This window comes from Rhipicephalus microplus, chromosome X, assembly GCF_043290135.1.
Source record: "Rhipicephalus microplus isolate Deutch F79 chromosome X, USDA_Rmic, whole genome shotgun sequence".
Classification (NCBI taxonomy): Eukaryota; Metazoa; Arthropoda; class Arachnida; order Ixodida; family Ixodidae; genus Rhipicephalus; species Rhipicephalus microplus.
Genome location: NC_134710.1, coordinates 64,818,701 through 64,890,789, shown reverse-complemented (window position 1 = coordinate 64,890,789; position 72,089 = coordinate 64,818,701). Strand labels below are relative to the sequence as shown.

Genomic DNA, 72,089 nt, shown 5'->3' with positions numbered 1-72,089 from the left:
AGTGAAAGCTGTTCTGAGATCACAACCCGGGTCACGTGCACTTATCCGCCGCCGCCGCCGCCGCCGCTGGTGTCCGTGACCACATCGCGCGAGATTAAAAAAAAAAGAACCTAGCACCAATGGCACAGTGTGGCTCGAGCCCGGGTCCGCTGGGTGCCAGCCCAGTATTCTATACCACTGAGCTACAACGGTGCTTCCGACTTGGCAAACTTGCCTTAGGCAGGCTTGATGTCGGGAAAGTACTCGCGTCAATACGACTTAAAAGAGTTTTAAAACAGCAAAAGAACAACCACTCGTCGCATAATACGAATACCGCAACGAGTGGGCCGTCCAATGCTCCTACCCACCACAAAAGCTTGTTCTTGTTTCCCTATTAACTGTGGCGCATACCCACTCCAGCTATGATTTCTCATCGTCGTCAGCCGCTGCATGAACAACTGGCACAAAATTCCTTGCAAGTGTTTAGCGGACACCACCGTTCTCAGAATAATGACGGAAAATATCATAGCAAATGCCGGCCTTCCACACAAAAAATTACTATTAATGCCATAGTGGGTATCAAGCAAGTGTCCTTGCAGCAGTTACACGATGAGTGTTTATAAAAGGCTCTTAAAGGCCGCTCTTCTAGCTTTCACGGTGACTGTGATACGCCTTCTACGCAGACCTGGTGTGTTTTTTTTTTAATTCGGAAGGGACTAATAATAGTAGATATACATGTGTAGAGACAGCTATGTCTTCCTTTTCTTTCTCATGCCCTCCTATATAAAGGAGTGACACCGATAGCGATGCCCTCACTATTTTGTACGTTTCTGAATATACCGCGGCACGTTATCCGACAAATGGAGTTTCCGATTTTATATGAAAGGGCGTGCCTGGGTATATACTTAAAAGAGATAATAATGCTCTTGGGAAATCGCCAAACGATTAACATCTATGTGGTGTCACTCGCTTTATAATGCCATTGACGACGGCAATGTTATAGCGAACCAATTCTTTGTGAGCGATATTCCGAGCTCCCTGCTGCACTCAGCAGAACAACACGCTTATCTCGCATTTTCATGGTGGCAGCATCGGCAATAGTTGCCATTTGCAATAATGCTTTCGTATTCTCCTTATTCACGTCATGTTCATAAAACGTTACAATTCTGCCTTCAAAAAAAAAATCCCTCTGTTCCCTTCCTGCCGTTTTGTGATACATCGTGAAGCACCGAGACGCGCACTGCAGTCAACCGTATAGCAGAACCGACGACGGAGCGTGACGCCGAATATTGAGGCCGTTTACACAGGGAGCTGTCGCAAGTGTGTGTCCAAGCCGGAGCCGCCCTGAAGGAGGTCAGGGTGCGGCCCGCGGGTGGCGATCTTGTGGGACAACGGCATGGCTGGGGCTGATTGAGCGCCAGCACCAGTCATGCCAGGCACAACGCGCCGCGCGTTCCTTCACTGATTTCTTTTTAAGCATATGTCTGTGGCGTTGAACTTACCTCAGCAAGCGGGCAGCAGTAGCGAAATTCGGTTCCGCAAGGGCCACGAAGATGAGGTTGAAGCGAAATGGGTGCAGGGAGGTGGTTTTACAAAATGTCACCTAACGTTGCCATTTCAAGGAATATGTTTCCTATATCTCATTTATAAATATTTAATGAGAAGGGCTTGGCGTCAATATTCAAGAAACATATCGATGCTGATCTCTAGAATGATTCGAATTCGGGCAACAATTGTGAGATTTCATTCCGCGGCTACGTTGTAGCACATGGTGACCGTATGGGCTGCTCTCTGGCTTACCCGAACGAAGCGTTTATAGCGCGTGGCATTTTATTCCTTTTGAATAAAGATTTTATTCCTTGTGAAGCCGCACGTTTGAGACTCCTGATATACAAGTATACGGTCTGCAAGTACAGGCGTATATTGCTCAAAATGTGATAACCGAGCAATATGATTCTGTGCACATGGTAGCCTAAGAGTTGCCAATTTTAGAATTAATGCACTCAAAGCTATTGTAACTCTTTTTTTTAGGAGAACAATATCACATTTATCGGTTACCACATTAAGAGTGTGCGTGCACTGTGTTGGTCGCGTACGTGCATGCAAGTGCAGTCGGTGAGAAGTCAAAAAACGCAAGTCTACTCGCACTTTCTATGGTGCCGAACCAGTGCTACTTCTGTCACTGTTCTAAGAAGTTTGCATTCTGAAGCCGCCGGGTTCGGCCGCCCGAAACTTGTGCGAGCTTTCGCAAGCTGTGCGAAGTACGCTTTCATGTTTTACACATATAGGTTGATATTTGCAAACCTCTCTAAAATGATGACGTAGATGTGTTAACCATTAAACTTAAGGGGACCGGAGTGGGCGGGGCGAGAAGGCACTCGCTACCCGCTTTTGAGGAATACTGCTGCCGGCAACATATAAATTGACAAATAACTGACACCCTTCTTCAAGCATGACACGTAAAATTCATGGATTTTATCAACGCGGAAGCATTATACGCTGTAAATCCACTGCGGTATAGTTTATAACTAAACACACAGAAGGAATGAAAACAACGCTGACTGTCCGTCTGAATTTTGACAGCTCTTTAAAACACGTACGTGAATTATTGTATCTCTAATAATTAAGTATAGCTGAGAAAGGAAGTAAAAAATAAATATATAAAAGACTCTTGCTGCTGACACCACTCTCAGGACGGTTCGCCCCGAGAGTGGTGGGGTGCATTGTCAAGGTGTTAACACCGTCTGGAAACATTGATTCCGGGGATCCCAAGCTCTTTTGCGTTCCTTTATACTGCAAGCTGTTGAAGAAAACATTAGAATTCAATCAACCAAAGGAACAAGCAGGATTTCGAACAGGCTACTCAACAATTGACCACATTCATACTATCAATCAGGTAATAGAGAAATGCTCAGAGTATAACCAACCCCTATACATAGCCTTCATAGATTACGAGAAAGCGTTTGATTCAGTAGAAATATCAGCCGTCATGCAAACACTGCGGAATCAGGGCGTAGATGAAGTATATATAAACATTCTGGAAGAAATCTACAGGGGATCAACTGCTACCATAGTGCTTCATAAAGAAAGCAACAGAATACCAATCAAGAAGGGTGTAAGGCAGGGGGACACAATTTCCCCAATGCTATTTACCGCGTGCTTACAGGAGGTTTTCAGAAGCCTAGAATGGGAACAGTTAGGGATAAGAGTCAATGGAGAATACCTTAGTAACCTGCGCTTCGCCGATGACATTGCATTGCTGAGTAACTCGGGGGACGAATTGCAACTCATGATTACGGAGCTAGACAAGGAGAGCAGAAAGGTGGGTCTTAAAATTAATCTGCAGAAAACGAAAGTAATGTACAACAACCTCGGCAAGGAGCAGCGCTTCGAGATAGGTAATAGTGCACTTGAAGTTGTAAAAGACTATGTCTACTTAGGGCAGGTAATAACCGCAGAGCCGAACCACGAGACTGAAGTAACTAGAAGAATAAGAATGGGGTGGAGCACATTTGGCAAGCACTCTCAAATTATGACAGGTAGTTTGCCACTATCCCTCAAGAGGAAGGTATACAACAGCTGTATCTTGCCGGTACTTAGCTACGGAGCAGAAACCTGGAGACTTACAAAGAGGGTTCAGCTTAAATTGAGGACGACGCAGCGAGCAATGGAAAGAAAAATGGTAGGTGTAACCTTAAGAGACAAGAAGAGAGCAGAGTGGATTAGGGAACAAACGGGGGTTAAGGATATCATAGCTGAAATCAAGAAGAAGAAATGGACATGGGCAGGGCATGTAGCGCGTAGACAGGATAACCGCTGGTCATTAAGGGTAACTGACTGGATTCCCAGAGAAGGGAAGCGGGTTAGGGGGAGACAGAAGGTTAGGTGGGCAGATGAGATTAAGAAGTTTGCGGGTATAAATTGGCAGCAGCAAGCACAGGACCGGGTTAACTGGCGGAACATGGGAGAGGCCTTTGTCCTGCAGTGGACGTAGTCAGGCTGATGATGATGATGATGATGATGATGATACTGCAAGCCACATCCATGAAGAATGCGAAGAATGCAGCTGCTTATACTCTCACAAGCCTCTTGCCCTGGAACTAAAACTGTCTATTGCAAATCACTTCTGCACTATCCTTTGAGTTCATGGAAGACATATTTAGAATTAGAAAAAGAAAACATGCCATCTTTTCAAAAAATAACCAGCTTCTTTTTTCTAAGAAATCTGTATGATGTTACATTAGGCCAGGCAATTCGTCTGCGCAGACGCCATTGTGAGTTAGCCGGTCTGCTAGGATGCTTTCAACCCCATCGGCGCCCAGTCTTCAAGACGCTGTCCTGTAGATGTTCCAGGTATTGGTCGGGTCACAACGAAAGCTTCGCAAGACAACCCTTTTGTTGAACGGACTCGAACAGCATGGGACGGCGCCACTGTGGCTGGTCTCATTAAGTAAACCTCTTGACTTGGCAATTGTCATCTACGCGAGGCCATCGCAAAGTGCCATGAGTCCGGAAGCGTGGGAAGACGTCGAAGAAGCCGTTCTCAGGGATAGAGCATTTGTTCTGCCATGTTCGAGAGAGTTCTGGAAGCCTGTAGCTGAAAGCAGCCATGGAACGCTGCTGACGTTCGTTTCAGCGGCCATCTCCCCGGAGGAGCTCAACTTTCTCTCTCCGGACTCTCTCTGTATATCTCAACGCCCTGTGGTGCCTTCAAGGTATGGGCCGAGTGTGTCTTTGTGTGGTGAACTCGTGATGACCATTGGGCATTTTCACCCACGTTCTTCTTCTCACGAGTGGCCCAATTTCTGTTCCCTTTCTGGTGGGTGCACCACAGATACATCACGTGACCTGATTTGTGGCAAGAGTGGTCCACGCCTTCTGCGGACCTCCATGTAAGGGGGCGACGGTCTATAAAAGCCGAAGACATTTTGTAAATAAGAGCTGAATCATGAGCTGAAATTTTGTACATAGCTGATTCTCTGCAGAATATCTGTACAGTTCCATCTTTCAACTATCATGTAAATAAACCTTCTTTCTATCTCTCTTACGAACGCGTCTCCTCTCTGGCGAAGATCGGCTATGCAGACGACGGCGGGGAGCCAGCTACCCTAAAGAAAACCCGCCATACCTACCATCAACCTTCGAGCCCTTAACAGTGAATTATCTTGTAGCTTAGTACCCCAAGTAGGTTGTTCTCAATTTTTCTTTCTCTCTAGTGTGGCTTGCGTTATTCTGGGAATTGCCCACCACGGCTGCATTTTCTTCAGTCCTTTCTCTGTGTTCAGTCTGCAGTGATTTCTCGACTCGAAAAGACGGACGTACAACCTTCAGTATGCGCAGTACAAACATGGATATATAATGTACAATAACTGTGTCATGTTGTATTGCTGTGATCCGTATTTTCAAGTTTCGTCGCCTACAGGGGGTGCATAAGGTGGTTCAACATGGCGCCCACAGAGAGTGTCAGAATCGCTGAGCCCATGTGCGGCCTGCACTTCAGTGTTTTTTTTGTTGTTGTTTTGCGATGACTCTACTCTTTTTGCAGTTGGATGTTATAGGTCAATTAGGCGCTTCAGAAACTCAGATACGATGAGTCATTGAAGGCGAAGATGTCCTGAATGTCAAACGCATCCCTTATGGCGTGAAGGCCTGCACCGCATTATCTGTCGTTGTGCAAGGACTCTGCCCGCAGACGTCTCATGTCCGCCAGAAGCCACACGAGGTAGAATTCACATATGTGACTGGGAAGGTTCCGTAAAAAAAAACGTTAGATTGCTTTTCGTCTTCCCGCTAATCGTGCCGGTCTACAATACGTGCCTTTCGTGCAATGACGTTTGGCGACGCAAAGTAACTTTACTGAGCGTATACTTATTGATGTAGGATTTTGCTAAGTTATTGCAATGCTGATATTTTGACGTCCTCTTGAAAAACAAATATTTGCCACAATACTAGCATTGATTTATATTCTCTTGTGCAGCTGTTTATTGTGTGATGGCAAGAGTCCGGAGATGAAATCAGTGTTAGCTTTTTATGTTGTGGCATCTTAGTTTTCAGGGCCATTGTAGCTGCAAAGCCGGCCATTCACAACGCTGCAAGCACATCATCGCTACGTGCGTGCAGCGACGTTTACACTTAAACAGGCAAGCTAAAATGATTTTGCAAAATATTTTTTTATTATAATATTTGTAGATTGCTGCGTGCAGTCAAACTGTGCCCATATGCATACCCAGGCAAAATGTAAATCAGTTCATTAAAACCCAAGCCAAGCCCCGCAGTGGTGGTATGGCTAAGGTACTCGGCTGCTGACCCGCAGGTCGCGGGATCGAATCTTGCCTGCCGCGGCTGCACTTCCGATGGAGGCGATTATGTTTTAGGCCCGTGTGCTCGGATTTGGGTGCACGTCAAAGAACCCCAAGTGGTCGAAATTTCCGGAGCCCTGCACTACAGTGTCTCTCGTAATCATATGGTGGTTTTGAGACGTTAAACCCCACATATCAATCAATCAATCAAGACCCAAGCTAATAGTGTTGCATTTTTTCGAGTAATATACCTGGAGCTTCTCCTACAATACGAATGTTTTCCACGTGAAGCTCTTAGCTGTCAAGTTTCATGCAATAAACACAGCACACAGTTTCCGAAAAAGCCTTTATTGGGCTTGTGCCACCAGACCCACTATAAATTACACAGTAATGCCACTATCATATGCACACATTTTCAAACGATACAAACCTTGAGAACGCCTCACTGATGCACAAGCACTACGTTGCGCTGCGGTTCGCGTTTGTTACAGGTTCTTGTTTTGAGGCCGAATCTCAACTTCACGATCCGTTCTTTTTTTCCTCGCTGCATCTCTTGAAAAGGCTTGGAGGCTGACCATTGTCGGTGCTCTGTTTGTACACTGCGGCACGCTGCACGTACGATTGTTTTTGAAGCCTCTAATTTTGGCCGTTTCGTGCCAACTGCAGCAATTGAAGGGGGGGGGGGAGCGATTACGACTTGAAGAAAAAAAAAATTGGCCTCGTATCTGCATGTTACACTGCAAAAGTCGTCGAAAGACGATAGTCTTGCCTCTGGAGGGGGTGAACAAAACGTTCATTTGATGTTATGCGCAAGAAAATCCGTGAATGGTATTCTGGAGGCGCTGTGTTCGAGTGCCTAGAGCTTGCGGCGGAGGCGAACGTGTGCGTCAAGTCACGTCAAACGTGAGACATGAGCGTTATCTGGCAGTTATTTTGGAAAACGAAGCACGTGGCGTGCGCGCCCATCTCGGAGGTGATAAGGTGTAGAACGCAAGGCGACGGGTAGGTGCCACCACCGTGTCGTCTTAGCAAAGTGTATGAAACACTTGCCTTTTCGTTCAAGCGCTGCATGGTCAGCGCAGCGTTCATCACGCTGCGCTGACGATGCAGCGTGACGATGACGGTCCTTGGCATTACTTATGTATGCCTTTTTCAGTGAAGAGACACACACACAGAATATAGTGCCTCAGATATGCGCAATAATTGTTTTTTAATTGACAATCGCACAAGTATGAACGCTAAACCTTGAGCAATATTGGTGGGCGCTGCGGATGGGGTCGGCCGTTTGGGGTACAACAGACAAAAGTACACACAGACAGAGATACCAAAATTTTTGCGACGAAGGTCCCCAAGAAAGACAATCGGCTTTAAAAAATCAAACGCACCCCTGGAGCGCCGCTGCCCCGCTGCTGCTCCGATACTCTTTGAAAAAAAAAAAAAAAGACGCTTGTGGCCGCGGGGTGGCGTGGCAGTGTACGGATAGAGGATGAGGGGGTGCTGGGAGAGCTGCAGAATGGGTTTCGGAAACACAGGAGGTTGGAAGACAATCTGTTCTCACTGACGCAGTGCATCGAAATAGCAGAAAAAGAACACAGGCCCCTGTGGCTAGCATTTTTGGATATCAAGGGAGCGTACGATAGCGTGGTTCAAGAGGAATTGTGGGGAATACTGGACACACTAGGCGTGGAACATGTAGTCACTAATCTTTTAAAGGGTGTCTATAAAGGTAACAAGGTAGTTATAAAGTGGGAAAAACAGGTATCCAAGCCTGCAGAGGTAAAACGGGGGCTTAGGCAGGGGTGCCCCCTGTCACCCTTATTATTCATGATGTACCTACAAGGATTAGAGGCAAAATTAGAGGGAAGTGGACTGGGCTTCAACCTCTCTTTAGTCAAACAAGGAAAACTTATTGATCAGGCACTACCAGCATTAATGTACGCAGATGATATAGTTCTAATGGCCAACAACAAAAAAGATTTGCAGAGATTGATGGACATCTGCGGTAATGAGGGAGATAGGTTAGATTTTAGATTCAGTAGGGAAAAATCAGCAGTCATGATTTTCAATGACAACGAAGGTAGTGAGCTTAGAATACAGGAGGTCACGCTAGAGATAACAGATAAATACAAATATCTGGGCGTATGGATAAGCAATGGGACCGAGTATCTGAGGGAACACGAAATATACGTGACGACTAAAGGTAACAGGAATGCAGCAGTCGTGAAAAATAGGGCACTGTGGAATTACAATAGGTATGATGTTGTGAGAGGAATATGGAAAGGGGTCATGGTTCCTGGGCTGACGTTCAGCAATGCGGTCTTGTGCATGAGATCAGAAGTTCAAGCAAGATTAGAAATTAAGCAACGTGGAATAGGTAGGCTTGCTTTAGGAGCTCACGGAAATACACCAAATCAGGGAGTACAAGGTGATATGGGATGGACATCATTTGAGGGCAGGGAAGCTAGCAGCAAGATAAAATTTGAGAAGCGATTGAGAGAAATGGGGGAAGAGCGTTGGGCTAGGAAGGTTTTCAGCTACTTGTACATGAAGAATGTCGATACAAAATGGAGGAAGCGAACCAGGAAGTTGACTGGTAAATACTTAGAAAACAGCAGGTGGCCAAACCAAAAGGAACTATCGGTTAAGAAAAAAGTGAAGGAAACCGAGACTGACATGTGCAAAATGGGCATGATTAAGAAGTCCGCACTAGAGATCTATCGAACTTTTAAGCAGGAAATTGCCAAGGAAAGGATCTATGATAATACTCGGGGTAGTTCTCTACTGTTTGAGGCCAGGACGGGAGTACTGCGATCCAAGACATATCGGGCCAAATACGAAGGGGTCGACACAGTATGCAGTGCGTGTGGAGAGGAAGAAGAAACTGCCGAACACTTGATAATGTTCTGTAAAGGGCTTCACCCTATAGTTCAGGATGATGGCGCAGAGTTTTTCAAAGCACTGGGATTTAGGGACAGCGAGGGCAAAATAGACTTTAAGCGGGTAGACTTAACTAGAAGGAGGTTATCTGATTGGTGGCTAAAGTCAAGGCACGAGTGAAAATTAAACCCTTCACTGCGAAGTACGAATCCTCAACTTCATTATTTAAAGGGAAAAAAAGATAAATGTAATCGTTAGTTCACTAAGTATCACGGCTAGGTGGCGTTAGCCGCCGCCCGATCTAAAGGGTACAGCCATATCCATCCATCCATCCATCCTTGCAAATTGCAACTCCTGTTCGGGGAAAACACCGTTTTTTTTTTCACCAATTCCCAAGCAATGTTGAGCTGTGCGCTAAATGACAAAATAATATTGCGACATACAGCCTCATCATCAATGGCATGTCTGCATCGACTGTCTTATGGAGCAGAAACTTCCGCGATGAAAACAATGTGCCTGGGTGCAGCATCAGAAAACTTCTTACTGACTCCGCGCCTACTCTCTTTGAGGCATATCCTTTCTACTTGATTCTAAGTGGATCCGCAGATCTCACATTCAAAAAATTCCTGAAATTCTCCTCGTCAATCACACAAACCAACTGGCTGGCGCAAACGACAAGCCTTCCACCTACGCACACAAGCTGACTAGGAAATATTTCAGGTTGTGAACAAGACATTTGTGAAGTGCGGCTAAATTTTCACTTGAATGAGTTCAACTACTGCCAGTGCTTACGAGCAATAAATATTTATTTCCAGACCTCAGCATGACTACACGTTTGATGGCGGAGAGCCGTACTAACGGCTCTTGTATTTATACGTTTTTCGATAAACATTTAAGCTCCGCGCACAACTAATAACTAAATTAATTTATTTAAGAATACCTTACAGGCCTCTGTAAAGTAAGGGGGGCAGTACAAAAGATGCCATTTCATTGATTGATTTATTTGCGGGGTTTAACGTCCCAAAACCACGATATGATTTTGACAGACGCCGTAGTGGAGGGCTCCGGAAATTTGGACCACCTGGGGTTCTTTAACGTGCGCCCAAATCAGAGCACACGGAGATGCAATTTCAGTATCCTTCACAAAATATAAATACGTGAACAGCGTTCATGAACCAAATGGCAAAAACGCAGTGCAATAGAAAGTATTTACGGCAGTACTGGTAAAAAATCACAACACTAGCAAAGATAAAACATATAACAGGGAAACAATAACAGGAGTCATTATCTATAAGGTAATGTAGTCAAGCAAACTTCAGATTTTATACAATGAATTTGTTGACATATGAAGAAAAAATGAAGAAAAAAAGAGCAAAAAGCGTCACCACGGTTTTATAAAATAATGAACTAAAAACAATAAACTTCAGAACTACAATGGCACAAGGGGTGGACAGCTATAATGGTAGATTTCTTTGTGTTTCCTTGGCCAGATAACTGGTGAAGGCGTCATGGAATGTATTAGTATTTTCTAGACATGCCATGTTTCGGGCAGGGAGTTCCAGTATCGGACAGCACGTGGAAGTGCTGACTTATCCAATGCACGTGTTGATCTGTAAATGCGCCAAAAGCTAAGATGATTATGAAGGCTATGTGACGTAGAGTAGGGTCGTGTCAAGCATGCCAGTGTTCGAGATGAGTTTGTGAAGCAGTGTCAGCAAGGCATTCTCAGGGTGAGTACTCAAAGGCTTCAATTAAAGGTTAAGTTTGATTTGTGTGACACTTGACTGATACCTGTGTGATTGTTGGAAATGAAGCGGCTTGCCCTATTCTGAACTCGTTCTATTATGTCGATCAGATATTTCTGGAGAGGGGACCAAACAAGTGAGTCGTACTCGAGCTGAGGCTGAACAAGAGTGAGGTATGCTAGCTTATGAACATTCGGAGGAGCATTTCTTAGATTTCAACGCAGGTACCCCGGATCGGGAAGCTTTGGCTGAAACGCAGGTGATGTGGTCTGACCAAGAAAGATTTGAAGTGAACATGATTACTTGATAATTATAATGTGTAGCATTTGCAAGAGTTTCTTTATTGATATGGTATGAATACAGTGAAGGTGTAGCTTTCTGAGTGAATGATATATGAAGTCAATAGAAACCACTTGTGCGTCTTCAACGATTCGGCAGCTTGTTTTTCAACGCGCGGTGAGTGAAGAAGCGCGCCCGAACTGATGTGCCGGCGTTGCGCGCTGCACGGAGAGGTGGAGGATGCATGGATGGATTGATTGATATGGCTGTATTCTTTATATCGGGCGGTGACAAACGCCACCTAGCCGTAATACTTAATGAACCAAGAACTAGGTTCATCTTTTTTTTTTAAATAGTGAAGTTGAGGACTGGTACTTTGCAGTGAAGGGTCTAATTTTTCACTCGTGCCTTGATTTTAGCCACAATCAGATAACCTCCTTCTGGTTAATTCTACCCGCTTAAAGTGTATTTTGCCTCACCTGTCCCTAAACCCCAGCGCATTGAAAAACTCTGCGCCATCATCCTGATATATAGGGTGAAGCCCTTTACAGAACATTATCAAGTGTTCGGCAGTTTCTTCCTCCTCTCCGCATGCACTGCATACCGTGTCTACCCCTTCCTATTTGGCCCGATATGTCTTAGTTTGCAATACTCCCGTCCTGGCCTCAAACAGTAGAGAACTACCCCGAGTGTTATCGTAGATTCTTTCCTTGGCGATTTCCTGCTTAAAAGTTTGATAGATATCTTGTACGGACTTCTTCATCAGGCCAATTCTCCACATATCGGTCTCCGTTTTCTTCACCTTCTTCTTATCCGATAGTTCTTTTTTTGGCCCCCCTGCTGTTTTCTAAGTATTTACCCGTTAATTTTCTTGTTCGCTTCCTCCATTTTGTATCGACATTGTTCGTGTACAAGTAGCTGAAAACCTTCCTAGCCCAATGCTCCTCCCCCATTTCTCTCAATTGCTTCTCAAATTTTATCTTCCTGCTAGCTTCCCTGCCCTCAAATGATGTCCATCCCATATCACCTTGTACTCCCTGATTTGGTGTATTCCCGCGAGCCCCTAAAGCCAGCCTACCTATTCTACGTTGCTTAGTTTCTAATCTTGCTTGAACTTCTGATATCATGCACAAGACCACATTGCCGAAAGTCATACCAAGAACCATGACATCTTTACAAATTCCTCTCACAACATCATACCTATTGTAATTCCACAGTGCCCTATTTTTCATCACCACTGCATTCCTGTTTTCTTTAGTCGTTACGTATATTTAGTGTTCCCTTAGGTACTCGGTCCAATTGCTTATCCAAACGCCCAGATATTTCTATTTATTTGTTATCTTTAGCGTGACCTCCTGTATCATAAGCTCACTACTTTCATTATCATTAAAAATCATGGCTGCTGATTTTTACTTACTGAATCGCAAATCTAACTTATCTCCCTCATTACCGCAGATGTCCATCAATCTCTGCAAAACTTCCTTGTCGTCGGCCATTAGCACTATATCATCTGCGTACATCAATGCTGGTAGTGCCTATTCAATGAGTTTTCCTTGTTTGACGAAAGAGAGGTTTAAGCCAAGTCCACTCCCTTCTCATTTGGCCTCTAATTCTTGTGGGTACATCATGAATAACGAGGGTGAGAGAGGACACCCGTGCCCACGCCCCCGTTTTATCTATGTGGGCTCGGATACCTGTTTTTCTCATTTTATAACTACCTTGTTACTTTTATAGATATCATTTACGAGCTTAGTGACTCCATCCTCCACACCTAGTGTGTCTAGTATTCCCCACAAGACCTTTTGAACCACGCTATCGTACGCTTCCTTGATATCCAAAAATGGATATCAAAAATTCACAGGGGCCTGTGTTCCTTTTCTGCTATTTAGATGCACTGTGTCAGAGAGAACAGATTGTCTTCCAACCTCCTTTGTTTTCTAAACCGATTCTGCAGTTCCACCTGCACACCCTCATTCTCTATGGATCCATGCCTGCAGTCTTTCCTTTATAATCTGCATCACCAGCCTGTAAACCACATATGTCACTGTTATAGGATGATAGGTTTTTATGTCAGCGTTGTCCTCCTTTCCTTTATTGATCATGCTCATTCTGCTGAGTTTCCATCCATCAGCGACTTCACCATCGATTATTGTTTTGCTCGTTGCCTCTCTCAAAGTCTGTTTAGACTTGGGACCTAATTGCTTTGTCAGCGTAATTCGGATGCCGTCAGGGCCTCGATGTAATACTAGGAACCTTCTTCTCAGCCCTTTCCCACTTTCGTTGTGAAAATGGAGCCACTGCACCACTTGAACCATCCTTGTATATTAAGGTGCATAAGGCACTTCCTTGTTGAATTTTTTCTGTCATCCTCGCTCTTATGTATTCAGTAGCTTATGTATTCAGTAGCACTGTCTTATAATCCTTAGTGATTACTTTCTTAATTTGTTTAGTAGCTATTTCTATTTGCCTTTCTGAATATAAATTATCCTGTAGTTGCTCATCTTCTCTCCTTCACACTTTCATTGCTCGTTTGTGATCACTACCCAGACTTCTGGAGCCATATTCATCTATCTGCATTCCCCTGAGCCTATCATACACCCTATGCGACATCAGTGCATAATCTATCGTCAACTGCAGCCCTCCTTCCTCCCATGTTATTTGCCCTTCACACTTCTGAGTACTGTTGCAAATGATCAAATCATGAGGGTCAAGGTCACAGCGTTCCCTCAAAGCAGCGGCGAGAGGCATCTACTATGGTCCTGTTATGCCACAGACATTTTCCTCGTTCGGGAGCACGTCTCACGAGATCGAGCGCTGTTCTGACGAACTGTCTCCCCCCTCCCAGCGCCGCCTTCCGTGCAGCAGAACCGTGCAGTTCTGGGGATAACGTCGCTTCCTCCGCCGAACCACCTTGCAGTTCCGGGTATGGCTGCGTCTCCTCAGCCGAGCCACTGTGCCGTTCCAGGGAACTGGTCTCGCAGAAAAGACCAAAACGTTATTTAAGGCCGTGCCGGCCCCATGTTTAGAGGATTTTGCCGCAGCCGACGTTGTCGTGCTGGCGGGCTCTGTACAAACGACAACCTGCTACAGTAAACGCTCCTTCTTGTTGCTGTTTTCAAAACGGATTGCCTCCCTGCTTCGCGTTCGGGCAAAGGCTTCAGCGAAGTCCGCTCGACTGCTCACCGCTCTTCGCGACCGCTACCGTCGCGAGACAGCAAATTCCTAACAGTCCCTAGAACATGGCCTCCGAGATTGCGGGCGTGCACGTGCAGTCTAGTCCAGCCGTGCGCCAATCAACTCGGTCTTGGTGGGAATACCAGCTCACCAAATGAAACGGAAGAAACCAAGACAAGAAAAAAGAGACAGGGACAGGAAGGATGCTGGACTATCAACAATAAATGGCAGGTCATGAATTGCATATACCAGAATATACATTACCGTGACATGGTATTCACCAAATTCTAAGCGCACAAATGTATGCAAACATGGGATAGTGAATTACATGCTATGATATGAATGACTTCAATTGCCTCAAAGACGAAAAATGCGATGTATGAAACTGCTTGCTGGCTGCACGTCGATCCCTACAGTGCGTGAGTTCTACCGACTTTTTCTACACATTTGGCATGCAAGGGATATGACAAGTAAAATAATAAAGGTATTGCAAGACGAAAAAAAAAATACAACATATCCACGAAGTGAATGATGATGAGTGGGGCGAAGCTTCAGAGGGTCTTATCGGTAAACCGCGAATCCTCTGTCCGTCGTCTGTCTGCTCATCCGTACGTCTTCCTGTCTGTCCATCCGTCTGTCCGTTCGCTCACACCTGCTGAGTGAGCCATATAACTAGGCAGTCCCGTGCCAAGAGAGACACGCATGTACACATCCACAGCTCAAGGAGCTTCTAGAAGTTCCCTCCATCTTCCCAAAGGGAACCCTGATGGAATGCGAAAGAGCAGCGTTGCGCACGGGTGGCGTAATTGGCTGAATGGTGATAACGTGGGGGCTGAGGTTAGCGCTGAAGCATCTGCTTGAAGCGATGGCTGGCGTTGGTCTTGTCGTTACGTCGGAGTGGACACAAGCGCTGGACTGGAGCTGGCGCGCGTTTCGCCCTGACTTCTACGGCTTTGTGATCGGTGAAGTTCACGCTGAGAGGTGGATGTTTCGGCGGGCGAAGGAGTGTCGCCTTCCGGCGTCCTCTTCATCGCATATAAACGAGCCGAAAGAGCATAGAGACATGAAAAAATAGGGGGACCCCTAAGCTTCACCTGTAAGTCTCGCGATAGCGAAACCTGGCCCATAGTGCACCCTTCCACCACTAAGTGCAAACTTATTAATGTCTTGTCACACACACACACACACACACACACACACACACACACACACACACACACACACACACACACACACACACACACACACACACACACACACACACACACACACACACACACACACACACACGCACACACACGCACACACACACACAGACACGCACGCACACGGACACGCACGCACACACACACGCACACGGACATGCACGCACACAATCACTCAACGCGCGCGCGCGTGATTGTGCAGTGTGGCCACTTCCCTCTGCTAGAACTGCACTCTGCTGTAGTCGAGACACGTTTCTCACAATGTCTCACAGATGGTACGCAGACACACACGCGTGCGCGCCACCACGATGGTCCAGTGGCTAAGGTAATCGGCTGCTCACCCACAGGTCGCGGGATCGAATCCCTGCTGCGGCGGCGGCACTTCCGATGGAGGCGAAAATGTAGGCCCGTGTGCTCAGATTTGGGTGCACGTTAAAGAACCCCAGGTGGTAGAAATTTCCGGAGCCCTCCACTACGGCGTCTCTCATATTCACGTGGTGGTTTTTGGACGTTAAACCCCTCACATCAATCAACACACACACACGTGCACGTGCGCGAATGGTACATACAGTTTTTTTTTTAATCTAAAGCAAGAGTCGCATGGCCTCCAAGATACACGCCGCGCGCTCACCATCTCTGATGGCCTTAAAGAGTCTCACAACGCCTCACAGATGGCAGCACAAGATCAAACGTTTGCTGTTTGCTTGATCAACGCTTCTGGAAAGGCATTTTCCGCTAGATGGACATTGTTGTCCATATTTAGAGCTGTTTGAAAGTTCCTGTGTGTCTTTAGCGGCGATGGCTGCATTATCCCGGCCTTTTTCGACGTAGTTTGATGGCCTCCCAAATGCACCTACAAATCGCCGAATGGGCTCGTTTTCGTCATGACACCTGTCGAACAAAATGTGTTATGCAGACTCCTTTCACTACAGGGCATTTATGTAATGTTTTTTTTCCCCCTCTGCAGCTGCAAGTAATATCGTGGCTTTGGGGTAGAACACCTGCTTGCCACGTGAACGGCCCTGGTGCGATCCTCAATAGGACCGAAAATTGTATTCCTTATTTTATTTGCTACTCTCTCGATTTTTCGCTCACGGACGATTTTTTGCTCACGACCAACGGTGCCGACGCCGACGGCGGAATTTCTGCGACATGAGCTCTCTAACACTATCACGTTAAAAACGAGGGTGTAACCACTCGATGTGCGCTCGAGCGTTGCGAGCGGTGGAGAGGGTGAAGCGGGAGAGAGGGGACACGTACAGGCATGTCGCAACTACGGCCTCTGTCGCAACGCGTACGCCAGGTTTATGGCGCGTGAACCAACGAGTCGGTGGTGGAGCGAGCGGTGGTAGCGGCAGGTGTTGCGGTGAACGGTGGTGGTGGTAGTGGTTAGAAGGTCAGAAGAGGCACCTAATCTCTGCAACCCGGTCGGGAGCACGGCACAGTGCCTAACGGTGAATGGACGAGGCGGCAGCTGCTGCGAGCGCGCAGCAGGCGAGGGAGAAAGGGACGTCTTAAAAGGCGTCGTGAATTTTCTTCCCTGACAAAAACCGGTGACGGGACGGGTCGTTTGACGGCCATGAGAACGAACCCTAACACCTGCGGCGAGAAGAGCGCGTTGCAGCACGTTCGTATGGACGCACGGAGGGACAGCGTGAAGACCGTTTCACATGGCACACAAAAAAAGAGCGATTTTCAGGCTGCGAATTCACTCGCAGCGAAAAAAAAGGCAGTTTCCTTATGGTCCCTAGAATATATATTCTAGATATATTCTAAGCACCATAGTTCGCTGTCGCCGCAGCGGTCTGCGGCGAGCTACCAAGAAGTGATTTTTTGGTCGGGACACGTCGAAATAGGGCCGGGCCGGCCGAGCCGTCGAAATTGGCTCGACGTGTTTGTTTTGACCAGTGCTGTGCATTTTAAAAAGCATTTAGGTTTGAAAGTGTTCTCAAATGAAGAAACAAGCCGGCCTTTCGTTGCTGTTCATAGAAACCTAATGATATCATAATGCACAAATCATTAGATTGCATTCGGAAAATTCTGCAGTGTCTGCCACAAAGAACGCTGGCAAGAACTCGCCGCTATTGTCTGAGAGCGAACATCACGGAGCATTTTCAGTCCATGTGAAACGAAGCCGCCATTATCGGCGGTTGCGAACAGAGTGAATGGTGCGAACGGAACGATTTTTGTTTTCGCTGTAATCACGGCATGTGAAACAGCCTTTACACAGGCTAGTCAAATAGCTGATTTACACCTTATAAACAGAGTTCGACAGCTAGAAGGTACACCGCAATACGCGATGCATCGCGACATAAATTTCTTGAAAGAAATGCAAATAAACTGCCCATCTGACTTAATGGAGCTTGTGTATCTTTATGCAAACTGACGCTTGAGCTACACTTCTTTTCCCCGTGTTCGGAGTTTTTTCCCATGCCAAATCGGCGATGTAACCGATTCGCTCAGTGACCACGATGGTACAGTTAGGGTGTAGTAGAAACTACGGTCACGTAGGTGGATTAAATCGACCAAAAATGAAGCATCAACTCCAATGTGTCAAGCAAGATGTGCCTTGAAGTCATGCTTGAAGTACTTGAAACAAAGCGCGCAAATCGCGCAAATGGAATAGATGTGTTGGCTTCTCTTGGATTTTATTGCATCTTGGGCTACGACTACAGCCAGCCAAGCGTTCTTTCTTTAGGAATTTAAATCCGATTCCATCCAAATCAATCCAACTGTGTTAGGTTGAAAGTTGTTTGCGTTGGTGAGCCCTTGGTGTGACCGCTATGTCTTACTTGGTCACGAAAACTGTTTCTCACAAGTTTCAAGTGTGCAGCCTCTATAAGAGAGCCCTCCGAGCGCTAGAAGCATGGGCCATTGAGCGGTCAGTCAGTCAAAAAGTTTTTGACCATTCGAAGCCTTCTAGGAGGCGAAACCGGTGGACTGGAATACTGCAGAGTTGAAACTAGTTTACCGTTAAGCATAATTTCGAATAGATTAATTAGCATAGCTGACCGGCATTCGCTTATGTATTGCAGAGATGAATACAGGATGGAAGCGGTGAGAATGCGCCAGCGGTTCGAGATGTACCGTCATATCAAAGACCTGAGAATAGCCAAGGAGATTCTCGAGAAAGGAGAAGAGGAACTGTTTCAGAGTGAACACCCTTATCCGATGCACTGTAAGTGAACTTTTCACGCATTAGCGTATACCGTTTAATGTCATATGAGTGCGAGCGAGTACTGGCAAAAATCCTCGCCACGCAGCGCTGCTCTCTTTATCATAGGAAGCAGCGCGGATAAATGGGACGAGGAAGACAGACAGGACTTTGCGATGGCAAACAACATGAACGTTTATTTCGTGGGAGCAAATATATACGCTTTATTGGAAAGGGTAATAACCAGAAAAAGTTCTGACCTCGCCCCGTATGCGTGCGCTGCCATAGTGAACTAGAATATTTCCAGAACACTGTAGCGATGTTTTCAATGAAGCTATGCAAGCAAGCTCAAGTTGATATATCTGTTGCAGCGCTGTTGATTTCTTAGAAAATTTTTGTTGGGTGTGGCCTGTCGAATTCATCATTTTTTTCGGTGCAAGGCAGACAGCGTACTTGACTAAACACAAACTTGCTGTTTAGGAGTATGTGACCTACGAGTTTCCTGTAATCTGCCTGTTTTCTTTACACAGACGGCCGCGATTACGGTATTCGAGCACTCTGGATCGTGATAATCTTGTGCTTTTTTTTAGAACAAGCAGAACTATACCGTGATATCATGCACAATTGTAGCGATCCCACTTGTTTCTCTTGTAGCAATCGGGGGATGAAAGCCACACGAATTTGAATTTTTGTGTGTCGTTACTGCATCTCTTCTTTTTCTTCTTGTTTTTAGATGCGTTATCCCCGCATGGTGTTGCTTACGGACGAGAGCAGCCTTCACCAGATTGGGTACTGCAACTTTTTTATTTTTCATTGGCGATTCTGCTACAACACAAACATGCCTGCTTCTCTTATGTTAAATGGTGTAGATATGAAAAGTAAAATGTTAGGCTGGTTGATTGAACTGGCAGCGGCTTTAGCTTACAGCACCACAGGAAAACCCTTGTTCTTATACCTGCTACTAGCACTTCGTTTTTAATGTAATCAGAAGTTTCATGCTGGTGCCAATGTATGTTCACATTCACTGGAACTATTTGAACAGTTCACTTAACCATGTGTTTACATGCCATGGTAGCTTTACAGGTAATGTGTCGTGTGCTGCTAAGCTTGGGGATACAAGTTTGATTCCACCCATATTTTTGTGGGTATGAAGTGTAAGGACACCAATGTGCTCAGATTTAGGTCCACACCATCAACACTAGACTGCCATGGTGGGTTAATATATAAATCGTATTGTCACTCTTTATATAAATCACCCGAGTTTAATGTTATTGTTTCCATTACCTAATGAGCATGTACTTTTCTCCCAAAGGTTCTTGACTACTGGCACCCCCTTGAAAAGGCCCAGTATCCAGAATACTTTGCGAAGAGAGAGCTGAGGAAGAAAGAGTATGTTGAAAATTGGGAGAAGCAGTACGGGAAGCCAGGGCCGGATGCTGCCCACCATTGAGTAGTCATTCGAGGCGTATAGTGCAGACTGAGTAAAAAAGTGTGTGGTCAGTAAGCCAATTAGTCTTTATTCTTCTGCTACAGTCACATGATGGCTTAAGCAGTGTGTCTCTGGGTTCATAGTTGCAAGTCTGATGTCTCCACTATAACCCCCTGTGATATAATATAGAGCCAAATCAATTTACCTTGTGCCTTGTGACCGTTTGAGTAGTGTCTACATTACAATTCCGATTATATTAACTGGCCTATTATTTAGTTTCCAGTAATATATGGGCATCTACTGTTGCATTTCTGAGCTGCTGCCAACTAGAGTTATTAGGTACGTTTCTCAGTTTGTTTAATGGTGTCACTGCACTTTCTCGACTTTTTTTTTTCTCTAAATACCTTCACTCCCATTCTGCTTATGGCAATCGAGGTCCAGCTTCTTAAAGCAGCCGCACAAGCTCAGTAGCAAGGGCTCAATAAGCACTAGCTTGCACTTGAGTGTTACATCAAATGTACTGCATAGAAGATACTTTTGACAGCTACATTCACAGTCTCCTGAACTTAAAAAACGGTTTATCAAGGAATGGCTGCTATGTTTGTAATCTTGCCAAATGTGTCACGCCTGGGAAAGCTTTGGAAAATGTTGCAAATGCCTACTGCCACACCCACAACTTGACATGAAAGCTCACCGTCTCTCGCACATCCATTACCTTTCAATATGCTTGGCACCCTACCATAATGTATTAGTGCAATAAATGACAGCAGGATATCTAGTCGACTATTGCACAGTATGTGCTGCTACGAAATACAAGACATCCGAACGAGACCAAGAATGAAGCCAGGGAAGGTACAAAAAACATTGTCATCTTTCAACAACCGTGTAGTAATACATGTACAAAAAGACAATGTGACAGTAGCAAGACCACAAGTATCATCCCTTACACCTTCCTTGGGTTCACTGTCAATTGATTTCATTAGGTTGAGTCTTATCAACAAATGAGCCCTTGATCTATTTCCTTCTTTCATTTATTCATAGCAGGGGTCTCATTTCAGCACACTTGATGTCTTCAGGAAGTATGCGAGGGTTTATTGGTCAGCTGCCGCTGGGCTTGTAAAACAAAACGTGACCAATGCCACACCAGTTGGCAAAAAAAAAAAAAAAATGTTCCACATTTGCTGTCATGGTTAAATGAAGTGCTCCACCTTTGATGTTACGGCTATCAGTGGCACTAACATTGCCAGGCTTACGTACACAGAGGTACCCCACAAGGCGAACTGGAAGACAACTGCTGCGGTAGCTCAATCAGTAGAATTGTCCAAAGATTGTAGGTTTGGTCCCTACCTGCGGAAGCTTTTTTTTTTTGCACTACTTTTTTTTGCATTTATATCATAATGCATGCACATTTAAAAGACCTCAAATAATGTGCCATATACCTTCATTATAAGTTGATTTGATTAGGTTGTGTCTAACAAACAACAAGCCCTTGATCCATTCCATTTTTTTTTTCTCTCGCAATACGACACTTGCACAAGAGGTTTCACAAGAACAGACATTGTGCATGAGTAGTGAAGTACCATTGGGCTTAGGACAACACAAATGGAAAATGAGGTGGTGGCAGTTTTGTCCACGTCTTGTGCTATCCATGGCATAGTGGAGTTCTGAATTATAGAAGTATTATACCCAGAAGCTACAGGATCTGGCTTGCTGTGTGGTGAATCTAGCTAAGCCACGACTAGAGATTAATTAATTCCAACATCAAAATGGAGCTCAAGTAAGTTTTCTTATAGGATTCATGTTCAACTCCCAATATTTCAAGATCTTGGAACTGCAGTGCAGAGGAATGCCCAGCATTGCAGTCACATCATTAGCTCTCAGGAGGCACAAGCTTGACTGCCCGATAGCTCTTGAGATGTGGCCTGCCACTTCTGCAGACTGGGCTTTACAGAACACTTTCATTTTATGAGTTGAGAGACTATACTGAGGTAGACGATGAGGCCCACATGAGGCAAGGTCCCTGCAAATACTATAATGCCTACCCACATGTGTTCCCAGTGGATCGCTGTTGAGGATGCCTGTTTGCTGATTTAAGGAATTGAATGCCCAGTACTCTGTAGAGGAATTGCACTAAATATCTTCCAAAAATGCCAATTTTGTTGTTTCATGTGCCTGTGATTAATCAACATTGTCTAACAAGCAGTTTCAATTTTTTGCTGTAAATGTTTTCAAGTGAGGCATAACTTCTTCACGGAAAATGCAGTTATTGAGAAAGCTAGTACTAAGGTAACTTTTTTTATACAGTACTAATGTGCGACTTGCAAAACATGCCACTTTTCTGCTGATCGTTCTCGAAGTCCCAGTGACCTTCACCTGGCTTTATCCCTGCATCAGCATGAAGCTCCTCCTTGCAGGAGTGTTGAAGCAATAAAACTGATACACACAGCTATTTCGCAAGTTTATTCTGTCTCCTGGCTATATACGCATGCAATCTGCAATATCTGAGCCAACAGAGTGCGTTGTTTATGTTGCTGTGCATATATGCAATATATTAATTTTGGTGTGGAAAAGCATGCAGCATTATGTGCATGCGCAAGGAATACTAGTCTCTAGCTTTTGAAGCAAAGCCTTGAACCCCTGAAATAACATTAACTTTTGCCTCTACCTACTTAGAAAATTCATGCACCAGTGTGAACTTCCTCAAACAAAAGGTATGAAAGGCATACAATGCCGATCCTGTCAGCTTCATTCATTATTCTGCTCCTGCACCTTTATATTTTAATATTCTTAAAATTGTAAAATATTCAGGTACAATTAGTACATAGCAATTTCTTTCAGCAGCAGTAGATCCGATTAGTGATGGTTATAGAGGGAGTCAGCTTTGCTTGGTACATTGTGTTACAGTGATAAACAATATAGTAAGCACTCGGGCATAAACTCTGTATACTGTGAAATAATGTAGCAGTTACAACTAGCAGCCATGATTACGCAGCAACCACACAGCTTAGACTGCCACCTTCAATACAAATTCACAGTTTTCACTAAATTGATTCGTATAGTGCAAAATACGAGACGAAGAAGCCCACATGAACAGTGCTGTCTGTGTTTGCTTCTTTGTCTTCAGTCTTGGACTTTACATTGTACGAATAAATTCGGTATGAATCAAGACCAACTTGCCCAGCTTTTCTGTTTTTTCACAGTTGTTGCTAGCTCTCCATCATGGCAGTATTGAATTTAGGCATCACTTAGTCTCATCTCAAGCTGAAGGCAAAGTATTTGGTACAAGTAGTTGTAATAGAAGCCAGCCGTTTCTTCTAATGCTGACCAGATGGCAGAGGTCTTATTGCTTGATTTCAACTGTGCAGATAGCACGACAGCAATAGCGCTCATGGTGTGTTAATGCTGCAAAATATACCAAAAGTATTACAGTTTTACACCACTACCACGCCCACTGGATGAAAGAGCGCATGGGTACGGCTCGCCGCGTGCTCCAAAACCGGCGTGACGAGTCGAGTTCCCGAACCACAGCTGTGGCGCCACCGGAGGGGGACAGTTTTCGCGAGCGCCCACGAAATCATATGTGTGGCACGCTTGCGATAGTTAGCGCATGCATCTGTGTGCGATCCGCGAAGTCTTTTAATATCCGTCTAGCGTGTGCACACCAGGTAATTACCGATCTTGCTTTTACATAGCTGCAGCGCTTGCAAATTTTCGGTATCGTCTTGCCTGAGATGCATGGAGCCTTCCACACTGATTAGGTTTCGCGGAAGTAAGAATTGCGAGCTCATTTTACTCGGATCCTACAAGATGACAAGTAACTGATCTGAAAGAACTGATCATTTCTTAATGCATCGAAGTTCATTATAGTAAATGTGAGTATGTCGCTTCAGAAAACGTAGCTTCAGATTTAATCAGTTCATTTAAAATAAACAACCTTTATTTAACACAAAATAAGATAGACTTTTTACTTCCTCGAAACAAGTCTATAGTATTCATGCAATACAGTATCAGATGCAACAACCAAGAAATATACTCAACACGTGTGCGATTTCATAACAGTGGACTCGAGTCTCTTTGAAATTTCAGTGACTGTGACTTCACTGCTGGCAATTGAGCGAGTAGTTATGAAGTGAATAATATGAATACTGTGAGAGGAAAAGAGCGTTGAAAGGCTGGAAAATGCGAGCACAACTGTTTGCGTTCCTGCGCTTTTGAATGTTTTTGTCTATTTCTGTTACGACGTTCTTAATGATAATGCAACCTATTCAACCTTACATTCAACAGTGAACACATAATAGGAACAAATTGCATGAAAATATTTATTTTCAATTTAGGGCTGATCCTGCCATTATTTAGGTTTTTTAACATCTTTACACCTTTGCGTAATAAACCAGTTGAAAATTGCTTCACAACAAGGTAGGCGATATTTTTCAGGGAGAATATCCGAGTGAGTGCATATTAGTTGGCGACACTCACTCAGACACAAAAAAAGTGCCCTGTTCCGCGGCCGACAAGCATATGTTTACGTTCACTCCCCCACAACTGCTGGCTGCAAACGTTGTTGCATCCAGTTTTAACACCACCTTCTTGTTTTCTCTCTCAAGGTTTTTTTCTAATTCTGGCTTATCTCTGATTTTCTACTAATGCCTGCCTTTAAGTCCTTGGCACCTTTGTCATTAGTTCCAAATAATATATATATATATATATATATATATATATATATATATATATATATATTTTTTTTTTTCCTGCTTAGTATGAACTATCAAGAAATTTGAATACCACTTCTAATGACGTATACTTTCGCAGCCTTTTCAATAATGTTACTAGGAGAGCGTTACCATGTTTGTAGAAACAACTTTCATCCAGCATTTGAAGCTTATGAATAACATGGAAAATGATCAAATGATGTTTTGTTTCATACATTTTCAGCATATAAAACTATGAACGTATATTGCTAAGTGTCCTAAAAATTAGTTGTCAAGCATTTTGGCTGAAAAAATGCAAATGTGCTGAATAAACGTCACAAAAATCAAAATAGTTTAGTTTAACACATCTTCGTATATAGAACAATGACTTTGTCGCGCATTCAGTGCCATATAATTCAGGTACATACAATGTAGATTTTTCTTTCTACCTCAAAGCAAACAGCTGGTTCTGGAAAAAAAGAAAACGTCAGGTGCTCTGCACGCACACGAAAATTCAATTCAATATAGCGCCTATGTACTCTACTAAATACGCGATATGTCATCACTGCAATAAATGAGATTAAAAAAACACTGATTAGAACAAGTCAGTGGGTCACTGTTGTGACAACGACCAGCTAATTTGCTGTGGATGCTGCCCCGAAGGAGTCGCCGCCACTCGTTTCCCCGTCCCTCCTGTTCCCGCCCCACTGAGCTGCAGCGGCCGCAACTGCAACTACGGCTGACATGCGCTCTCCCATTGAAAGCCGCTCGACGCGGCGGGCCGCACCGTGTGCTTTTCATCCAACGGCTGTGTTGCTACTATATATGCATGGAATGTGATGACATGAAAAGTTAAAGACGTAGAGCAGATGAATGGTAAGTCGGGCGAGTTGGTAATGACCAATAATGTAACTGAGCAAAAAAAACTAACGGGAACCTCTTTTCGTGTTCCCGTCTCTTTCTTGCACAGTAGAACAGACACTGCAGTGGGGTGAATATATCTGGAGAAAGGTTCTTTCATATTATTGGCTGAGGAGGCTGCAAGCAAAGAGGTTATATACTTGGCTGCAAGGCGCTACCGAGAAAGACTGCATCAGTTAAGTGAGGTCCCGCTGTGCCATTCAAGTAATAGTATCTGAAGTATTATGCACTGAAACTTTAGATACTATTACGAACTACGATATGAGACTCCATAGTTGAGAACTATGGAGGTTTTTACCATCCGGTGTTCTTTAACATGCACTAACATTGCACAGTGCACAGGCCTCTAGCATTTTGCCTTACATCAAAATGTAACTGCAGCAGCCGGGATCGAATCCGTGACCATCGGACTAGCAGCTGAGCACCGTAACCGCTACACCACCATGAAAGAGTCCCATATAAGTTGAGGCAGCTTATGGTTACAGCGCCAAAACATCTGTTGAGTCTGTATAGCATGGAAACATGCATTAGCAGGGTCCTGAGCACATGGGTAGACAATACGATGCAGATAAACAAATCATGAAAGTGGGCTTTTGCCCTTACTATTGACTGGCACTTTTTCATGAGCCACTGAGACACAGTAGAGATTTTTCTTTCTTTTTTCGAGATGTTCACATATTTCTGTTGATTCCAGCATTTTCAAGGTTGAACCAGCTTTATTGAAAGCTTGCAATGAGAACTTGACACTCACAAATGGTGCTTCACTTGCACATCCCCCGAGCATAATTGTACAGGCAATTTTACAGAACAGACTGTCAGCAATTTACACAATGTTGACAAAAGAATGACACACTATAAGTACACACATAAAAATGTTTGCAACTTGTAAGAATTCTAACATTGTGCCACAACTAAAACATGAACGAAAGAAAAAAAAGCTTCTAGTAGCCCTAGCAGAATAGACAAGGCTACTCAGTACAGTTAAAACACAAACAAGTTATATTCATTCCAATGCCCCTTATCTGTTCCCAAACAGCTCTCCTTTTCTCTTCAACATCTACCCACAACTTACTGATGTACCCCTCCCCCTTATTTAAAGCACTCGGCACATCTTGTGACAAAAAAGTATCATGCTTGAACCCATAGTTTCTCACAATAATACCAAGAGGGTAATCTGGTGCCACCACCTACGAGTTTCCCAATAGGGGCTGTGCCCTCTAGGGAATGACTATCTACATATATGTCTTAAAGGCTTTTGTTGACTGGTGCTGAAGGAGCTGGCTCGGCCTCAGACGTGGATACTACATGAAAAAGGCTTCTCTAAAACAAAACCATCCTAAACGAATCTTATTCATTTGTATTAGGACGCAAAATAAAAGTTCCTAAAATAAAAGTTTCCACCTGCAGGACATAAAAAAATGGTAAAAGAATAGACGAAAAACTGCCTGAGTGAACACTGACCTTGTCACCTGCTTTCCACAAGAGGACGCTGGTTTTCACGTTTCATAAAATTGTACAATGTAGAAGTTTTAAATGCTAAATAAAATTCCTTTGTCTGTAGTACTAAAAAAAAAACAAACAAACTAGCAGTTGTTCCATGTACGAGTACAACTGATGAGTGAAGCTCCTGAAACGGGGTGTTGAACCAGAAGGAGTTGACTCGGCGAACGAAAGCTTTATTTAGCGCAAGGGCTAACTGAACACAAGCCTGCGATCACAGCAAGTTTTCTTCCTTTTCTATACTCGAGCTCCATGCTTACTTCCCTCGTTACACTCCCTAGAAATGGGACGCAAACGACTATGCGCCTGAACTTGCTGCTGGCTTTCATGAAAGTGGTATGGTGGGGACAGCGTCTGCTGTGCTTGGTGGCAGGAACAATTGAGCAGGTGAGTGCACAAAGCGCGCTGTGCAGCACGAGCTATCTGTTTCTGCGCCTACGCTCCCATCTGTTGTTTTGCTAGGCGTGCTTGCCCGATGCAGGGAGCTTCAACAGCGATGGTGAGGGGAAGGCCTAAAGAGCTTTGCTCTTAATCAATAGCTTAATATGTGCTACTGCAGCACTAAATTAACCATTGCGAGCCAGACACGCCTTCACGGTATCCGGGCTCTTCATGAACGATAACAATACGAAGCTGACACATTCCAGCATTGCCATGCATACAATAAAGTCACAGCACCAGTTTTCCTTCTAAGCAATTGTATAAGAGCCTGTATGCAACCCCATTTTAAGCAACAAGACAGAATTATCAAAGATGCATTGCTAACACATCACGTGTGCACGAACCCACCACATTTTAGGGGCCCTGCAACAACTTAAAGTAATCATTTTAATGAGGTCACAGTAGGAATTCACTGCTTAACAAATTTGTAACAAAAATTTTCGTATTTCTCAAGAGTAAGCAGAGCTATAGATTTGTTGCAGGCTCCGAGCATTCCCTCTCTTTAGTCAAGACCATAGGTCTCAAACTCACCTCAGCGAGCAAGCCACATTAGTGCAATTTACACCTACAAAGGTCGGGACAAAAAATAAAGTAAAAGCAGGAGGGGCGGCAGGAGTGGAGAGAAAGCTTTTCCCATATCTCATATACGGGTCATTACTGAACGAGATTTGGTGTGCAAGATTTCCCCATCATGTCGATACTGATCACAAAAATGACTAAAATCTCGACGCTGATTCTGAAATATAGTATTTGTTGAACGGTTAGCTTTCAACACATGGAACTACATGTGGTGCCTCACGAAAACAATGTTTCATACCAATCATGCCTGTGTAGGTGACAAACATACTGATCAATATTTTTGTTAATGCGGGATGAAGACAGTCATGCATGCGCCACAGGCCGCAAGTGAGAGGTTGCGGCCTGCATATTTGAAACCCCTGGTCTACAATCGTACTTAAAACTACATGAGCCATGGCATGACTTTGACCATTCTTTTGCATTTTTTTCAAACATCCTTATATTTTTCCCGGATGGACAGGTGCCATGTGTCAAAAACGCACCAGGTCGTGGGGGCTACAGTTTTTATGCAGCATAAGAAGTGCAAATGTTGTGTTGAAGACTGGCTGAGCCCCTTGAGAACATTGAGCTGACTGGCTTTGCCCTGCATCGGCTCGGCCATCCAATAGTAGTCAAATACAGATAGCATATTTTCAAAAGATTTGAACCGGCTAAGCACCAAGCGATGACAGCCAAGGAAGGAAGGAAAATAGCAGGAAAAGAACGGCAGGGAGGCTAACCAGCCTATAGGCAGCCGGTTTGCTACCCTGCACATAAGAGGGGGATGGGGAGATGAAAGATAAAGAGAGAGGGAAGAGAAATAAACACCGCACATTAGGCAGCACAGCCAAGGCGTCTAGCTTGTCAAGCATGTGGGCAAACATAAGCGTGTGCTGAAAAACGTACAGGTGGTTTCGCGAACTAGAATATGCACGGGTAAGTACTGTCATTGCAGGCTCAATATGATGTAAGGGACCAATCACTGCATGCAGTGCTTGAAATAAGACAGGTGAAGTATGCTAAGTTCTGCTTCACATGGACTTAGGAGAACACAAAACAATAATCAGATGACGATAGGTTAAGACTGGAAGGTACGAAGATGAAATGCATTTTTTTCATATCTGAGGATAAAGATATTCATGTAATTTTTTTCATTACTGAAGTAAAAACAAATTAACTATTATTGGGGAAGGTGTCGCAATCATGAAGTCAGCCAATGGCCGTGTCCCTGCCACCAACCACAATCAGTTCCAACAGTTTCATAGTGAGCTAGAGAATCAAGCGATTTCTGGCCATATTTAAAACAACACATAAATTTCCTGCGGCGTCTAGTGCTACGTTATTTGGCATATATCTTCACAGGAGCCTTGACTACTGATTGGCAGCATTTTCTAACTATGCTCAGGAAGTGTTGCAGGGCCCCTTTCACATTCAAGTTATTTGGACATAAACCTCATGCACTTTTCATACTGTAAGGGCTAAAACAATCAATGCCAACATGTGCTACGAGTGGCAAATGTTCTACGATTGGCCTACCATCATGCAGTCTTTGCATAAGTTCTTACCATGCACAGGGAGCTTCAGACAGCTTCCAAGCATTAGAGAATAGAACAGGCAATAACCATTGTCACAAGCAATGCCCCTCTTAGCTAACAGGACTACGGCAGATTTAAAACAAAAAAAGAGAGAAGTCTCAATTGTAAATGCTATTAGTTGTAGTGATGAAACTGCCTTTTTTGGTGTTTTCACAATAAACTAGCAGGTCTGAGAAAAGCATTTCTGATGTTCATGCTGCACCTTTGACTCTAACCACCTTGGAACAAGTTTTTTAGACCCAACATGGCAATGCTTTCCTAAGCTCTCTTTCTGGGCTGTGTTTCAAGACGTCAGTTCAATAAACAATAACCATATCGTCCACATACCAGGTGTCAGTGCATCTGTAAATGCACATCTGACACTATAGACTGTACATGCCACACTGTGTCCTACACTTCAGTTCACTACTGACGTATGCAGCAGCACAGCTGAATAAAACAAGCAAGGCCTAATTAGGCTTCGGAGAACGCTCGGCCTGATGCATAGGTGCCTGACGTCTTCGTCCCACAAGGTCTAGCTCCAAGTCTGCTTCATCACTGAATGAAGAGTTTTCTGAATCACTGCTGTCTGTGTATACACCGAGGCCGGGGAGGACACCAAGACAACGGAGTGCGGTCACTGGGGCTTGCACTCCTACATGTTCCTTGGGTGACAGGCTCCTTTCTTCATTACCTGTATGAATGCATGAAAGAATGGACCAGCTGGAATTGAGAAACGCTGCGTGACTTTGGAGCACAACAAAACTGAGACAGTAGGAATAATATGAGTAGCCACAACTTTTACTTTCTGTGTTTATGGTTTCAAAACAGAAATTTTGTGGCCAAAGTAGCACGTAATACCCAAATCCTATTGTATAGTACTGTCAATTACCACTGAAATGCCATGAAGAGCATGCATAAAGTGTCACTTAAAAATGCATTGGGCCGGTTGGTGAATATAAAAGGCATAGACAACTCTTCAGAACATCACTCAACATAGCCCTGACAGTGGAAAGACGGTCTTGTTGCTGAAAAGAAGGCTACTGTTGTCATTTATTGAGGAATTTACAGTTTTGATTAAATATGAAAAATGGTGTTTTGCACTTCACAAGGCAAATACGAGAAATAAGCCTTCCCACCTGAAAGTAGGCGGCATCTGGGCCTTTGTTTAATATCAAACTGAAGCCCCGTCGCAGTGGTCTAGTGGCTAAGGTACTCGGCTGCTGACCCGCAGGTCGCGGGATCAAGTCCCGGCTGCGGCGGCTGCATTTTCGATGAAGGCGAAAATGCTGTAGGCCTGTGTGCTCAGATTTCGGCACATGTAAAAGAACCCCAGGTGGTCGAAATTTCTGGAGCCCTCCACTACGGCGTCTTTCATAATCATATGGTGGTTTTCGGATGTTAACCACTACATATCAATCAAAATAATATCAAACTGAAATACACTTTTTCGTATATGCATTTCTCTACAACTTACAATGCACAACTAAGCCTTCATTTGTTTTTCTGGGTGTAACAATAAATTAAGATATAAATTATATGAATACCCCCATTGTTTCTGTGGCTCCCTTCATACACATAGCTTTATATATTCTTGTTCAGAACTGATAATTAAAATTAATTTAACAACCCATTTGTATTACAGAGGCCCTGCAACATTTTTTCAGCAAGGTCAAAAAATGCCGCTGATCAGTAGTCTAGGCTCTTGAGACCATGTGAGCCAAATATTATAGCGCAGCATGTGGCATGGAATTTACAGATAATTCTCAAAGTCAGCTAAAAGTCGTTCCCTCTTCTTTCTAGAAGTGATACCACAAACCCAAATGACTGCGCCAGATACCCGAATCCACGGCCATTGTCCGATTCGAGCATTGTGCGCTGTATAGCGAGGCTACTGTGGAATGGCGCCACGTGTCTACACGTGTGCTCACAATCACAGAGAAAGTAAGCCACATGTTCGAAGAAAAAGAAAGAAGTGCTTGAGGTCAGAAACCATGCGTGACGTAACTTCTTTTCCTCATGCCACCCCTCCCTGCTTGTGCTTGTCGGGACAACTGATTATTGATACATGGGGTTTAACGTCCCAAAACCACCATATGATTATGAGAGATGCCGTAGTGGAGGGCTCCGGAAATTTTGACCACCTGGGGTTCTTTAACGTGCACCCAAATCTGAGCACACGGGCTTACAACATTTACGCCTTCATCGGAAATGCAGCCACCGCAGCCAGCTTGTCGGGACAAGACAAGAGAGAAAACAACTACAGCACGTGACAAATCTCTGCTCCTACTTGACGAATTCTGAAACTTTCTTTTTTTTCTTTTGATGATCGATTCACGAGGCAACATAACCTTCAATGAAGCCATTCGATGGTTACTTGGTTAGGTGTTGCAAGGCACCTTTAATGTTTACATGAAGTTTTCAGATTTGCTTGGATGATTAAAGCACGGATGCACAATTCTGCATTTCTACTGAGTACTTAACGTGCATTAGCACAATCTAGTATAATAAAAATCCATGAGCAAAGACAATTCAGTTCTGTACAGCAACTCTGCAGTAGTAAAAAAAAACGTATAGTTGTTCCCAGATGGGAGTCGCATAAACATGTGCGCCTACTTGTTAAATGGTCATATAAAACTCAAGCAGCAAGCTCCATTTTCCAGCTAAAACTAAATTACAGCTCTGAAATGTTTTGCATATAGTTAACACTAGCACTGGCACTAAAACAACATGAGAAAAATTGCAAGTAAACTTGCAAAAGATCTTGGCAAAACAGTAAAATGAATGATGCACCGATATAAACAGAAAGATAGTTTCTCCCTACAAACAATAGCAGTCAAGATGAGGGAGAATAAGTTTCAAAGCAAGAAAAAAAAAGAAAAAAAGAAAAAGTCAGCTTCAAATATCTTTTCTGAAACAATGCGAAAAAAATAACGAATAGTGGAAACAACTTAAAAGAACTGCCAGTATCTTGATATTTTCTAAAATTTAACGGGTACCTATTGCTTGATTGATTGATATGTGGGGTTTAACGTCCCAAAACCACCATATGATTATGAGAGACGCGGTAGTGGAGGGCTCCGGAAATTTCGACCACCTGGGGTTCTTTAACGTGCACCCAAATCTGAGCACACGGGCCTACAACATTTCCGCCTCCATCGGAAATGCAGCCGCCGCAGCTGGGATTCGAACCCGCGACCTGCGGGTCAGTAGCCGAGTACCTTAGCCACTAGACCACCGCGGCGGGGCGACGGGTACCTATTGCTGCATTTTTGCCACGATTTCAAAAACGATTGAAACACACCAAGACAGCTAAATGAAAAATAACAGTCTTTCATTTCTAAGGCCAAACACAGCTACCTGTGAAGTGCCCCCCCCCCGCCCTCACACTTATACAGCACACAGCAGATTCTAATTAAACAGAACCTGAAAGTAAAATATGTAAATATGTTCACAGGAGCTCTGTTTACTGAGAAAGTATTGAGTGAGTGTGTGTGTGTGCATGGGTTATAACACATCGGAAGCGCTGTCAACAGTGATACATATATTTATTTCCCAACAATTTCGGGAGGGGTCCCCCCTTCCCGAAACCGTTAAAAATAAATGTATGTAGAAAAGGCACGAGAGGCGACGTGATCGGCAGAGAGAAGATGAGAAAGAAGGTGGTTTGGAACGGCAAAAGGCATGAACGTGCGGTGGTCGCGGCAAGGCATTCGCTGCAAGTCTGTCAGCAGAGCTTCTGGTAAAGTGCTCCAGTCTTCGCAGCAATGCACTGTAACCTGAGGGGCGTGACCAGGAAGGCGACCAGCTCAGCTCAGCGAGACATTGGTCCTGGAGCGGCGCAGAGGTTTGACGACTATGCTCCGTGGGCCACGCATCTGAGGACGAGCGACGCAGCCACGGCGTGCACCTGACGCAACGGCTACCGGATACTACAGGAACCTGACCAGAGCCTTGATGATGCATTGGACGGTTGTGCTCCGGCGAAGCTTCGTTCTTCAGAGACACAACAGAACTTTCACCGAGAAACGTAGCCACTATGTCAGGGTCCGCAAGCCGTGCTGAAACTGTAAATACCTTTCGCATGTTTTGGGGACATAGTATGAGCTAGGGACCTTTGTTTACACTGTTGCGTTTTCACCACTTGTTCTGTACATAGGTTATTTTTTGTCGCATAAATAACTTTTCGTCATCCGAAGTGTTCCCTGTACCAGTTACCATCTAGAGACCATGACAAAATATTGGCGAGCCTGCCAAGATTAATTATCCTTTTTAATTGGTCTTGTACGTAACAGAAACATGGATTACGAAAAATTGTTGAGAATCGCGACAGCATTGGGGCTCAGCCAACAGGAGTTGCTTATGCTGTTCAAGCGCGCGAAAAAGGAAGCTTGCGAGGTGGGTGCAGTTAAGAAGGAGGTACTTCTCTTAAAGTGCACTTAGCAGGTGCGTCTTGCACGAGAGACGATGACACTAGCTCATCCATTTCTGTTGAACAAATTTCTAGAACAAAGGGCATTTGCCTGCGCAAGCTAATGGCTTCGTTTAATGATAACAGGGATGATTTAAACGCTTATCTGTACACCATTTTGAATGGATCGCTGTGGGTCAAGGATGGCAGAGAAGCGAGTGAGCAATAGCACTGAGTCTATGTTCAGTAAGCGAAGCCATTGGGAGAAGCCATCGGATGTTCGGGAGAATGTCTGCATTCGATTCTATGGACCACTACAAAGTCGAGAAAGCTCTGCTTCAACGATTCAGGTTAACAGCTGAAGGATTCACAGAAAGATTTCAAAAATGTAAACGCGAAGATGCACAGACGGGTAAACACTTTGTAGATTGACAAATTATTTTGAGAGACGGATGGAAATGTCCAACACAGAGAAGACTTATGACGGTGTCTGAGATAGAATGTAATCGAGCAATTCTCGATGTGTTGTAGTCCAGACCTCAGTGTTTTCTTTAAAGAATGAACATTGAAACGGCTTGAGGACTATGCTGAGTTGATGATGATGATGAGTGGTTTTTAATGATGCAAGGGCCAGATGATGGCCAAAAAGCGCCATTTCAATAGACTAGAGATATGAACAATGATATGATGCATGGCTGTAAAGGGGCCTTAAAATTCCTCGCACTAACGCGCATAAAAACATGGAAGTAATAAAATCATGACAGTGGCGTGAGATATGTGCAGTGAAAGTGGATGGCAAAATGTCATGATAGTAAAGCCATGATGGAGATGTAGTCACCACAGCCACGACCACGGTACAGAGGTCGTGCTACGGATCACCTCGAAATATGGGGTGAAAGCTATGAACATCTTTTAAAAACGTGAAAAGTGAGTGCAGTTTAAAAAGTGGATCCCTACCGATGAGCATCCCAGGGTGTAGTGGGAGCTGCTGTCGGTAGGGCAGTAAAAAGTGCTTTTTTCTGAGAGCATCTAGCTCATTGCACTGGACGAGGATGTGGAGAAAGGGTTCTCCACATCTCTCACAATATGGTGGATTGCCTGTAGATAGAAGATATGAATGTGAGTGTGTATGTTCTGTTCTAATCCTTGTTAGTGTTACTTCTGTTTGTGATTCTGATAGTGTTGGCCAATTACCTAGTTGCGGCTTAATAGCATGGAGTTTATTGTCTGTGTGTCTATCCCACTAGGTCTGCCAATACCCCCTGAGCTTTCGTTTTAGGAAAGGTTTCAAGTCAAGTGCAGGGATTGGTATTGATGCATTGGAAGTAGTGTCGTTGGCAGAAGCAGCCATCTTGTCAGCCAAAACGTTGCCTTGTATCTCACGGTTCCCTGGCACCCAGCAGACAACGACATGCTGTTTTGATGTGTACAGTGTGCACAGGAGCGACTAAAGTGACACCAGCACGGTGTTCTTGTGTTTTTAGGGGTTTTCAGGGCTTTAACCACACTTAGGGAATCTGTGTATATTACCGCCATTTGTAATTTTATCTGTTTGGTGTGTTTTACGACTGCCAGTATTGCGTAAGCTTTTCCTGTGAAAATGGTTGCATCGGGATGAAGAACGCCGGCCTCAGAAAAGGATTGGCCAACCGCTGCATATGACACAGAAGTGTTGGACTTTGAGGCATCGGTAAAGAACTTGGGGCATAAGTATTTATTTTGTAGTTCTAGGAAGTATGTGTGTATGTGTGCGAGTGGTGCGTGCTTTGTGACTTCAACAAAAGAGACATCACAGTCTATAAGCTGCCACTGCCACGGTGGATGGCATATTTGCCGCAGGAGCCATCAAACTGTGTTCGAGAAGAGGCACATCTGTTTCTTCGGCCAGGCCCCTTACACGGAGCGAGTAGGGCTGCCTCAACGAAGGACGGTTCTTAAACAAGCCAGGGCAAGACAAATCATTAATTGTGAACTGAGAGGGGTGTTGCTTGTCTGCTTTTACCTTCAGAAAGTACACAGAAGACCGGTAACATCCCTGTAAATGCAGCGACCATTCATTCGAATCCACGTACAGGCTCTCCACGGGGCTAGTTCGAAAAGCACCTGTAGAGAGGCGAATGCCTAGATAGTGGACAGGGTCGAGAATCTTCAAGGCTGATGGTGTCGCAAATTGACAGATAATAGAACCGTAATCTAGGCGCGTGCGTACGAGGCTTTTATAAAATTCATCAGACATTTCCTGTCACTACCCCACGTAGTGCGCGACAACACTTTCAAAATATTCATTGTTTTTAAGCACCTGTCTTTTAAATACTTGATGTGTGGGATGAAGGTTAGTTTTGTGTCTAATATTAGTCCAAGAAACTTGTGCTCAGTCTTCACTGACAGAAGTTGACCATGCAGGTCAATGTCGGGGTCAGGATGGAGGCCCCTCTTTCGGCAGAACAAAAGACGCAAGCACACTTGTGTGCGTTCAGTATAAAATCATTCTCATCTGCCCATTGAGATACCTTGTTCAATGCTAGTTGAACCTGACATTGGCACATTGATATGTTGCACGATTTGAAACCAACCTGTACATCATCGACATATATGCAGTAAAAGATATTACGTGGGAGAGACAGGAGCAAGGAATTAATTTTAACTAAGAAAAGTGTGCAGCTCAATACACCTCCTTTTGGCACTCCTGTTTCTTGGACAAATATTCGAGATAAGACAATGCCAACTCGGACACGGAATGTACGGTTGGATAGGTAGCTTTCGATGATCGTCAGAATTCTACCCCGCACACTTAAATGTGACAGGTCTCGCAATATGCCAAAAGCGCCATGTAGTGTCATATGCCTTTTCCATATCGAGGAACACCGAAAGAAAAAACTGCTTATGAACAAAAGCGTCGCGAATTTGTGCCTTGATACGGACAAGGTGGTCAGTGGTGGATCGAGCCTCTCGAAACTCACACTGGTATGGGTCAAGTAGGCCATTAATTTCAAGGAAGTGCATCAGACACCTGTTAATCATTTTCTCAAAGACCTTGCAAAAGAAAGCTGGTTAACGCTATTGGGCTGTAGCTGCAAACTGAGGCCGGGTCCTTGACTTGTTTTAGAATTGGGATAACGATAGCTTCCTTGCAGGCTGAGGGAGCTCGCCGGAAGACCATATCGCATTATACAGGGAGAAGAGAGCTTCTTTGGGTTTCAGTGGGCAGGTGTTTCAACATTTCATAGGCCACACGGTCCGGGCCTGGGGTAGATTTATTGCAGCAGGTAAGTGAAGCTTGTAGTTCAGCCAAACCGAAAGGTTCATTGTATAGCTCGTGTTGTGTGGGTTTGCGCTCTAATCTCTGTTTTTCTATTCTGGTTTCGCATTGTTGGAACGCTTCACTATAGTGTGATGAGCTGGAGACCTGTTGGAAGTGCACACCGACAGTGTTCGCCTGGTCTTCCAAGCTTTCCCTTAGTGTGTTCACTAGAGGAAGTGTGTGTACTTGTCCTCCTGCTACCTTACTAACCATGTTCCAGACACTCGCCTCATCTGTGTATGAATTAATGCCTGATAAGAATTTATGCCAACTTTCTCTTCTCACCTGTTGGCGCACCCTCCTTCCTTGCGACTTAATCTTCTTAAAGTTTATACGATTCTCAGCTGTAGGCGAGTCTCTAAACAACTTCCATGCCTTATTTTATTCTTTGAGTGCATTACGGCACTCATTATTCCACCATGGGACTCGTTTGCCTGACGGTCCACATGTTTGTGGTATACATTTCATTGCAGCATCAATCAAAAAGGCTGTCAGGTGGCTCACAGCAGCTTCTATGCTAAACACCCCCATGTCAGTCAAGTTAAGAGAGGCATTTTTTGAAACTGTTCTTAATCCGCTTTATCGGTGAGCCATTTGGGAACCTGTAGAGTACATATATTTGATGTTGATGTGCTGAGAACTATAGGAAAACGGTCACTACCGTATGGATTATTGATGACTTCCCATTCAAATAGAAGAAGGAATGATGGAGATGTTATGCTGAGGTCTATTGACGAGTAGGTATTGGTAACAGTATTGTAATATGTTGGATTTTTGCAATTCAGGTAGCACACGCCAGAAGAAAAAAGGACTGTTCAATCAGGCGACCTCGTGCGCATTAAGCTATTATGCGCATTTAAAGTCCCCTAGGACAACATAGGGTTTTGGGAGTTGATCTATGAACGACTGGAATTCCTGTTTATCAAGTTGGTGATGCGGGGGTACATAAATAGAGCAAATTGTGACCATTTTGTTGAAGAGGACAGCTCTGAAGGCCACCACCTCATGGGGTGTCTGAAGCGGTAAATGTGCACAAGCTGTTCCTTGATCAACTATGATGGCAACACCACCATATGATGTGACAGCATCATCCCGATCTTTTCGAAAAATAGTGTAACTACGTAGGAAGTTTGTATGCTTGGATTTTAAGTGTGTTTCTTGCATACACAGCACTTTTGGTGTATGTTTGTGTAAAAGTTCTTGGATATCATCAAGGTTTCTCAGCAGTCCTCTGACGTTCCACAGTAGTATTTGTGTCATTTTATTGTTGTGCGGTGCTGAGTGTAGAAAAGTGTCAAGTTGCAAGGCCTTTTTGAGGCCCTGTAATTCGGGGCTTTTCTTTTTTGGCACGCTCCAAAGAGTTGCGCCTATCCTGTGGTGCTTGAGGCGCCAAAAGAGGGGTACTTGTATCAATCACCTCCTGCGAGGTGGCGGATGGTGCCTGATTAGCAGGCACGTTCACAGAAGTTTCGGACCTTACTGCGGGTGCAGTGGTCCGAGGTCCGGCAAACTCTGAAGCCTGCTGAACCTGTTTAGCAGGAGGCGGAGCAGCACAGGCTACTCCAGCCTTGGGTGCAGACGGCACGACCGCGGTCACACTATGTGTGACAATTGTGGGCCCAGAAAGATGTGATGCGGCGCCCTGGTGCGTCACATCTGCAAAGGAAGGAGAGTGCTTGTTGTGGAGAGAGAAGCGTTGGCGCGCTCCTTGAAAAGAGAGATGGAGTTTAACTTTAAGTTCAACAATTTGTTTTTCCTTTTTCCAAGAAGGGCACGATCGCGAGTAAGCAGGATGGTCTCCACTGCCGTTCGCACAGCGGGCTGCAGCAGTACAATCGTCCGATGGGTGTTCGTTGGAGCTACAGTTTGCGCAAGTAGCGCGTCCTCTGCAGCTTTGCCACCCATGCCGAAAACGCTGACACTTGAAACACCTACGAGGATTTGGTATGTAGGGTGTGACACGAAGCTTGCAGTAGCCGGTCTCAATTGAATCCGGTAAGTCACCGGTACCGAAGGTCATAATTATATGTTTTGTTGGTGTTTCTTTTTTGTTTCGTCGTATCGCTATTCTTTGGACTTTCACTACATTCTGGTCTTGCCAGCCTTCCAATAGTTCACTCTCTGATAATCCAAGAAGGTCCTCATCAGAAATGACACCGCAAACTGTGTTCAAGGATCTGTGGGGGTCTATGGAAACTGGGACATCCCCAAACGCTACTAGTTTAGATAGGTTGTTGTATTGGAGCTTGTCGCGAACCTTCAAAAAAAGGTCGCCGCTTCCCAACTTGGTTACACGATACCCTGGGCCGATTGTTTCAGTGAGTGTTTTTGAGACAAGAAAAGGTGAGATTGCTCGGACTGTTTTGTTTTCTTTCTGACTATGCACGACATGAAACTTCGGGAAATACTGCTTTGGTTTTGAGAAAAGAAACGGTTCTTCGGTGCGCCACCTTTTCAGGTGGCAATCAGGAAGGGGGGGAAAAAAGTTGGCCATACAGATTGTGTAAAGTTTGGCGGTGATGGTGGCCACCCACCACCGAGCCCAACAAGGGGACGCTACAAGGTTGAATAGTAAACACTTGGAGACGCCAGCCATGCATCGCCACTATAACCGAATATAACTATCCAAGGTTGGGCAACTACACAGGGTTAACCCTCGCCACCAGGAAATTTAGAAGTAAATGGAAAAGAGAAAATGACAGGACAGATAAAAAGTGAGAGATAAAGACGAAGATGTAGGAAGAGAGAGATAGGAAAAGACGACTGCTGATTTCCCCTGGGTGAGTCAGCCCAGGGGTGCCGTCTATGTGAAGCCGGGGCCAAAGGGGTGTGTTGCCTCTGCCGGGGGGCCTTAAGGGTCCAAGCACCCAGTGTCAGCTCAACCCCCAGGATCCCAGTTTCCCCGGACACAGCTCAGCCACGCACGGCTAGGCGTGGGAGGGAGTCGAAACCCCCCCGTTAGCTTGGGTCCGTGGTGTCACTACACATCAAACGCCTGCTCGCGCAGACGCCCCTGCGGGGGACTATGCTGAGTGTGCTGATCAGTTTCTTGAAGCGCAAGGCTCCAACAATTTGAGTAAGCTGAAGCAAAATCTTCATAAAGTGGAGGGCAGTGCAATGCCAGGAATAGCGGGTGCACCAAATTCATTAGGTGTTTCTTCTGTAACCGCGTCAGTCATCAGGCCTGAGATTGTCGTTTTGAAGGAGACAACAATAAGATGCAAGTGTTTTGTGAATACTGTAAACAGAAAGGCCATCAAACCTAAGGCTGCACAGTACGGAACAAAGACCAAGCTGCCTCATGGTCCCCCTGGGAGAAAGTCACACCTTGCATGACAGATTATAATGAGAAAACTCCAGCTGACGGAACTGCTAAAAATGCTCAACAGAGGAGCCATATCTACCAGTTGTCTACGGAGAAATTCATAGAACGCAAGTCACAGTTTTTGGAGATAGCAGAACAGCAGAACCAACATAGCTTTGGTGAGACGCAGCTTGGTACGCGAAGAGGAATTGACAGGTGAAACTACGTCTGTGACACTAGTCGACAGCACAGTTTGATGTTAACCTGAAGCCAAAATACAGGTGTCAATGTCTTATTACAACAGGTGGAATACCATTAAGTGCATAGATGAACTGTTCTACGACCTTATATTGGGTAATCTACACAGTGTTAGTAAAGTGGACGAACCTGATCCAAGATGAAGGGGCAAAGCCGCAAGGGTACCAACATTCCCTTAGAGAGAGTCCGAAATACACGGTTATCACAAGGCCGGCGATCAAGCTCCGAAGATGGAAGAAAGAGAACTGGTCCAAGCAATAGCTTTAGCAGTGACAAGATCATAGCAGAGAAGGACACAGAAACCGTTAGCTGCACTGAAAGTGCCTGCAGTTGAGACCCTGAAGATCACACCTCGGGAGTTTACAAAACTGCAAAAGGACGATGCGTCCATTTAAGCCTGTTTGAAAAGACAAGGAAATGCGGCCCCAAAGAGAAAAAGTAGGACAGTTCATGAGTATCGGAGACTAAACAGACTTTTGTATAGAGGATATCAGTTTGCGTCAGGAAGACAAGCCTTGCAATTGCTTGTACCAAAAGATATGCAACAAGCGGTACTTACATTGGCTCACAACAGCATCATAGCCCGCCACTAAGGCATACGAAAAACTCTGGCAAAGATCACTGAAGATTTCTTTTGGCCGGGTCTACAGAGCAAAGTCAAGAGATATGTGAAGTCCTGCGACGCTTGCCAAAGAACGTTTCCCAAAAGACGAGTAGGTCGAGCACCCTTGGAAAACATGCCAGTAATAGAGACACCATTTCAGAGAGTAGCGATAGACATCATAGGTCCCATTACATCAGCGTCAAGCAAAGGAAATCTATATGTTCTTACGACGGTTCACATGGTGACAAGATATCCAGAAGCCATCGCACTGAAAAGTATAGATGCAATCTAAGTCACAGAAGCATTATTAGAGATATTCTCCAGGTACGGTCTCCCAAAAGAACTACTAAGTGACAGAGGGTCAAATTTTAAATCTGAACTCATGAAGGAGTTCGATAGACTGTTATCAATTCAGCAGATGCTCATTACGCCGTATCTTCCCATGTTCGATGGACTGGTAGAAAGATTCAATGGCACATTGAAGAACGTGGTGAAAAAGATATGCCAAGAAAGACCTACAGATTGGGACCGCTACTTGCCAGCATTATTGTTTACATACAGGAATGCGCCGCAAGCGAGCCTCAACTTTTCACCTTTCGAGATGTTGTATGGTCGCACAGTCAGAGATCCCTTAACGGTGCTTAAAGAGGTATGGGCAAACAAAGAGCTTGGCGACCACGTTAAAATTACATATACATACGTGTTAGAACTGCAAAAGAAACTTGAAGAAACATGCAAGTTAGCACATCAAAGCCTGAGTGAAGCAAAGGAATGGTATAAAGAATACTACAACAAGAAATCTATGGCAAGACATCTGAACCCTGGAGACAAGGCTCTAGTGTTATTACCCAGTGACAGAAATAAACTGCTCATGCAGTGAAAAGGGCCCTTCCATGTTACATAGAAAAAGAATGATGTAGACTACGAACTGCTGGGGAACAATGGCAAAAAAGTTTTTCACATAAACATGTTAAAAAAATATCAAGAGAGATACAGCTAAAAGTATTTGAAGTGGCGTGTATGGTAGTTACAGAAGAGAGAGATGATATAGAAGTAAAGACGTGCAACTACAAGAAGAGCATGGCTCTGGAAAAGGTCATGATTAATCTAAGTCTTGAGGAAAGTGAAGCAGCGGAACTTCAGAAGTTATCACAGAAATATGGCGACTTATTTTTGAACTTGCCAAGGAGAACCAATGTCATTGAATTCAAGTTAGACTGTACCACTGTGTTGCTCGTTTGCGTCAAGCCATAGTCTCCTTTATTTTTTTCAGTGCCCGAGCGAATGCTCTTTCCAGGCCGTCGAGCGCGCACGCCGCCTCCGCTCTCCGCTGCTGCATAGTGGAGATTACGGGATGCCCGCGCTTCTTGGCGGCTTTCACGGATGCAGGAAGGATGCAAACTAACATGAACATAGTGGCGCGCTGTTTTCACCGGGATCTGTCGGGCCGTGCTACCGGTTCGATATATGTGTTTGAGTTTTATGGCATTCGCGTTTTATTTTCTCTTTCAAGCTATTGCAACCTCGATGTTTGCATGTCTCAGTATATAATTCTACTGTGTACCACTCTGCATATCTGACGGGAAAAAAATCTGATTGTCTTTTTCACTCTCATTATTTGCAAAAAAAACCTGACCGGTCCCCTTACGATTCACCTGAGACGACTGAAAGGCAAAAAACTATCCCCGTTTTCTTCCGATCCAATGCACTGAATGTTTCGTACTTCCCTCTGGGATATTTTTGCGCCCAACATAGTTTTGTTACTGCCTCAAGGATTGGAGACAAACTAGCTTTCTGTCCCTCGGCTGGTTGTACAATGCCCTCATGATCAATTTTCACTTTTGATGAGGCATTAAACGCGATCGCCTTAATGCACTGTAAGGCTGCAGCTCCGTGAAATTGCAGCTTCCGCTGGTGTTCTGGGGGAGCGTGCTTGCAGTAATCAGGCAGAACAATTGGTCTACTAATAAATCTTCGTATTACACTCTAGTATGTAGCCGTCATTTAGAACCCGAGTGTTTTATAGATTATAAGTAGTGGTGGCTGAAGACTACCCAACACGTTTGGCAACATGGCGATTGGTATCACTAAACGGGAGTGAGCTTCATCCGAATAGTCAACAAATGAGTCTGTAAGTAACAACACTTCCTCACGATCACTGCCGCATGCAACGCTAACATTACGCCCCGAAGCTGAATGTTGAGCCAATGAGCACCACACAGCCCTTTGGCCTCTACTCTGTTCGCTACCGAATCAATAGGCCAGAGGGAAGAAGAAAGAAACAGAGCTGAGCAGCCAGAAATTAAGGCTACAACAATTATTCCACGAATACACAGACAAGCTCAATCAACTGACCAGAGGCCACATTTTGCATGCATGTCACTAATTGGCTCAAGTTCAGAGTTGGCATTAGACTTCAGATTTTAACAGAGCCTGTTCTAAACATACCCAATGATTGCAGAAATCACGTAGCACATTTAGCTGTTCTTGTTTATTTCACGATTATTTCATTGTTTAAACTCTGAAATAGTGAAATCACGTGCCGTACTTCCTCATTTTCTGACACTTGCTTTTTCTCGATGGCAACACATGTAATGCTTTGCGAAGGGAACAGATGATGACCTACATCTCTGGATGCAGTCTAGTGGTATTTTGTGCTATTTGGTGCATGAACTCCAGGCTTGAGCATAATGGGCTACGCCACTATAGAATAGCAAGCATCGGAGAACATTAGGCACCCAAGCTTTCATTATTAGCTCCTGGCAGAGGCTTTTCTCAAAACTTCACTTTCAGTTAGTAAAAAAAGCAACTCTCAGTCAAGCGAACGTCACGGTGACAAAACGATCTTTCGCGGATTACTGGCATCAGCTATCTGGTATCGGCCTAGCAGATGACGCACGAGCGCCTCGATTAAGTAGTCGCGAACGGCACCTGCCTTTGAAATGAGCTAGGTATCCAGAACAACAAGTGCTTCACAGTTCTCGTTTACAAGTTTCCATTACATCTTAAACAATGCAAATATAACCGAAAGCAGAGTCGTATAGCAGATTTGAATGCAGCGGCGGCATTCGTTTGCGTGACAGACGACAGGTCGGCATCTCTACTCCAGTTGCGGCGCCTGGCGGCGAAACGCCGCACTAGCACAGACGGCCGCTTCCCATTAAATTTGCTCCTTCACTCGGGCACTGAAAAAATAGAGGCGCTGGTCAAGCAATCAGGTTGTCTACCAACTTGCTTTTTCAAAGTCCCGTGACTTTTCCAGATTTCCCGTGATGATTTGAAGGAAATTCCATGACTGTTACGTTTGCTTGGAAAACTCCGAGCACTGGAGACAGACCCATGAGCGGTTAAAAAAATAAGGCAATCCTATGGAATATAAGTAAAGAAATGCAGCGCACGTGCTCAGAATGTTTTGAGTGAATGCGGTAAATATGAAAAAAAAAGTATTTCTGGCCAAAATGATACCTCCAAGCCAGAAAATCAGCAAGTTGGCTGTTTGGCAGAATGCAAACACACGAGTTAAAGTTAACCGCAGCTGAAAGTTTGAAGAAGGCTACGACAGTCCCAAAACGCAGCTAAAGCTGCTAGGAAATGTAAAAGTGGCATGATCTCATGGCATCTGTGTAAAAGAGGGACACCTGAGCTCGGCCGGTTCCATCACTCGAGTATATCCATGTTCACTATGGGTGTGTTCCAGTAATTACTGTAGACGGCTAAATAGACAGCTAAATGGACGGCGCCCATGTTAAGTCCTCTTACAATTCTCACGTAGCCGGCAAAATAGACAGCTCCATGAAGACGGCATCATAGACAAATAGGATGCAGGCTACTTTACTGTCTAAACAAAATGGAGGCTCAGCGAATCCCTCAGATAGATCGGATCTCGCCAGAATAGTTGTCTGCACATAAATAGACGCTCCTCCAGATGCTCAACGCGAGTAACGTTCACTTTTTTTTTTGAGATTTCAACATAAAATATGTTGAAAAAATAACAATTACGTTTGTTCATTTTAGCTTTCTCTTTTGACATGAGATGGCGCCTCGTCGCGTAGAAGCCGTTCAGGTGTGTTCCATTTCATGGACAGCATGGGCTCGGTGCTGTCTTCCTAAGCTGTTGGCGTAGACTATCTACGATGCTGTCTAAGAATTGGAACACGACCTATAATGGTTACAGCCCAAGCCACTTAAGATGTGCATTGGATTGGGTTAGGTCGACCTCTATTTACCTGACTATTTAGTTTACTCTATTTACTTTACGACTTTACTATTTAAGATGTTCATTGAATTAGATCTGATGCAATCTGGATTGCTGTATTTACTACTATATTGCATCCCCATCTAAATTGTATAACCCTAGTATATACTTCAGCGAAAAAATAACAATATCTATATACTACTCGTGCAGTCTGTGCACCATGCAATGAGAAAAACTAACAATGTCGCAAGAATGGAGCTGCACCGCATACCTTTCTTTCATGTTTCTTTGTTCTTTACTACAAGCGCATGCACGTTGATCTTTTATTTCTATGGGCTCTGATTCATACAGTTCAACAAAGTCCTCAGATGCCTGCAATGAAACCTAGGAGTAGCGTTTAAAAGTGATGACGTTCGAATATGTGCTGGTAATAAGAAATCTGTCTGGTCGCAACAGCTCCCTCGATCCCACAGATTTATCACAGATGCGGGCGGGTTACTTTCATTTGTGTACTCTTCTATGGACATTATGCTAAAATCTAGTCCCAAATTTAATAATACTATCTCAAGAAACTGAAACGAGAACGTTACATGAAGTTACCTAACTCTGCCCTTGAAACGCCAGCTACCAGCATTAAGTGCGTAGCTGAGAATGTTTGTCATTGCATTGCAAATAATAATAATGATAATAATAATAATAAAAGGCATCACGTAGCCCGGCAAGCCTCTGCTAATGGCTGTTCTATCCGAACCAGAAGGCCTTTAGCCGAGCCGAAATCACGATCAAGACAAACATGCACAAATTTATCGACATTGTAATGTTGTGGTTGGAAAGTCAGATACGCTGTGTGATATGTAGAAGCAACAGACATTGATTGATTAATATGTGAGGTTTAATGTGCCAAAACCACAGAGGGCTGTGGAAATTTTGACCACCTGGGGTTCTTTAACATGCAATCAAATCTGAACACACGGGCCTACAGCATTTTCGCCTCCATCGAAAATACATCCGCTGCAGCCGGGATTCAACCCCGCGATCCGCGGGTCAGCAGCCCTAGCCACTAGACCACCACGGCGGGGCGGCGAGCAACAGACATCAAAATAGTGAATGTACCAACATGAAAGCTAAAGAATGCTTTAGACAACGTAAAAGATAAGTTGACGAGCAAAAAATTCCACAGTCTTTTTTACACTTTAGACTGCCACAAAATTGTGACAACCAGCACATCGGTGAGACCACTTATTAAAAAAAAAATAATTAAACAACACGAATATGATGCCAGGAAACAACGCGTGCCCCATATGCCCTCGCTAAACACGTGGAATCTACAGGTCACTAAACTGACTGGTCAAGCGCACGTGTTCTGGCCAAAGAAAAGCTTGCATCTGCCTGCAGCTGGAATACCAGCAAATACAGACCACTGCACTTACGCTGAACAGGAGTGATGGGACGCTTTGGACAATGTAGTCCCGCTGCTTATGCCACTTTAAGCCTACTCAAAAACCCTGTGCTTTTCTTACGGTTTTTATTGTGAACAAGGCTCCCGTAGGGAGTGCCGAAACATCAGTAAACTTTATGTTCCTTTGGTAGGTGTATCATTTCACGTCTAAACTAAGAAGCAATGGTTACCCACTGCTTTTTTTTTTTTTTTTTCACGCATCTTCTAGCTTTTCACTGTAGTTGCAGCCGAAGGAGTGGCTATTTAGGCTTTGATCAATGGTAATATCTATTTTTGTGACGGTTGCACTGACTGCTGTCAGTTTCCATGACCAGGTCAGATTTTTCAGGAATTCCCCGACTTTTCCAGGAGAGTACAAATTCCCTAACTTTTCCAGGTTTTCCAGGTTGGTAGACACCCTGAGCAGTATCCTTTTCCGTTGGTGGTACAAGAGTCCATCGAAAAGGAGGTAGATGCTCTGCCTTGGGATCATAGAGAGGTCGACATCACCTTATAACGCACTTTTGGTTGTGGTGAAAAAAAACCTGACGATTCGAACAGAATTTGCATAGACTTGAGATAGTTAAACAACGTACTCGTGTCGGACTCTAAGCCGATACCAAGAGTGGATGTAATCTTTGCAAAGGTTGGTGGAAAAAAGTTATTTTCGAAGTTAAATTTGCCCAAGGAGTATTGGCGAATACCCATAGAGAGTACATTCAAAGAAAAGACAGCGTTTTCATGCAAGCGAGGACTATTCCGATTCAAGTATATGGCGTTTGAACTCAAGACTGCAGCACCAGTGTTCACAAAATAGATGAGGAGAGTTTTGCATGGACTTAGTAATGTTGAGCATTATATTGACGACATTCTTGTGGCTACAGACACGTGGAGGAAGCACGTGGAAATATTGGAGAAGCTCTTTCGCAGATTACAGAAGGCCAGACTGACAATTAAGCCCTACAAATACGAATTGGGATTTCAAGCGGTCAGTTTCCTTGGACAAAAGTTGGGCCTGGGTCACACCGCCACAAAAGAAGATATTCTAGAAAAAATCCAAGCAGCAAAGCCACCGAAGACCGAAAAGGAAGTACAGTCTTTCTTGGGGTTGTTGGGATTTTTACAGAGACTTTATTTCGCATTACATTGAGATAGCTGATCCTCTGGTGGAACTGACAAAAAAAGTTGCCAGCAGTACAGTTAAATGGATGAAAGCACAAGAGTCTGCATTTGCGACACTCAATGAGCACATCGCTGAACCTTCCATTCTGCTAGCACCCCACATGGAACAAGAATTCGTATTACGCACTGATGCATCAGAAAAAACACTGGGGGTTGTTTTAATGGACAATACGCTTCACCCAGTGTTTTACGCAAGCAAGCATTTGATTGAGCAAGAAAAGCATTACTCAACAGTTGAAAAAGAATGCCTAGCTCTGGTTCGGGCAGTGAAGCGCTTTCACATTTAATTGTACGGTAGGCATTTCAAAGTGCCGACAGATAACCAGCCACTCGTGTATTTAAGAAAAGCAAAGCTAACTAATGCTCGAGTGATGCGATGGAGTCTTGCACTACAGGAATATAGTTTTCGTGACGAGTATGTCAAAGGAAGAGAGAACGTGGGTGCCAATTTTTTTAGCAGGACCTCAAACGACACTGCGCGAAAGGTCTATCATTACAGTGCGTTTTTTTCTAGTCAAGACATTGTGTTATTACATGAACTATGAAGAGTGTAACAACGCACATGACACATGATGTGACCTTATAGTGATGTGTAACGCAGTGATTAGTGATGGTGTGATGTGAGTGTGCTGGTGAAGTGCTTCAAGAAAACGACAAGGTGGTACCCATGGTCAACAGAAGGCCCTCGCATGTCAGGAACAGGAGGGCATATCATTGTCATGAGTACGTGAATTGTTGGAAGAGAGAAGATGATGAGAAAGAAGAAATAAAATAACAGGGTATCAACGAAGATATATAAAATAAAGAAGAAGATCGAACACTGCAGGAGGTGGAAGAAAGAACACAAAGAAGAAAAGGCTAAAAAAGGGGCACGAGAGGAGACGTAGCTGGCAGAGAGGAGAAAGAAGGCGGTTTGGAATGGCAACCAGAATGATACGCTGCTAGTGGTACGGCCAGACGAATCTAATTCTTTGTCCCCCTTCTTCTTTTATGTTAATTTTTTTGTATATATTCTAGTTTATTGCATTCTTGTGCCCTTTTTACCTTTTTTTAAAAAGGAACATTATTGTTCTTATCTGATTTCTCTCTCTTTTAACAAGCATTGTAATAAAAATTTACATTATAAGGTATAGTGTGGCCAATCCCCGTTGTACGTATGAGCCAACATCTAGGCTACAAGACAAGACAAGACGCGTGGACGTGCGGTAGTCGGGGAAAGCCGTTCGCTGTAAGTCCGTCAGCAGAGCTCCTGGTAAAGTGCCCCAGTCTTCGCAACAACGCACTGTGACCTGCCGGGCGCGACCAGGGTGGCGACTAGCTCAGCCCAGCGAAACATTGCCTGGAGTAGCACAGAGGTTCGACGGCTATGCTCTGTGGGCCATGGACCTGAGGACGAGCAAGACAGCCGCGGCGTGTACCTGACCCAACGGTTACCAGATACTACGGGAACCTGACCAGCACCCTGACGATGCATTAGACGGTTGTGCTCTGGCGAAGCTTCGTTCTTGAGGGACACGATAGGACTTGGCCCAGGAACCGGAGCCGCTACATCAAGGTCAGCAAGCTGTGTTAAAACTGTAAATACCTTTTGTATGCTTTGGGGAAGTATTGTGTGCAAAGGACATTCGTTCATATTATTAGGTTTGCACCACTTGTGTACATAGGTTAATTTTTGTCGCATAAAGTATCTTTATCATCCAAAGTGTTTCTGTTTTGTTTACCATCTAATATTCTGATGATGATGATATATGGGGTTTAACGTCCCAAAACCACTATATGATTATGAGAGACACCGTAGTCGAGGCCTCCGGAAATTTTGACCACCTGGGGTTCCTTAACGTGCGCCCAAATCTGAGCACATGGGCTTCCAACATTTCCGCCTCGATCAGAAATGCAGCCGTCGCAGCCAGGATTTGATCCCGCGACCTGCGGGTCAGCAGCCGAGTACCTTAGCCACTAGACCACTGCGGCGGGGCACCATCTAATATTCTGAAGCATGTTTTGGCAGCTAGTCTAACAAAAAGCAAACAACATGTCATTATGTAATGCTATTGACCTTACTTTAAATATTTTTTTTTTTCACACTGAAATTTCAATTAATCCAAGCTCTTTAAGTAGCGAGTAAACAACCCGAGGTTCCAAAATTGTTATAAAGAAAAATATGTGCACTTTTGCTTTGTGAACATGTTGGCACGAGAATTTTGTCAATACGTGCTATGCTACTAAGGAAGTTACAGGGGTTAGAACATCGTTTTCAGCTGGTTTCAAATTTTAGCGCGGCCTCGCAACTTGTTTCCCTCCCAGGGAGAAGAAGGCGTAGCCCGTCGTCGTTACTGGTTTAGACCAATCGACGAGCTGCATGCTACTTCAAGTCGCTGATCGGTGACTTTGCGTCACTGTGCAAGAAAGGAGGATTGGTCACGCATATGAAAGGAGTGCAGGAATTGTTTTTCGAAATGGAGGCTCTGCATGGTGATGTAATATTCGACAAACGTGATCGCCGCGGTCTACTCTATGAATTGCCGAGCTTCTTTGGGGGAGTGTAAAACGTCGCAGCCTATTGACTGGCCCTTTAAGGATAGAAAAAGGCCTCAGCTTCTTGAACAAAACCGTAATTTCAAACAACATCATCAAAAGGGCTATGATGACATTTTCTCAACTATCTTCCAAAGAAAGGAAGGTGACAGCTGCACTATGCTCTTGAAGGAACAGGGCTTACACTAAGGTAGAGAGAGGCCAACGCAATCTGCTCATGCAAAACAGGCGCCCCACTCATGGTACAAGACACTTGCGTTTGAATACATGACAAATGCAATCATGCACAAAAGGCAACGAAGTACCAATACACACATTGTCAGTTAATGTCTATGCTAAAGTTACTACAGCCTACAATTTCCTGCTCAAATGGTGATGCCTGTTTTGTTTATGCTCCAAGATCAAAGGAGAAAATAAAGCAAAAGTAATTAGCCCATAATGTTCCCACCTTCTTTGTTATAGCATTGATTCAAAATAATCTCACAAACATACCAGAGCTGTTTGTGCGCTGCTTCTTTTCAGCACCACTTGAGTCTCCACACTTCCGCTTCACCGCAGCCGACAGCAAGGACAGCTGACTTTTCTTTCCTTGACCAGTTGCAGCAGCAAGTACAGTACTTTTCTTGATTTCTTGCCTTTTAGCTTCCAATGCCTCTTCAGATAGTGTGGCAACAGCTTTGTGCGCTAAGTCAAGGTATCTCTACTAAAATATACAAATAGTAACTGCAAATATTCTTGCAAAACTAATATAACATAAAAATACAATTTGATAGCACTGCTAGAAAAACTGAGCATATCTATTTATTTAGGAAAACAAAATCATTAAATTTCAAGAAAGGCTGACAAACATCTGACACCCAGCAACATTTACATCGATTCCTTCATGAACCTTGTTTGCTGTGTGGACTGTTAGATGCTATGGGGAAAAAGGAACTAGCCCTCCATGATGTTTCACTCCCTTAAACCTATTTATATCAAACAGTAAATATGAGTATTCACCCTCCCTCAGTACACAAATAGATTCCCACACAAGAATAAGGACCAAGAGTTGGAGAGTAATGGTGTACCTGCAAATTAAAATCACTTAGCTGACTCCAATGCCAGCTGAAGGAATTATTTGGACCTGGAGAACTATGGGAATTTTCAGCAGATGAAGTAGGCATGTCACATAATTGTCAAGGTGCCTCTTCTTCTCAGTCTACTGGTGCATTCAGACGACGGATCGAATCCCGATGTGGCGGGACGGACGGCGCGTCACGTGACCTCACATCAGCGATTCCCCTCGTTCGCGACTCGTCCGCGCGGCTCGCGGACGGATGAACCCAACCTGTTTCTCACATCGGGATTCTGGCGGGGGAGAGCCGGTACTTCAGCGGAATAGCTTGGGGTCGGTGGCAACCAGTACACTTTTCGTCTGCTCGCGGCATGTCCTCCATGGCTCGCGGACAGCTGCATGACTGGTCGGCATCATCTACGCTTGAGCATTGTTTACTTAGTTTACGAAGACTTTGTTCTCAGGTGATTAAATATGCAGAAATCACTTTTGGTGGTTCGGGAAATGTCGCCGCCGTCGCTTAACACGCGAGATTCTTAGCCGTCATGATGGTGAAATATTCCAACTTCTGCAACCGGCGACGTGCCGCTTCCAAAAAAAAAAAAAAGGCGGGAGACACGTTTAGAAGTTCTACAAGTGGGGAATAATGTAGTTGAAAGAATATCCTGCTAGCAACTCTCGTTTCTCCTGAAAGAATAACACTACTCGTTCATTTGTCACAACACGACAGACATCGCAGCCAAGCTTCGCTTCTTGCGGGCATCCATGTTGAATACTCTCAAACCGGTCTGCTGCCAGCGGGCGCAGGTGAGCGCCGAATCTGCTGTTGAGGGTAATCCGGCTGTTTTCCCCTAGAACACCGTCCGTCGTGTGAATGCGCCTGCAGGCGGACCATCCGCGGATTAGCTGTCCGCATCCACGACAAATCCGGATTCGGTCCGTCGTCTGAATGCACCATAAGCATCATTGTTCTTATTGTGTACTTAGAATGAAAACAAAACAGGAATAATAGGGTTGGGAACAATGAGGATGGTTTCCCCTCTCCCACCCCAGCTCTTTTTTCTGTGAAACAGTTCAGGTGCCTGCATGAAAGGGTGAATCCTAATAAGTCCAAAGAGGCAGTGCACCAAGTGCTAGACCAATAAGAATGTAACAGATTTGTAGGTAGAATGGGGAATGGCTTGACAATTAGGGAAAGCTTAGCACTTTCTAAGAATGTGAAGGCGAAGACCAAGTTGAAACCATAGCAATGAGAAATGAAGCTCTGATCTGATGTGGTAACGTATAGGCACCGCACATGCTTTCAAAATTGTTTTTTTACCGATACAATAGAACAAAGACAAAGTTGAAGCACATGCCTAGTTGGCACGCATACCTTGTTTTTGTGTAATTTTTGTGGACCTGACGACATTGAAACAAACTTATAAGAGCTTTCGCCTCAAAATTTTCAACAAATTTTTCAGCAATGAATGACCCTTGAATTTTTTTAATCACTTCAAATCACATAGTGGTTACTGCAAAACTTCGGCTGTAACATGTGCCCTAAAGCTAGTAATTAAAATTTTACTATTATTTAAGATAGTCATGACAAATATTTTGAGCGTGAGATATGCACTGCACATCACATTGAACACATCCCATGGTCAGATAAACTCTGATGAAGGACATGTACACCGAAATTTTCCCATACAAGAGCCGTTTCTACAGCAAAACAGCACGAAACTGGTGACTTCTAACCAAGAGTCTACTATAAATTATGCATAAAGAATCCAAAGACACAGCAGAATTACTGCCACATCGGGCTGGAGGTCTGCACACTTTTAAATGCATACAAATAGACGCTTTCAAATTGTCCTCTAACTTACAAGCACTTTTAAATGAAAACACACACACCCTTCTAAAATGTTCTCAAATTTACAAACTTTACTCAATTAAATCCCAAGTTGAGCATGACAACATTACAAATCAAGATAAAATGAAAGCAAGCAAATATGTACACAAAAGTACTGAACAGGGCCCCTTCAAATTTAACCATGAGCGTCTACGATGGGGCACCTTAAATTTAAATAATCATGATGACTATCGTATATATTCATCAGCACTGAAATGTTATGTAGATCAAAAACAAAAGGAAGATTATCCCTACCATTACTCTCCAACTCTCGGTATAAACTCTCGGAATAAAGTTCTGTTGGTTAAAGGGATACAGAACACAGCTTTTGCCACTGAGATTTTCAGCCCGATAGAAAGCTCAGGTGCTTCGGACACGTTCCTACTTGAGAACACAACGTTGTGCTCAGGTAGAAACTAGCAGAAAATAATTAATTTAATTCATTTTTCACAAACTTCCACGCCTAGCGGCCATGCCATGGACCATGAGAGGCGACATTTAACCCAGCAGAAACGGGTGTGCCAGGTGTGCTGCGTGCATAATTGCTTACCCATGCACATCACCAGCCATTGCCTGTGTCTTTCAACAAGCTCTGCTCACATTATGGTCCCTAAAACCAGCACGAAGAACACAGCCAGTGAACAATGCTTCCGGGTCGGGGCAAGCCTGAGTGCCTTTCTGGATGGGGAAGAGCGGGATGTAAAGGGGAGCTAGAGAAAGGGGAGAAGCAGTACAGGAAAGTGCACACCCGCTGCTTGTCCTTGTTACTGCTGCTATCGACGCCGGAATGCTCACAATGCCCCTAAGCTACCACCATCTGTTCACAAATATGTGAAATAAACATTGTTTAATAGGACAGTCGTGTCTTCTATGTGCAATTTCTATGCCTTATTCACTGTTTAAAAATATTCTAGTACAGTATCCACATAAAGCAAACAAAATTCAGAATGGATGATTTGTTAAGGGAAGGCCTTTGAGGGGAGGCCAGTTCTCTACTAACCTTCCCTTATCAAAACACCCATGAATAATAATTAGCAAATGTTTCATATGAACCTAAGCACATATTTTAATTTCCTGTTTAAAAACAATTTAAACAAACAAACAAATAAATAATTAAGTAAGTAAATAAATAGGGATAATTTAATAACACATGTATCATTATAGTAACCATGCAAATTGGATAATATTTATCCAATAACAAGAGAAGGCTCCTTTGCTAACTAAAAAGTGACATTTAATATACATTCACTTAGCCCACACCAATGTAAATAAGTTCATGATAAAGCATAAGTTCAGAAGTTATGCAGCTCGAGTTGAGCAGAGCAGGTACAATGCAGCCCTCAAAACAGAGGCCTGGGTATATGGGCTGTGCAAGGTGCATTGGTGACCTGCTTTAAGAGTGCTGACATGACACTTTTTACTCATAATTTTTTGTCTATGGTTGTGAAGTCACAGACCCTCATGTACTGGTCTGGGAAATCAAAGCATTAAATTTCAGTAGTGGAAGCCATGTTGTGATGGGTGATGCAAGGTGATTAGTGTCTAACGCACAAAATTGTGAAATTTTAAACTGGAAAATGCAGTGAGCTCATTGTAATTGGGTAATTAAAAATAGGTCTTCATAAAAGTCATATCAGCCTTCACATATGAAAAACTACAATTACCGACACAACTGATTCCTCGGCTTTAGAGCATGTAACTATGTCCAGAAGTGCGTGTATGACTAAGCCCCTTGAGGTGAATATGCAACTTAAAGCATCGAAGGGCAGAGAGCTACAGTTGTTAACAACTGAGGTGCCAAGTGCAGATTGGCTGCTGTTCAGTGATGCAAGCAGCAACGTCGCCTAGAGGTGCCAGCCACGCACACGCTTCTACAGACAAATTCAGTTTTCTTTTTCTCCCTCCGACACAGGGGAATTAGGCATACCCCAGCATCATTGGCAATGGTGCTTTTTCTTCAAATCCAAAAGCTGACATGCCTTTTATGAAGAACTGGCTTTCATTTGCATCACAAACTGCCACCACCACTGAATGCATGTTCCAGCGGAACTAGCCATATATTCCAAGATGATTATTCTTAAAATTTAAAGCTTCTGCAGAAACACCTGGCATACTGTAATGCTGTAGGTGCTACCGACATGCACAAGCACTTACACCAATATGCAGCAATTACATTAAGTTACCACTACCACTTTGCATCAATGGGAAAAAATTGTGAACTAGCACTTCGACTTTCCTGTACTTTTTCAAATGAACGGCAGAATTCAGAGAAAAACATACGGTATACATTGAGGGTGCAGATCCTTGAAATCTATCGGATAGTACAGGTGAATCAAGCAGTAGTCCTCTTGTCATGGGATTAAAAGTGATATTGCCTTTGTTTCATATACAGCCCATATATATACAGACAGCAGCCATTTAAAGAAGCCATCAATAGATAAAACATCTGCACTTGATAGCTTGTGTCTGCACTTCCTACTCTCTCGTACAACCTAAGTAGCTAACAAATAAATGTACACATCTTGAATATTATATAGTAAAAATGGCTTCTATGAAGAGATCTCTAGGTGAAATTCAAATCTTGAAGGGGCCCTGCTACACTTTTTGAGCATGGTCAGAAAACGCTGCCGATCGGTAGTACAGGCTCCCGACAACACGCAGGCCAAGTATTATAGCGCAGCACGCAGCCTGGAATTCACAATAAATTATCAAAGTCAGCTAAAAATACCTTTCTCTTCTCTCGACAAATCCCGGAAGAAGCCCAAAAATCACTCGTAGTGAGCCCATCTGTCAGCCATTGGCTGATTTGAACATGGCGCGCTCGGTTGTTACAGAGGTCGCCACGAGAGGCCATCACTTGTCCACGCGTGCGCGCGTGATTATACTGAAAAAGCCGCATATTCGAAGAAAAAAAAAGTGCTTAAGGTCGTGAGGCACGAGTGATGTATTTTGTTGGCCCCTCCCATTCCTCCCTGCTTAGCTTTCAGCACTTTCGTCGGGACAAGAGAAGAGAGAATGTGATTGCAGCATGTTACACATCTTTGTGACTCCGCTCGTACTGCACGGATTCTTAAAATTTTTGCAGTGTTCGATTTGTGAGGTAATACGTGTTTCCAGTGAATTAATTCCATGATTACTTAAAGTGTTTTAGGGCCCCTTCAACATATGTGCTTACCCTTCACTATGTATATATAGTCAACTTTTTCACCTGTACTCTGTAGTCTGTAATCAACGCAAAGGATATTCTATACTCCTCAATCTCTTGCATATCTTCTTTCATTCGTTGTGATTCAATCTCTTGCTTCCGCATGTCAACAAATTCAAGGAATGTGACTTCATCATCATCCAATCCTCGAATCATGTTCTCTAGAATGAGGCAGGTCAACCAACATGATTACACAAAAGCTTCAGAATGTAACAAACAAACAAAATGACCAGCAGCTAAAATAGAACCTACTGAGCTTGTGCGCTTCTTCATAATCTGCTTGCTTCTTCAGTCGTTGTTCTTCTAGTCGTTCAAACAATGATCTGGGGTCATATTCTTCTTCTGGTGCCTCTGTTTAAGAATAGAAAATAAAACTCGACCGTTTCACAACCAGAAAAACACTTCGTGGAGTATTTGAAAAATTCGCCATATAATGCAGCACTGTTTGCTGACAAATATTTTTTTGGTAAGACATGCTGTAATCATATAACACTTTTAACTAATCAGCCACATAAAAAGTGTTGCCCTGAATTTAAACTATACGAAAATAAATGACACATACAAAAATGAGCTGCAGAACAGACCTAGGCACATATTGCTTCATTATTCATTTGATTTGATACAGCAGATCAAAAAGATAGCACCTTTGGATAAGTGGCTGATGCGTGCTTTAAAACTAGATTGAATTAGGTGCAGGCAGGACCTACCAAGGGTGTGAAAGTGGCAACAACTTTCTTCGCAGGTTATCAGTGTAGTAGACAGTTAAAATACAAAAGCAGCCTTTTACTTTCTTGTTAACAGAAAACAAGCAACTATTAGGCTGTCTAAAAATCTCGGTACGTGCTGAAAGCGTAGATTCCAACAGCTGCCAGAGTTCCTTAAAGGTATTTTCAGCTTCAGAGGCATTGAGCTTGTGCAATTATTGGGTACTACAATTTTAAAAGAAGTTTTAATACAGGGTTTCCTATCACTAGGGAAAAAAAAACTTTTTTTTCAACAATTATTGCACTGAATTCAATATGGCTTATTTTATAATTATAAAAATACAAGAAATTCAAACAAAATTAAAAATCTAACAATTGAAGAAAGCAAATTGTTTACCTAGGGCATAAGTATATTCAGAAAAATTACTGTATATTATGCATTTTCAGAAAAGGAAACTAGGTCAGCAATGCGACACGACATAAAAATTCTTTAAACAACATTAAAATATCTAAAGTAAAGAAATGCATATGTGTTAATAAGCATTTCAACAACCTGCCACTAAGTTGCGAGTAAAGAAAGAGAGAGGAAGACAACATTTATCAGTCTTAACGGTACTACAGGCCCATATCGGGACTCCTGGTAGGCTTAGACCACCTGGGCCATCAAGTTCTTGATGCACTGCACCAGAAATGAACATATAGTTCTTCAAGCTTTCATATGGGTGTCGTCCCCTTCTAGCTTCAGGGATGCTGTTTTTGAGCTAGTTTAGAAAAATCATCCCCTTGACAGCGGAATTAACAGGAATGGTGGCTCCGCACTTACATGCAGAGTGGAGCCTATCCATTCAATTTGTAAGATCTTTTAAGCTTTTTTAAACATTCGCATCAAACTTTGTAAGATGCAAATTGGTTTATACATAAGAACTGTCTGCTTTAGGTGCTTCTATAGCGCAGTTTACAGAATTGTGACATCTATTTTCGATGAAGAGCCATGAATCTGTAAAGTTCAAGCTGCTTTTTTTTTTAAGGACCGAGAATAAGTTTTTATGGTGCTAGTACTTAAATTTTTTTATGCTTAATTCCAATGGCGGAGTTGAAGCAAGTTTTTCTACTTCTTTTGGAGCGAGTGTGTTCCAATGGCAAAGTGAAGACGGGAATCAAATGTTCCAATGAGAGAGTCGGAGTAGATTCGGGGCAGGAGAGACTCCGAAGAGCAGGAAAAGTTGCTGTACCAAAATCTCTGGAGTGGACCGGAACTCGCTTTAACATGTCCACCAGTTTGGAGTCACCTTCGCTGTCGTGTGTTCTGACAGTAATAGTGGACAACATGGAAGAATGGGCAAATCAAGCGGAATCGCTTCCTGTGCTCGACAGCGACAGTTCCGAGTTGGAAAGCTCCAGTTTCTGAACAAACACCTTATCTGATCGTGTCACCAACACTGAAACTACTACGTATGAGCAGTAATTCAACAGAATTCAACAGCTGAACTAGCGTAATGGAATAACTACATGCAAGGTATTCTGAGCAACTCAAGGACTTCCACTTCCTCCTTGCTTCCGTGCTTGCTCCGGTAACGTGGATTGTGTTCCAAACTCAGATTTGGAGGCGTTGCTCTATGCAAGAGTCGAGTGCTCCCTCACAGAGTCCCTCGGCTGTTCCAACTCTGCCATTGGAATTCAACATTAGTTCAATTACTGGCCACAGTGTCCAATCACGGAATGGTAATGCAGAAAATGCTGTGTAATATTTGCAATTTTCCCATCAGGGGCAACTGTGAAATGATATACACGACAACATGCTGCAAACAGTGGGAGGTGTGTCTGGCAGCCATTCCTGTTAGTGTACAGAGGTGTGCATGCGGAACAGCTTGACATGTTCAACTAGTCGCTTCTCAGCATCAACTTGTTCACCGCATAGATTTTTATTTGTACAGTCCAATGTATCGATACAGAGTGGAGTGGGGCAGGATAACATAGACATGCTAATCTTGAGCACTAATTTTGCTGTGCATAAAATCATAAGACTACTTACAGCAAACATAATGAACAGCACTGCTAGGCTGCACAATATACCATTTTTTTTTCATCCTACTCTAATAAAGGATGCTTGAATTTGTCATAATATTTCACAGTCCTTTCATTTCCACCAGGCTTTAATTACACACTCCAGTCCATTACCTTAAAAGTCCATAAACTTGAAATTTACTGTAAATATTTCAGACAATGTTGAAATTCTGTTTCAGAAAGTCACTAGAACTAATGTTAGCTCTCAAAGCAATTAAATACAATTGAAATTGGCTCATTGGTGTTCTCAGACAATGATTTCAACGTTTTACAGGTATTTGATTAGATGGCATTAGAGTTGGCCCTGAGCATAAGGTTTCTCTCAACAGCTACTAAGGCAGATCGAATATAGTATGAAGGCTCAGCCACAAGATACACCAAGAAAAGCAGCAAGCCATGCTTTAATTTTTACACAATCTTTCGCACAGGCTGAACTCGGTTTGGCAGCATGCCAGAATTACAAACCTTTCTTCTCTCAAGACTTGTAAGTTTGAGAATGCCCTATATATTTGATTCTTGACAATTTGATTCATGACAGGAAAAAATATGTTAGGGAAATCAGCAGGTGATTTAAATTAGCATTCAAAAGAGGACTACAGCAATTTGCAAAATACTAAGGACACTCAGAATTAACTATATTAACTGCAGACTGGTGCTTCGTGCTTCCTCCATGAACGGTTCCTTCAAAGTATAGCCTACAGGTGAGCGCGATGTTATAGAAAAAGGTGACATTAGGGAGCTTGGCAGTTTATGCATTAGTTCCACACCAATTACATCATTGACAGCGACAAAGAGTATAGACCCAAATGGGGTCTGAAGGTGGTACAAGCACCATCTGATATGCAGGTGCAACAGTAGTGGTGGGTATGAGGGCACTGTAGCCCCCACAATATTTACACCTGCCCCCCCTCCCCCCCCCCCCCCCCCCCAGACCAAGCATAGTCAAACACAATGCATGTTCCCAGCCTCCCTGCCCCTCTGAAGGAACTAACTTGTCGTGGGTGCCCCCTGAGTAAACAAATCCTGGTGCCACCCCTGCTTAACTGTTGACACATCACCTTTCAAGTGTTGTCTAGTTTGATAAGACAACACTTGATATTGTTTGGTTCAATTTCTTTTACAAGAACTTCCATTCACATATGATCTTTGCATTTAAACAATATCAGAAAAAGCACTGTTCATGCCTTTCCCATGAGTTTCACATATGATCTTTGCATTTAAACAATATCAGAAAAAGCACTGTTCATAATTTTCTCATAAGTTTCGGATAATATCAAATTTTTGCTTCTGCCAACTTACATTTCTGTCTCATATGCTTAAGTGCTCCTAAAGGTAGTAGGAAAATCATGCCCCCATGAGGTTTATTAAATTACCCTGAAACGGGCAAGGATGATGAATAAATAGTGCTGCTGCCCATAGTGGTTGAGATGTATACAAACAACATTTCTGTCAGGCGGGTCGCAGTTCAGATATAGCAGTACAGTTATAGCAACCAGACTTCTGAGTTTTTGTGAAAACGATATACATAGTCTGCACAGCACTGAACATTACGCTCAAACCTATTGATGTGTATATCACATGAAAATGTCTGTATCATTAAGCAATCTAAGTACTGCATAACAGGGCATCAATGATTGTGCCACTTCAAAGCTGCACGTGGCAAAACAGCACCGACGCCTCATTCGCATTCACATCAACCTATGGCCCCTATGGAAGGGCGAAGACGAGCCATGCCGCGTTACAGCGCACCATGCATAAGCATACAATATTATCAATGTAAGCACTAGCATATCTTAAGGGCATTCGCTTTTACCGCATTATACCCAAATTTTGCAGAATGTCACAGTGTTACAGTGTTAATCAATGAAGAGATGTTGACAGCATTTAAGCGTTAACTACGAGTTGAAAATTTGGAGGTGCACAACGGTCAAGTAGCAAGTACGCCCAGAAATAACTGCTCCTTTGACCTCTTTTGATTGTCAAGCCATCCGCCTACGAGTAACAACTTCACTGCTAGTGACATGACACAGCATGGGCACAAACTTGTTTCGCCGCTTGATAAGCACCAGCACGAGTACCACCCGAGCCGGCAACGTATGCCGAAAGATAGTAGGCAAGGCACATACCAACTGGATCATCCGCCTTCCTTACTTTTTCCCATTCTTCTTGCCTTTTTCTGCGCTTTTCTTCAAGCTCACTTTCGGATACGAACGATTTAAACTTGGGAATCGTCTCCTGCGATGTGCTACCTCCAAAACTCATTGTGAGCAGTTTTCCAAATGTGTACGAGACAATTATTAGGAATATTGCAGCATGTAGTATAGCTGCGTCTGTACGCACTAATTATTCGCGCGATAACTTGTTTTGTCGCACGCACTGAACGCCTCCGTCGTAAGAACAAACAATTAATGTTTATAACGAAGACGCACTGCGCACAGATACTCTACTACACCGCCATTACCCCCACAGCAAGATTTTGGCGCTACTCGTGGACACGCGCACCAAGTGTGCGCATTACTTCGTATGCGGAATCTCTTTTACTTTGAAGTGTTGTGTTACTCAGCGCCCTCTTTTACACTATCCTTATCACTTGTTTTGTTGTTGCGGAATGATATTACTTCGCTAGACATACTGTTAAAGGCAAGGTTTTTTTTTGGCGTTGCATAAGTCTGCTGCCAAACTTTGGGGTGGTTGTTGCCAGATGGCCGCTAAATTTGGCTAAAAAGTTTTTTTTTGTAGTTATGGCTTTTCTGTACGAGTTTGGTGCTATCCGCGGTGCATTTCTTGGCTGAAAATTTTTCTCCTGTAGTTGTGGCTTCTCCGTAGAAGTTTGGTGCTATCCGCGGTGCATTTTTTGGCTGAAAATGTTTTTCCTGTAGTTGTGGCTTCTCCGTAGGAATTTGGTGCTATCCGCGGTGCATTTCGCGAGGGCATGAGCGACGCTGGCCGTTTTTATTAACGGAATGAACCGAGCCTAGCAGAAGTCGAGCGTGGTGCTGCCGTGCAATTAAGAGGCCGTTTTAATTCCGTTGTAATTAACGGAATGAACCGAGCCTATCAGAAGTCGAGCGCGGCGCTGCTGCGCAATTAAGAGACCGTTTTAATTAACGGAATGAACCGCACATTACAGAATTCATTTTAACTAACGGAATGAACCGAGCCTAGCAGAAGTCTAGGCGCGTTCTCCTGCTGTGTGCGTAGCTGTGCGATTAAGATATCGCGTCTCAGTATTAGGGATGACGGGGAAAACTGAATAGAGTCGCAGGAGGTGATGCGCTGCCCCCTCCCCCTTACTTTTCTTTTTTTTTTCCTCTCTCAGTTGATCGTGTCGCGTCGACCGCGCGCTACGACGGGGGACGCTACGCTTCCCCTAGCTGTGTCAGTACAAGACATATCGTTCGTAGTCGTGTATACATGTGATGAATAAGCGTTCCAAGGCTGGTTAATCGGGGTATGTCGGATATGCTACAGCTATGTACGCCTGGAAGGCTGCTTTATCGAAGCAGATGGAGCGAATTAAGCGCGACTTGCGCGTACATGTAAATGGGACCCGGCCGACGAGCCGCCGTCGCTTACAGGGCCCCACCCACAATAAGCACAAACTACCAAAATTCCAAATAATGATTGTGTATTGTTTCTCAGCTCAAGAGCTTAGAACAATAAGAATAAAATGACATAATAAACATAATAATGACAATAATAATAATACAACATAATGACAACATAAACATAAGAATAAAATTACAATATGTCTCACTACGCGCTAATCACAATTAAACTGGATACCGGCGAGCAATTACCTCCATTATTCGAAGAAAAGGGTCTTTGACGTTGGGACGTGCGTTAATTGATCTCCACCAAAGCCAGGCGAGGTGAGACGGCATAACTGAGGTAGTCGTCTTGTTGCTGTTGCGAACGAGACGGCGCTTGGCCTTTTGCCATTCACTTTCAATCCTTTGCGTGTTGGCGCCTGTCGTAGGATCTACGAAGTTGACACTGTGGTTCACGGTGTGCCAGTCCAAGTTTAGCGGTGTTCCGTTGGCATCCACAAGTCTGGTATATGCACTGGTACGCGGCCCACTCGTCGCTGTACACCGTCGTCCCGGGAAGAATGTGCTGCCGGTCGAAGCGATGGCGCAGGTGACAGTCCGATTTCACGAGGGAAGGCCTCTTCCGCGGCAGGGTACCTTATGATGCCGGCGATTTCGACAATGCTGGGGTCTATCCGTGGCGTGGCCATGACGAGACGCTTCCTGAACTGGTAACAGTGTAGCTTGCATGGCTAACGTTACGGCATTTTATAAGGGTCATGAGGTGAAAGGGTGATGGAGCGCTCTAACGTTGACAGGGCGCCTACGTGATGCAGCATCAGCGGGGAAAGAGGGGGTGGGTCACGGCGCCGACGTGGCGCGAGCATCTGGGGAGAAAGAGTGGATGGGCCACGGCCCTAACGCCACGCGAGCACCTGCGGAGAAAGACGGGATGGGCAAAGAGGCCTGGAATAAAAAAAACATAAAAAAACCTTTTTGCACCTCTAACGTTGGTTGACATGGCGCCGACCTGACGCGACGCGAGTGTCTGCGGAGAAAGAGGGGGTGGGTCACGGCGCCGACGCGACGCGAGCATATGTGTGAAAATACGGGATAGGCGAAGATGCCTCGAATCATACAACACCTAGGTCACGTACTCCACTTCGGTGCCCCTCCTTCTCCACAGCAACGGTGACTTGAGCGGGAGTGCGAACGACGTTACGTGATGCTACGTGATGTGACCCACGTATCACGTAAACAGTACACCACCCAGGGCACGTACTCCACCTCGGTGCATTGGGCGTCGATACATGGCCAAACTTGCTCACGTAAACCTCTTAAATTTCCTTATTTGGTGCTCCCTATCTAGGTCGCAATCACTAAGCTTTAGGATCGTGATCCTTATGAAATGCCGTAACGTTAGTTCTTCAAAGTACATTATCACCATTTCAGGAGCCGTCGCGTTATTGGACTGTCGAAGGCGCCATCGCTTCGAGCGGCAGTTCGACCTGCAGACAGTCGGGAACAGCACAGAAGCGGCCGCCGACATCCGAGTGATGGGGAATTCGCAAGGACCTCGGCTTAATTATGGTGACCCAGGATGCAGTAAGTCGTCACGTACAATCGCCCCGGCAAAAAAAAAACGAGCAGACCCACACTTCAGGTACAATGGTTGCAGGAAACAGCTAGCTGTCCCAGCTCCGCGGGACACTCACGATGAAGGGTAGACAGGGGCAAGGCTCCTTTTTTTTGCCTCTCGAGACGTACTTGGTCGTTGCACGTCTCAACGTGAAAGACCCTTTCCTTCGATTAATGGAGGTGATCACTCGCCGATATCCCGTTTAGGTATCCCTGCCATATCGTGAGTGATGAGCGTGTAGTGAGACATATTATGCCATTTTATTTTTATGTACCCACCCTATTGTTTTATACTGCGCTCTTGAGCTGAGAGACAATTTGTGCTTATTGTGGGTGGGGCCCTGTAAGCGACGGCGGCTCGTCGGCCGGGTCCTATTTACAGGTACGCGCAAGCCGCGCTTAATTCGCTCCATCTGCTTCGATAAAGCAGCCTTCCAGGCGTACATAGCTGTAGCATATCCGACGTACCCCGATTAACCAGCCTTGGAACGCTTATTCATCACATGTATATACGAGTCCGAACGATATGTCTTGTGCTGACACAGCTAGGGGAAGCGTAGCGTCCCCCGTCGTAGCGCGCGGTCGACGCGACACGATCAGCTGAGAGAGGAAAAAAAAAAGAAAAGTAAGGGGGAGGGGGCAGCGCATCACCTCCTACGACTCTATTCAGTTTTACCCGTAATCCCTAATACTGAGACGCGATATCTTAATCGCACAGCTGCGCACACAGCAAGAGAACGCGCCTCGACTTCTGTAATGGGCGGTTCATTTCGTTAATTAAAACGGCCTCTTAATTGCGCAGCAGCACCGCGCTCGACTTCTGCTAGGCGCGGTTCATTCCGTTAATTAAAACGGCCTCTTAATTGCGCAGCAGCGCCGCGCTCGACTTCTGCTAGGCGCGGTTCATTCGGTAAATAAAACGAATTCTGTATGCGCGGTTCATTCCATTAATTAAGACGGAATTAAAACGGCCTCTTAATTACGCAGCAGCACCGCGCTCGACTTCTGCTAGGCGCGGTTCATTCCGTTAATTAAAACGGCCTCTTAACTGCGCAGCAGCGCCGCGCTCAACTTCTGCTAGGCGCGGTTCATTCCGTAAATAAAACGAATTATGTAATGCGCGGTTCATTCTGTTAATTAAAACGGAATTAAAACGGCCTCTTAATTGCACGGCAACACCACGCGCGACTTCTGCTAGGCTCGGTTCATTCCGTTAAGTAAAACGGCCAGCGTCGCTCATGCCCTCGCGAAATGCACCGCGGATAGCACCAAACTCTTACGGAAAAGCCACAACTACAGGAGAAACATTTCCAGCCAAGAAATGCACCGCGGATAGCACCAAATTCTTACGGAGAAGCCACAACTACAAAAAAAAAATTTCAGCCAAGAAATGCACCACGGATTGCACCAAACTCTTACAAAAAAGCCAAAACTACAAAAAAATTTTCTGCCAAATTTAGTGGCAGTTTGGCAACAACCACCCTTCTAGTCTGGCAACCACTTATGCAACGCCAAAAGGAACCTTGCCCTGTTAAAATTGCGATACAGTACTTTGAAGCTGCAAAGAAGCGCCGTAGACGAAAACGGAGGTCAAGAGCGACGTGATGACGAGGAGACTTCGATGTGCGTGTTCTACGCTAGTACCTCGTCTGCTACGGTGGTTGTAAAATTCCTGAAACAAGAAAAAAAAAATGTTGAAACCACTGTAAGATGCCGGTGATAAAGACCATCACGTGTCAGAATAATTGGCGGAGAATGTACGTATGCTTATCCGAGCGTCTTTTCGGACGATACATCAATTTTAGCCCAACATGGGGAGGGGGGGGGGGGATGGCGTAGCTTGTACTAAGCATTAAGCCGCGCAAGCTCTGAAATAGCAAAGCTGGACGATTCTTAAATACTAATCTGGTTGCTTCTTGGTTGTCTCTAGGGCTCAGCTACTTGAGGATGGTTGTTTATTAGTTGCATCTAGGTCGTAGCTATAGGCATTAGCTATAGGTGTTAGCTAGCTAGCCAAATTAACCAAGTGCTATTAAAGCCAGTACTACGACGTTTGCGAAGTGCTACGATGTCAGCCATTATAGTCAATTACGACAAAGTTACATTTAAGTGCCGAGGGGGACCCCTCGGCACTTAAATGTAACTTTGTCGTAATTGTGTGAATGGTTTGACCGAGGGGAACCGAGGGAAAATCTTCTCCCATCTCGGCGCTTGGGAACTCCTCGGGATCGCTATAAACACCCAGCAATGCAGTTAACGAGATCTGATGGATGGATGGATGGATAAATGGATAGATATGACTGTACCCTTTAGAATGGGCGGTGGCTAGCGCCGCCAAGCCGTAATACTTAATGAACAAAAAATTAGATTTATTTTTTTTCCTTTAAACAGTGAGGTTGAGGATTCATACTTTGCCGTGAAGGGTTTATTTTCACTCGTGCCTTGACTTTAGCCACCAATCAGATAACCTCCTTCTAGTTAATTCTACCCGCTTAAAATCTATCTTGCCCTCCCTGTCCCTAAACCCCAGTACTTTGAAAAACTCTGCGCCATCATCCTGAACTATAGGTTTAAGCCCTTTACAGAACATTATCAAGTGTTTGGCACTTTCATCTTCCTCTCCACACGCACTGCATACCTAGTCTACCCCTTCGTATTTGGCACGATATGTCTTGGTTCGCAATACTCCCGTCCTGGCTTCAAACAGTAGAAACTACCCCGAGTATTATCATAGATCCTTTCCTTGGCAATTTCCTGCTTAAAAGTTCGATAGATCTCTAGTGCGGACTTCTTAATCATGCCAATTCTCCACAAATCGGTCTCAGCTTCCTTCACCTTCTTCTTAACCGATAATTATTTTTGGTTTGGCGCCTTGCTGTTTTCTAAGTATTTACCAATCAATTTTCTGGTTCGCTTTCTCCATTTTTCCATTTTGTATCGACATTCTTCATGTACAAGTAGCTCAATCCCTTCCTAGCCCAATGCTCTTCCCGCATTTCTCTCTATCGCTTCTCAAATGTTATCTTGCTGCTAGCTTCCCTGCCCTCAAATGATGTCCATGCCATATCACCTTGTACTCCCTGATTTGGTGCATTACCGTGAGCTCCTAAGGCAAGCCTACCTATTCCACGTGGCTTAATTTCTAATCTTGCTTGAACTTCTGATCTCATGCACAAGACCGCATTGCCGAACGTCAGACCAGGAATTATGACCCTTTTTCATATTCCTCTCACAATATCATACCTATTGTAATTACACAGTGCCCCGTTTTTCATCACCGCTGCATTCCTGTTACCTTTAGACGTCACGTATATTTCGTGTTCCCTTAGGTACTCGGTGCCATTGCTTATCCATATGACTAGATATTTGTATTCATCTGTTATCTCTAGCGTGACCTCCTGTATTATAAGCTCACTACCTTCATTGTCATTAAAAATCATGACTGCTGATTTTTCCTTACAGAATCTGAAATCTAACCTATCTCCCTCATCACCGCAGATGTCCATCAATCTCTGCAAATCTTCCTTGATGTCGACCATTAGCACTATATAATCTATATTATTATATCATTAGCACTATATAATCTGCGTACATCAATGCTGGTAGTGCCTATTCAATGAGTTTTCCTTGTTTGACGAAAGAGAGGTTGAAGCCCAGTCTACTTTCCTCTAATTTGGCCTCTAATCCTTGTGGTACATCATGAATAACAAGGGTGACAGAGGACACGCCTGCCTAAGCCCCCGTTTTACCTCTGGAGGCTAGGATACCTATTTTTCCCACTTATAAACTACCTTACCTTTACAGATATCCTTTAAAAGATTCGTGACTCCATCTTCCACGCCTAGTGTGTCCAGTATTCCCCACAATTCCTCTTGAACCACGCTATCGTACGATCCCTTGATATCCAAAAATGCTAGCCACAAGGGCTTGTGTTCCTTTTTTGCTATTTAGATGCACTGCGTCAGTGAGAACAGATTGTCTTCCAACATCCCGTGTTTCCGAAACCCATTATGCAGTTCCCCCAGCACCCTCTCATCCTCTATCCATGCCTGCAGTCTTTCCTTTATAATCTGCATCGCCAGCCTGTAGACCACTGATGTTACTGTTATGGGACGGTAGTGGTTTATGTCAGCTTTGTCCCCCTTTCCTCTATAGATCATGCTCATCCTGCTAAGTTTCCGTCCACCGGGGACTTCACCATTGATTATTATTTTGCTCACTGCCTCTCTCAAAGCCAGCTTATACTTCGGACCTAATGTCTTTATTAGCATAATAGGAATGCCATCTGGGCCTGTTGATGTACTACTAGGGACCCTTTTCTCAGCCCTTTCCCACTTTCGTTTGAAAATGAAGCCATTGCGCCACTTGATTCATCCTTGTCTATTGCGGTGCATAACTTCTTTGCTGAAATTTTTCTGCCACCCTTGTTCTTATATATTCAATAGCTTCGTCCCCTTCTAGCCTAGCACCTTGAGCTGTAGTTATAAACCTCTGCTATAGGCTCGTCTCATTTCTTAGGGAGTTTAGATGGTTCCGAAATTTTGCAGCTGCCTTTCTATTCTTTTTATGTACTTCTACCAGCCACTGAGCCCCCTTTCTTCTAATCTTTTTTCATTGATCAGAAGGGATGCTTGCCGTCTAAAGCTTAGAAAAATGTCCCATTTTCATTCAATATCGTCTGTCGGTTCACCCCGCTGCTTAGCATGTCTGTGTTCCCTAGAGGCTTCCTGACGTTTTGTTATGGCTCTCTTAACTTCCTCATCCCACCAACTTTTAGGTCTGTGTCTTCTTTTCCGGGGTGACTTGTCACGTGCCTTAGCAAGCTCTAGCTCAAACAGTCTGATTAGATTCGTGCATGTCCGTACTGTTTGATTATCCTCAATGATTACTTTCTCAATTTGTTGAGTAGCAATTTCTATTTGCCTTTCTGAATAAAAATTTTCCTGTAGTTGCTCATCTTGTCTCCTTCCCACTTTCACTGCTCTTCCAAAACTTAGCTTGATACGTTTGTGATCACTACCCAGACTTCTGGAGCCACCTTCATCTATGTGCATTCCCCTGAGCTTATCATACATCCTATGTGACATCAGTGAGTAATCTATCGTTGACTGCAGCCTTCCTACCTCCCATGTTATTTGCTCTTCACACTTCTCGGTACTGTTGCAAATTATCAAATCATGCCTTTCACAGATATCCATGATCATTTTGCCTGTCGGGTCGGTATACCCATCTATATATTTTATGTGCGCATTCATATCTCCTAGTATAATTATCTCGCACTCTCCTCCTAACTCCTCAATGTCTTTTGATATACACTCTACCATTGCCTGGTTTTCCTCTCTGGCCTTTGCTCCCGTCCACAAGTACACGAAAACAAGGAGTGTCGTTTGCCCTGCCACTTTCCCTTTTAGGCATAAATGTTCCTTGCACCCCTGCTTGACCCTTTGCCAGTCTGTACTTTTATGAATGTATGCTCCAATACCACCCCCCTTCTGCTGCCTTCTGTTCTATTACAATATTTCCACGCGTAGTCCGGATTGTTAGGAGGTTGTTGCATGTCCCTAATATGTGTTTCTACAAAACCGTATACCTTCGGCCTCTCCTCCCTTAGCTGTTCTTCTATCTCTTCCCACTTCAGCCTGTTCCTGCCACCCTGCATGTTAATATACCCTATGTCTGAATTGGTTCAGTGCTCGTGGCTACGTCTATTTCTGCCCCGGACTCTACCTATCTTAGATACTGGTGCCACTTTGGAATCGTATCTGTCCATACCACCTAATAAAGAGTCTCCTTGGTTGTTTTTTCTCGTTACTAGCTATCCTGTACCCCGAAGGGCTCACGTGCCCCCCCAAAAAGCTACTGCGCGTCCTGCAAGTCGCACCCACCTCATGGTCTAGCCTCCCATCGAAGCATGATGGTAGCGCCAGAACACACAGCCTAGCGAGTAGGCGCAGCAAAATCAAGTCTTCCAATACGTAGCCTAGCGAGTAGACGAAGCAAAACCGGACTTGACCGGGCATATTATTTTCTTTTTTAGTGTTGAGCAGGGGGTCTGGGCTGATTATGTAAGCGCCCAGGAAGCGTTTTTTGAAAACGCGCCAAAAAGGGCATTGACACTTCAGCGTCTCAATGTGTTCAGCGGAGGTTTCATTTTTCTTGGTATCCCTGGCGGCTGGTAGCAACAATGCTGAGGTGGCCCAAAAAGCTTCGTCACACCCTCTGGTCCACTGTCGGGTGCCTATGCCATGAAAGACTTCGACCATGGTTTGATATTCAGTCACTAGCATTTCTTGACGTTTCTCCCTATTTCTACTCGGCTTGTGTTGCATTACCAAGTGACTGTTGGTTTGGCGAATTCATCATTGGCTCGGTAGCATTACAGTGCTCTAGCTTCAAAGAAAAGGCGACAGTTACCCATCACAGATCCCCGTCGTCGTAACTAGGACCGGGAGGGGCTTTTTAGTGGACCAGCTGGCAGAATTAATCCAATGTCTTTCGCACACATGTACCCGTTTGTGATGTGGACCAGTGGTGAGCCAATAAATCATAATACGGCATAAATGTTAAGGCTAGCTGCAGGTTAGGCAAGACCGGTAAACCAAAACGCCCATTCGACACCCAGGGTGGTGAAAATCAATCTGGTGACCCCATCCCCATTATGGTGGGTCTAATAATCCTGACAGTTTTTATTTTTTTTTATTTATACATACTGCAGCCCTATTCAGGGCTATCGCAGGAATTGGACGTTATATAATACTAGGCAACAGAGAAAAAATACAAACAAATAATACAAATTGTGAAGCAAGTACACTCGTAACAAAGCAAAAGTAAAAATGAAGTTAATTACGCGTCAGTAAGATATTCATCGACAGCAACTATGAAGTCGGTTAGTGGTAAGGAGCGAATGCTACCAGGCAGGGAATTCCACAGTTCTATTGCACGCGGAAAAAAA

At 44.2% G+C, this 72,089-nt stretch overlaps 2 protein-coding genes across 2 annotated transcripts; one reads left to right on the top strand and one right to left on the bottom strand.

The window, feature by feature from the left end:
* The first annotated feature begins 18,277 nt into the window (after window positions 1-18,277).
* Window positions 18,278-20,216, top strand: ND-B22 (NADH dehydrogenase (ubiquinone) B22 subunit). The gene is made up of 4 exons (XM_037427273.2): window positions 18,278-18,439; window positions 18,594-18,736; window positions 19,446-19,501; window positions 20,025-20,216. The coding sequence occupies exons 1-4, from the start codon at window positions 18,342-18,344 to the stop codon at window positions 20,160-20,162; spliced, it is 435 nt and encodes a 144-aa protein (XP_037283170.2). The 5' UTR covers window positions 18,278-18,341; the 3' UTR covers window positions 20,163-20,216.
* Window positions 20,217-26,446: 6,230 nt separating this feature from the next.
* Window positions 26,447-63,220, bottom strand: LOC119176132 (PSME3-interacting protein). The gene is made up of 5 exons (XM_037427272.2): window positions 62,096-63,220; window positions 57,454-57,552; window positions 57,241-57,362; window positions 51,544-51,730; window positions 26,447-30,517 (listed from the first exon to the last, which is right to left on the bottom strand). Exons 1-5 carry the CDS (start codon window positions 62,229-62,231, stop codon window positions 30,294-30,296), a joined length of 768 nt encoding a protein of 255 aa, XP_037283169.1. The 5' UTR covers window positions 62,232-63,220; the 3' UTR covers window positions 26,447-30,293.
* Between the last annotated feature and the right edge of the window lie 8,869 nt (window positions 63,221-72,089).

Excerpts from the sequence above, each read along its gene's own strand:
- LOC119176132 (XM_037427272.2), bottom strand. The coding sequence starts at position 62,231 with ATGAGTTTTGGAGGTAGCACATCGCAGGAGACGATTCCCAAGTTTAAA. Across the intron at positions 57,553-62,095 it reads GAAGGCGGATGATCCAGTTG|AGGCACCAGAAGAAGAATAT; the intron begins GTATGTGCCTTG and ends ATTCTTAAACAG. Across the intron at positions 51,731-57,240 it reads AAGAGATTGAGGAGTATAGA|AAAGCTGTTGCCACACTATC; the intron begins ATATCCTTTGCG and ends GACTTAGCGCAC.
- ND-B22 (XM_037427273.2), top strand. The coding sequence starts at position 18,342 with ATGTCTTACTTGGTCACGAAAACTGTTTCTCACAAGTTTCAAGTGTGC. Across the intron at positions 18,737-19,445 it reads ACACCCTTATCCGATGCACT|ATGCGTTATCCCCGCATGGT; the intron begins GTAAGTGAACTT and ends TCTTGTTTTTAG. Across the intron at positions 19,502-20,024 it reads AGCAGCCTTCACCAGATTGG|GTTCTTGACTACTGGCACCC; the intron begins GTACTGCAACTT and ends TTTCTCCCAAAG.